A 72089-nucleotide genomic window follows, 5' to 3' on the forward strand; every position below is an offset into this window, starting at 1 on the left:
CACACGGGAAGGGGAGGGGAATAATTTTCTCATAAGAATGAGAGGAAAAGAGTACTAGTTAGTATTACTTAAACCTTACTCTCAGTGAAATCAACTCTAAGCAGGAAGAACGTATTGGTCCCTTGGGATCTTGAATTCTCTTATCCAACAGGGAAAGGGAGAGGGGGAAATTAGAGGTGGTACAGAGGAGGGGGTACAAAAATAGAGGGAAGGAAGGGGAAGGAGAAGGGAACAAAAAGGGAGGGGACAGAAAGGGAAGCATAACAAGGGAGGGGACTAGGGGCACTGATTTAAAGTAAATCACTGGTTTAAAAGGATATAGTAAAAGAAGAAAGGTGAAAAGTAGGTGAGTATAACAAAATGCTGGGGAATTCACAAATGACAATCATAACACTGAACATGAATGGGATGAACTCATTCATAAAATGTAGACAAATAGCCAAATAGATTAGAATCCAAAACCCTACCATATATTGTTTTCAATAAACACACATGGGGTGGTTAGAAACTCACAAGGTCAGAATTAAACGTTGGAGTAAGACCTATTAGGCCTCAATTGACAGAAAGAAGGCAGGAATAGCAATCATGATATCTGTCAAAACCAAAGCAAAAATAGAAATGATTAAAAGGGATAGGGTAGTTAAATACATCTTGATATAAGGGAGTATAGACAATGAGGAAATTTCACTATTCAACATGTATGCACCAAATGGTATAGGACCAAAATTTCTAATAGAGAAACTACTAGAATTGAAGGAGGAAATAGATAATAAAACTATACTAGCAGGAGATCTGAACCAACAACTATTAAATTTAGATAAATCAAATAAAAAAATAAGTAAAAAGAGATAAAAGAGGTGAATGAAATCTTAGAAAAATTAGAGTTAATAGAAATATGGATAAAAATAAATAGGGATAAAAAAGGGATACTCCTTTTCAGCAGCACATGTCACATTCACAATGATTGATCTTACACTAGGTCATAAAAACATGGCATACAAATGCATAAAAGCAGAATTAATTGATGCAAATTTTTCAGATAATAAGGTAATAAAAATAATGATAAGTAAGGGTACATGGAGAGCAAAATCAAAAATCAATTGGAAATTAAATAATATGATACTCCAAAATCAGTTAGTTAAAGAATAAATCATAGAAATAATTAATTTCATTGAAGAAAATGACAATGGTGAGACATCATTTCCAACCTTATGGGATGCAGCCAAAGCAGTACTCAGAGGAAAATTCATATTCCTGAGTGCATATGTTAACAAATTAGGGAAGACAAAGATCAATGACTTGGACATGCAAATCAAAAAAAACTTGATAGAGAACAAATTAAAAACCCACATAAGAAAACCAAATTAGAAATCCTAAAAATTAAGGGAGAAATTAATAAAATTCAAAGTGATAGAGCTATTGAATTAATAAATAAGACAAGAAACTGATACTTTGAAAAAACAAACAAAATAGACAAAGTACTGGTCAATCTAATTAAAAAACAAGAGAAGAAAAGCAAATGGAAAATATCATAGATGAAAAGGGGGACCTTACCTCAATTGAAGAGGAAATTAAGGCAAGCAATAAAAACTTCTTAGCCCAATTATATGGCAATAAATATGCCAATCTAGGTGGTATGCAGAAATACTTATTAAAATACAAATTGCCTAGACTAACAGAAGCAATAGAATTCTTAAATAATCCCATATCAGAAAAAGAAATTGAACAGGCCATCAAAGAACTCCCTAAGAAAATATCCCCATAGTCTGATGGATTGATTCACAAGTGAATTCTATCAAACATTCACAGAACAGCTAATCCCAAAACTATACAAACTATTTGATATCATAAGCAAAGTGGGAGTTCTACCAAATTCCTTTAATGACACAAAGATGGTACTGATTCCGAAGCCAGGCAGGTCAAAAACAGAGAAAGAAAACTATTGACAAATCTCCCTAATTAACATAGGTACAAAAATTATAAACAGGATACTAGCAAAACGACTTCAGCAAGTGATCAGGAGAATCATTCATTATGTCCAAGTAGGATTTTTACCACGAATGCAGAGTTGGTTCAATATTAGGAAAACCATCCACATAGTTGATCATATCAAAAAGCAAACCAACAAAAATCACATCATTATCTCAATAGACGGAGAAAAAGCCATTGATAAAAACAACAACAACACCCATTTGTATTAAAAACACTAGAAAGCCATTCCTATTGGAAACACTAGAAAGCATAGGAATAGAAGGATCTTTCCTAAAAATAATTGTACTAGAAATACTAGCAGTAGCAATTAGAGAAGAAAAGTAAATTGAAGGTATTAAAATTGGCAATGAGGAGACCAACGTATCACTCTTTGCGAATGATATGACAGTTTACTTAAGGAATCATAGAGAATCAACCAAAAAGTTACTCGAAATAATCAACAACTTTAGCTAAGTTGCAGGATACAAAATAAACCCTCATAAGTCATTAGCATTTCTATATATCTCTAACCCATTTCAGCAGCAAGAATTAGAAAGAATTAGAAAATTAGAAATATAGGTGTGTGTATATATATATATATATATAATATATATACATAGATAGATAGATAGATAGATAGATAGATAGATAGATAGATAGATATTTCTTCCAGTTATACAAGTCAGTCCATGAACTCTAAAGGATTTTCTTCAATCTCTTGTTTAATTTTTTTTTTCAAATTTTGTCCAGGTACCTGCTCTGTCAGAACATGCTCTCATTGATTTGAGTTCAGCCTCCCTAGCTGGACACAATCTGGTGTAGTTGGCTTCCTTGTTAAAATCTCATCTGGGGTCTTTCTCTGGTCATTGAATTCCTCCTCTTCCCCAAGACTCATTAACAACCTTGATAACCTTCTGATTTTCCCTTTTTATAAACAATTCTTCTAGCAAATGCTCAAAACCAGTCTAGGTTGGATCAAATTGTTGGCAGATGCTTTCTAGCCTTTTGACTATATGAGGACCTCCTCAAAGGAAAACATGTGCAAAGCAAAGGTGCTCCTTCACTTTAAATCCTTCAATATGCTGAGGGGAAAATTTTTCTTTGATGTCTTATATTAACTAGCTCTTTTTGGGGATTAAAGGTTGGTACTTTTCTTAAGGGGAATAGTGTTGTACTTTCTTTCTTTTAGGTTTCGATTTGAGCTTCCCTGGAGTTGGAGGAAGTAGAAACAGTAGGAGAGGCAGCTAAGTTAAAGTGAGAGATAGTTTCATTCAGTAAAGCTCCCTGGGAGCAGGAGTTATTTGAGATAGATTAGAACCTCCTCCTTCATTACATATACCATGATATCTAGTACCATTTTTAATTGCCTAAATTTTCCTATACTTCTACCTTTTTACCTATTATTGAAAAAGTAGGGATAGTAAAAAATAAAGAACAAAAGATTAACCAATTAATCAAACTCCTAAATGACTCACCTTGCTTGTACGGGATAAACAGTAGGAGTTTGACCACTGTGAGGAGAGCAGTTTAATAAAACATTTAGTTTAGTTTGAAAAGTACAGATATAAAATAGAAAGGATGAAAATAAAAGATTATTATCCTAATACTCTATGACTATGGCTAAATTCCTAATACTAACAACAGTTTCTAAAACCCTACTTTTAACTGTCTTCTGAGGACAGGTTCTACTTGCCTAAAGACGAGTTTCATTAGAAGGATGAGATTTCCTTTGGGCTGGAATTGGTTTTTGTGTAGGAAAAGGAACATGAGAAACTGGGATTTCAGGAGAAGGCTCTTGGGGATTAAGTTCAGCCAAGATTTGCAAACTATAAGAGAACCATTATGTTAGCCGAACTATAGGGAAAGTGTTTTCCATCTCTATTTCAGGGAAGGAAATTTCCTCATTTAGAGGTTCAGTAAAAGGTCTGTCAGGTTCAGACCTGTTTTTAGTGGGGTGGATATTTGCTAATTGATCCTGTAAGAAATATTTTAATTCATCCAATTGGGCTTGCATGTTCTCCTGTATTTTAGCCTCAATTTTTTTTTTATATTTTCCTGTGTTTTATCTTCAGATTTTTGCATAATTTTCTGTATTCCAGGTTCAGATTCTTACATATTTTTTTATATTTTAGCTTTGGAATTTTGCAAGATTTTCTGAATTTCAGCTTCAAATAATTTTTTCATGTTAGCATCTCTAAACACAGTACTGCAGAGTACAAAAATGATATTACCTAATAATATAAAAATTGGAGGTATGCTGAATTCCTCAATGTCCCTAATTCTTCAACTGCCATATAAATGTTGAAGAATGCAATATATATATATATATATATATATATATGTATATATATATATATATGTTTTTAATTATTTTCCAAGTGGGCTTCACAAAACATGTGGGGAGCAGGACAAGGCCAAAACTCTCTCCAGGTCTCCCTCACTCCTAAATAAGAGTAATCTAGGCAGTATTGTCAGTGAAGGTTGCCTAAAAGTGATTTGTTTCCTGAGGGAAAGGGTCCTGCCCCTTTTTTGTTTAAAAAAACCAGCTGTGTTCAATTCAAATTAAGGAGAAACGAGAGAAATAAAAATGTTTTATATTCACCTGTTCTCACAGCTGTGTTTCAAACTGTTTAAAGGGCTGACTTCAGTAAGTGATAAAGAAAGGAAAGAGATTTCACAGAAATTTAGGGGTCGTGGTCATAACCTTCATGGATTAGCCAGTCTGCAAATATAATTTTAGGGTTGTGAGTTAAAATCTAGATTTAATTGGTCACCAAGGGAAATCTCAAATAAAATTCCCAAGTCAGTCTGGAAATCTATGGTAATTTAATTATTATAGAGGGAAGAATTTTAAGGAGAAGGAGAGAAGAGAATATAGGATTTCTCCAGCCTGGCCTGTGCCAGGGGCTGTTTAAAACCCCTGCCTCTAGGTCTCTGAAGAAGATTAGAGGCTTCTAAGATGATAAAGTTGGAAAGTAAAGGAGGAAAACTCAGCCAGAAACTCTCCACTGAACTGGACAATAGATTGTAGCCACTCTAAGATGCTGAAAGGCCCAGCATGGTGCTACCAGCCAATTCTCCACCACCCAAGAAAGGTGCCCAAGAGAGGAAGTGAGCCAAAAATATAGACCTTTCACTCTTGTGTCTCCTCCTCTAAATGCCCATATCTTTAGAGTTTTCATATTTTTTGATTAGATTATATCTTTAGAGTTACTTAACATTTCTTTGTTAAGTTTACCTTTTTTGAGTTACTTAACTTTTTTTGTGATTAATTTAACCTTTATAGGTACTAATACCTTTTTGTATTAAGATCTTAAAATAGACTTAATTTAAAGTTCTAGTTTCACTATAAGGTAAGAGTTAAGTACCTTCATTGTTCAATCAGGAGATTATAACTTTATCTTCCCCTAAAGTATGGTCTAATTAGGGTGGAGTTATTTAATGTACACAATTCCCCCTGATTTTGTTAGACTAAGTATCTTCATTGTTGAAATCAGGAAATAGCTAAATCCAATCTTCACAACCCCCCCCCCCCCCCCGATCATTGGGAGAGTCTCCCCATTGATGATTTAACATAATCATCTTGTAGTACTAAAGCACTTCTAACTTCAGATGTATACAATATTCAATTTCTAAGGGAAATAACAATAGTTAGATAAAAGAGGGAAATAAAAGAAAAACAGACAGTAAAACCAATGTTTGCTGAGCTCATTGACAAAAACTAATTAGGGGGAAGTCCCTTTTTGCCATAAGAGAATACATTCAAATAAATGTTCAATCAAACTTCAGGTCAATCAACCACACCCAAATTTCATTCTGGATCTTCTTGATGTAGTATAGGCTTTCTGACATCTTTCTGCAACCATTCACTCTCTGGATTTAGGAGTTATCAAGCTTCTTCCTTGAAGATCTTTTCTCAAACAAAAAAATTTCAAAATCTTGGATTTTTATTAAAATACAATCCCCCCTGATTTTTTTAGACTAAGTATCTTCATTGTTAAAATCAGGAAATAGTCTAAATCCAATCTTCACACCAGACTAGGCCTATCTAACCTACACTCTATAAAATTGACTCTCTAACTACCTATCTTACATTAATATATCAATAGTCACCACTCACAATCTCCTTAAATAAATTTTTATCTTCCAACTGTCTGTAGCCCCTTAGCTCGGAGACAGAATTCCTCATCTCTTGAGATCCAAAGGCAAAAGACCTAACTGCCAACTGACTCCTATGTTAACTCCTTCTTCATCTCTTTGGTAATAGAATCTTCAGATTTGGCACACAGACTCTTGTCAATCAACTCCACCTAGAAATCCCCCTCTCTTGCTTCTTTTTTTTATATGTTAAAATTTTATCTAATTACCACCATCTATAAGGTAGCAAAGCATTATCACATGAATTTTCATGGAATTTAGGAAGATTGAAATTAGTGAACCAATAAATTAATATTTATAATTTCCATGGGTGCACAGAAGACTTTTGCTATTTCCTGTTTACATATGGAAAATGTGATTGGCTTAATCTTCCAAAGAGACAAATATCAGTGCTAGGATCATCAGTGACTTTATAGGCAAAAGAGCTCAGTAAACTCTTATATTAAAAAAAATTAAATGCTATTTTCTCAAAAATCTCACCATTTACTTTGTGACTATCCTAATTTTATCCAACTTCCAAGATTAAAAAAATAAAAATCCCCAGCAATTCACTAAAAGAACACTTAATGTAATTAAAAACAAACAAACAAAAAAAACCACCTTACTTTCTTTCTTAGTAAGACTCCAAGACAGAAGGACAAAGGCTAGGAAGGCAATTGGGGTTAAGTGACTTGCCCAGAGTCACACAGCAAGGAAGTTTCTGAAGCTAGATTTGAACTCCAGGCCTGGAGATCCATCCATGGTCCCACCTAACTGCCCCTTAATATGTGTTTATATCTTTAGACTGTTTTTTTTTTACTTTTAAGTCAGCAGCAGTTCCTCTTCGCCTTCTTTTTCTTTTGCATATTAAATAAAGATTTTCACCTATTTTCTCAAATTCACTTACTCGTTAGTAGTTTACCAAATTAAAAGAGAATGCTGGGTATTTCCTAATCTTAAAAAGTCCTTAATACCATATTCATTTTTTCAGGGTTTTAAGTTTTCTCATGGAGAAAAAAAAATAATTCAGTCATAACTCAACCTTATATTTTGCCCTCCTGTTACTTCTACAACACAATCTTGGATAGTAAAATCTGGTGCATGTTGTCTTAATTTCTATTGTATAGGGAGGGAGAGATCATCAAGAAAATCTGTAACCATTATGCATAAAGCCTTGAGAATCCATGCTTTCCCCTCAAGGTTCAATTATTATCTTTTATCCACTCCTCAATCCATTTAATTATATGATCAAAATTACTCTCTAGTTCTTCTGGTACATTGCTGGGAAGCCAGTGTACTATTTCAGGCTTGTAGGAGGCCATGGCTTCTTCATAAAAATTTGGCAAATTTCACACTGAACATTGCCCTGTAGTTTCTTTACACTGTATACCCTCTTTTCAAGTCTTGTATATAATACAGAATTTTCTGTTTGAAGTACAAAAACTGTATGAAACCAATGTTTAGGGAAGAAGTCACAGTCATGGTAATCAAAGATAACTCCACCTTCTTTCATTTTATTTTCTAACTCATCAACTACTCTGTCTTCATCCAAAATGGGACATTCGTGTTCTTCATCAAAGCCATCATATAACTGTCCTTCTTGTGCTAAATCACCCACATTAACATATTTCAGACCTGTTCTTGATGCAAGTTCTTTACCGAGTGTGGTCTTTCCTATCCCTGGTGAACCTGTAAGCAGGATTTGGGCAGCCTCATGGTCATGGTGGTGCCAGCTCTACCCTGGCCACCCGCTCGCTCTTCACTCCGGAGCAGCACGCAGAGGAGGCCAGGTAGGAGCCTTCCTTGCTTTTTAAAGAGACAGAGGGAGGATTAAGAAAATCCCTTTAACAAGGGGAAATATTCATTTAAAACTATTTTGGAATTTTTACGTTTTAAAAGTAAACTGAGATTGTTTTGTAGTACCAATCAATTGGTATTTATTAAATAAATTTTTTTTATACCCAGGTAACACTGGAGACACAAAGTCAAAAATTACATATTCCTTGTCCTCACAGAATATGGATTTCATTGGGACTGGATAATGTACAGTATGATGAATTTGTATTTTGTTTACCTGCATTTGATCTTTGTTCTGACTTTGATCTTAGAGCCACAGCGGGGGGGGATATCTCTACTCCTCTCTAAGACCAATGTTTCCATTGGTAGCAATCTTCACCTCTTTCACACCATCCCCTAGTTTGGAACATAAATCATCCTGTGACTCCCACAAGAAATTAAGGTAAATATATTCATATGCATATACATGTACATATAGATAAAGTTAGAGATAGATAGATAGATGGATAGATGGATGGATATAGTTATAGAATATCCTAGCATTCTTTGACATTACCACCTCTCTTTCAATTCTTTCATATATATCTCCAACTTTAGAGATGCTCTCCGCCATAAATAAAAAAAAAAATTCATACAGTGTATAAAGTATGTTTGTTCTCTCATATAGATCAAAGATTTAGTTTTAGAAACATATGTAGATTTTCATTTGAATTACCTTGTATACTGGGCCATTCATTTCCAGAGGATAGAAAACTATTCTAACAATTCCTTTCCTCCCATCTGAAAAGATATTCAGGGAGAAAACACATTTGCATGAATTGTCACTTGCTGAGAAAAGAAGAGAATCAGTACCTTCCTCATTGCAATCAGAGAGGGATCCCATTTCTGTTTGTGAGAAATAAATTGAACATGTGACTATAAAGCAAAATATATTTGCTAAAGTAAATTGACTTTATTTGGATGAACAAATAATTTTTCTTTAAAAACATATGCCTCTTTACATTCATGCTCAGATAAATGGTATGTTATAAATCTGAACTCTGAAGAATTTGTGGCAAATAATGCCTTATCCCATGATATTATACACATATACATTTACACATATATGTGTATATGTATCTGTGAGTGTGTGTATGGAAGCTCTTTAAACTTCTACAATAATAAATCTTCGGTAATAACAGATAATTTCTTTGTTTAGATGACTCTAAAAGTATTTTTTTGTGTTTTGAGCCACACAAATACAAATATAGAAATCTACGTGGTCTATAGGTAGTGAATTAGATAGAGTGTTTAGCTTAGAAGTCAATAATACCATAGGTCAAATACGACCTCAGACACTTACTAGCTGTGTGACCCTGGGAAAGTCACTTAATCTGTTTGTTCCAGTTTTCTTATCAGTTAGATGTACATATTAACAATATATACCTCTCAAGTTTTTTGTGAGGACCAAAAGAGGTAAAAATTGTAAAGTGCATGCCATATTAAGTCATTTATATATATATATGTGTGTGTGTGTGTGTGTTTATTATTATTATGATTATACCCTCTTTACTTATTGTGTAGATGATCAATAGAGTTTTGAACACATATCTACAAAAAAACCTATTTTCCTAACAGTGATACTGATTAAAACATCAGTTGTTCCACTCCATTAGACACTCAGGTCAGACACAAACATACTTATTCTGGGAGCCCTAAAGACAGAATCATCTTTGTTACAGAGAACAAGACACAAAAGTTTTTCAAATGCAGAAGACCAAAGAAATTAGCTCCAAGTAAAACTTTAAAACGAGATGCACTTTTATATTCCTTTATAAGCATTTACCAAATATCAAAGAGGATGGCCAAGGCAACTTCTTCTCAGTTACCCATTTGAAATAAGTGGAAACTTTGAATAAATTGGTAGAGGTAAAATTTATAAAAACTATATTTTTAGAGAATCAATTAATAGTAATGCTAAAAAAATTTAAGGAAAGAAACCAAGTCTTTTAATATTAAATTCAAGCATTTTGATATTAAAAGAGATTATAATTATAGCATGTGATAAAAGGTATCTCTAATATTCAGAAAAATACCCTCACACTGTTGGCTACTCTATTGCATTTAGAGTTATACTTCAGATGGGCTATAGTAAAAAAATCACCAATCCCTCTATTTAACAGTTAGACTCAGCTTTCTGATGTCTATGATATCCAACTTGAATATACTCCTATTCCCAATTCCTCTTCTATAGACATTGCTATACTAATCTCACTACTGATACAGTTTTGGTTCCCTCATAGTGTAATTGGCATAAAGACAAAGAAGTAATCACTACTTTTGAATACTCCCTAATCAGAAGTCAGAAGAAATAGTGACAAAGAAAGGAAGGAAATAAAGAGGTAACAAGCAAAGGAGAAAAGAAGGGATGGAAAACACTGATTATTTCTTAAGGTTTACTATGCACCAGATGGTGGACACTGTGCTGTGTACAGGCACTGCTCTTACAAACATTTTCTCTTTTAATGCTCAATAATTTTGGGAGTTAGTGCTACTGCCTAGAATTGAATAGCTTAAAATTATGTTTTCAAAACAGTAGATGAGTCCTTAATAATATATATAAGTATGTATATTATATATATATATATATATATATATATATATATATATATAGTAGTCTCTCAGTGATCTGGCAATATACTATTGTCTTTGTGCAGTTTCATCTACAGTGTACCCTCATGTGGCTTTGGAGTCCAAAGGCTGAGGCGCAAAGTTTGTGGCACATGGGGCATGGGACACCAGTTGTTATGGGAGGTGCGGTTGTGGCCTGGTGCCAGCTTTCACACGCAGCGGCAAGACGTCGACGTCACTCATATTCAAAGGTGGTGGCGACATGGTTAATGTGGGTTCACCAGCTGCTTCTGTCAGAGGCAGCGAGTTCTAGTTGCTTTAGTGTAATGCCAGCCCACTTCAATTTGGACTTTAGCTGATCCTTGAATCTTTTCTTTGGTCTGCCTTGCTTCCTGAGTCCAGCTGATAGTTCAACGTAGAATACCTGTCTTGGTATTCGCTGTGGGTCCATGCGGATGATGTGTCCAGACCATCGTAGCTGGGTTTTGAGGACCATGACTTCGATGCTGGTGGAGTTGGCTCTGTCAAGGACTTCCTGCTTGGTGATTCGGTCCTGCCATCGGATCCTCATAATTGACCGGAGGGAGCGTTGGTGGAATTGCTCCAGCTGTTTCATGTGCTTCCGGTACAGTGTCCATGTTTCACAACCGTACAGGAGCAAGCTGAGGACCACTGCATTATACACTTTGAGCGTCGTTGCAGTGCTTACACCTCTGTGTTGGAGGACTTTGCAGCACAGCCACCCAAGAGCCTGGCTGGCCTTTTGGATCCTGGCATTAATCTCGTGGTCTAGGCACCCGTCGTTGGCAATGATGCTGCCCAGGTACTTGAGAGTGTTGAGGTTGGAAAGCTGTGTGCCGTCGATAGTTATGCATGGCTGGTTAGTTGGCCTCCCTGGTGCAGGTTGGAACAGCACCTCTGTTTTGCTGAGGCTGATAGTCAGGCCAAACAGTTTTGTTGCTGTGGAGAACCTGTCCAAAATGGTTTGGAGATGATTTTCTTGGTGGGCCATGAGAGCACAGTCATCTGCAAAGAGAGCTTCCAGGATGAGTCTCTCTGTTATCTTTGTTTTTTCAGTCAGGCAGTGAAGGTCAAATAGTGAGCCATCCAGTTGGTATTTGATGTAGATGCCCAGGTCTAGATCCATCACAGCATGTCGTAATACTTAGGTGAAGTATAGGTTGAATAGTACCAGAGCAAGGACACAGCCTTGTTTCACGCCATTGGAGATGTTGAAGCAATCAGAAGTCTCTCCACCAGATAGGACTTCCCCTGTCATGTCGAAATGAAAGAGTTGGATCAATTTGACAAATTTTGCTGGCAACCGAGCTTACTGAGGATCACCCACAATGCATCCCTGTTCACTGTGTCGAATGCCTTTGTCAGGTCTATGAAGATAACGTAGAGATTCAGGTTCTGCTCAAGGCATTATTCCTGCATTTGCCTCACCGTGAAGACCATGTCAATGGTGCTGCAATCTGGTCGGAAGCCACATTGTGATTCAGGCAGGTTCTGCTCTGAAACAGATGACAGGAGTCTATTGAGTATAACATGGGTGAGGATCTTTCCAGCAGTGGAGAGTAGTGAAATGTCTCGGTAGTTGTCACAGGCTGTTCGTGAGCCTTTGTTCTTGTATAGGATGGAGGCATCTCTGAGTTCTGGGGACATGTCTTCCTCTTCCCATATGCTGGTCAGTACTATGTAGAATGCCTGGAGTGCCTTTCCATTCAAGGCCCTGTACACCTCGGTTGGGATCCCATCTTTACTGGGTGCCTTGCCTGCACTCATTTGTTTAATGGCTTTTTGGACATCCTCTATTGAAGGAGGGACATCAAGTTGTTCAATGGAGTGGTTTGGGGGGATCTGGTCAAGGGGGCTTTGGTAGACTGAAGAGGGTCAGTTGAGAAGCTGACTGAAGTGTCCTTTCCACCTGTTGCTGATGCCTTTTTTATCCTTTATGAGAGTGTCACCATCAGAGGATAGCAAGGGAGTGGTGGTGGCTTTTGATGGCCCATAGACAGTGTTGAGGGCACTGAAAAATTGTTTGTAGTTTTTCATATCAGCAAAACGCTGGATTTCTTCTGCCTTCTTTTCCCACCATCGGTCTTGCATCTTCCGGATCTCACGCTGCGCCACTTGGAGAGACTTGAACCTGTCCTTTTTAGGAGGAGAGTTTGGGTTATTTTGCCACTACATAAAGGCTTTGTTCTTCTTGCTCAATAGGTCTTCAATAGCAGTGTTGTTCTCGTTGAACCAGTCCTGGTGGTTGCATTGTTTTGGGCCTAGGACTGCCTTTGATGTTTCCTTCACTGTGTTTCTGAACTGGTTCCATTTCTCCGTTGAGCTTCCAGTGAGTGGTCCCTTGGCAGACAGCTTGTTGTCCAGGCAGGACTGGAATGTTTGCAAATAAGATGGATCTCTAAGACGACTCACGTTGTAATATATCCGAACTGTCTAGGCGTGTTTTGGATGGCGAGGCGCAATCCACATTTGAAGAGTTGCTCTAACCAATTGGTGGTCTGTACAGCATTCAGCTCCTCTCATGGCTCTAGTGATCTTTACATCCTGGATATCTTGCTGGCGTAAAATGATGTAGTCAATGAGATGCCACTGTTTTGATCTTAGGTGCATCTACATTGTTTTATATTTGTTCACCATTCTGTACACAGTGTTCATGATGGTCAGTTCGAACTCTGAGCATTTGCTGAGTAGCAGTAGGCCTTTGTTGTTCATTTTGCCCACGTCGTGTTTGCCGAGCACTCCTTTCCATCTTTCATGGTCCTGGCCAATGCAGGCATTGATATCTCCCAGTAGTATCAGCTTGTCATTTGTGGGCACTGAGTGCAGGACAGCATTTAGGTCAGAGTAGAACTCCTCGATGGTCTCCTCTGTGCTGGTCAGTGTTGGGGCATTTGCACTGATGATTGTGGCATACCAGTCTTTGCTGAGTGGCAAACGGATCTTAATGAGCCTCTTACTGATGCCCACAGGCAAGTCTGGCAGCTATTTGAGCAAACTGGTCTTGATTGCCAGGCCAACACCATGGATTCTGTCTTCATTTGAGGCTCTACCTTTCCAGAAGAAGGTGTATCCAGTGGTGGGTTCGTTGAGTGATCCCTCTTCTGGTAAGTGTGTTTCACTTAAGGCTTTGATGTCGAAGTTATATCGCGCCAGTTCTTTATAGATTACAGCTGTTCTTCTCTCAGGTCTTGGGGTATTCTCTCTGTCAAGTAATGTCCTGATGTTCCATGCTCCTAGTAGGAGTTTCTTTGTATTTTTTCATTGATTTCGACCACTTAAAGGGGATGACCCACCAGCCGCGGTGTGCTGACCAGGTGTTTGTAGGGCAGGCAATGTTTGGGACACCTTTTCTAGTCCCCTCCCTTGATTAGGGTGAGCAGTGCTGTCCTAGAGAGGGCTTCTCAGTCGCCCAGGATGCTGCCGAAAGTCCCTGCTGCCCACAGGGCAGAGCGACCACTGGTCCGTGGGCCACCTACGTGCAGGATGGTGACTACAACTGCCAGTGGTCACCTCCACCTGTTGCGTTGTCACTCCCCCATTGCCACAGGTCTTGAGGAGGGTGGACGGGGTTAGAATAGATGAGTGTGCACAAAGATACTTGTGCGTGAAAGAGATTTAAGTGGAAAAGCTGATGCACAGAGACAGTCCCACTCTCTTGGAGTTGGAAGCCTGAGTCCAGTGTATATATTTGTATATATATATAGTAGTCTCTCAGGGGTGTATGGGATGCTCAGGGAGGGGTAGTATCTCTGGTATGGAGGGCTTGTCATGTCCTCCTAGGGCAGCTCCAGCCTCTGACCCCCACCTGACACCCAGCTCTCACTTGTGGCTCCCAGTAGCTGCTAGAATGTGACAGCAACCACACCCCAGGCAACAGCGTTGACAGGCTGGCCAAACCTTGTGAGGGTAGCCATTGGGTTGTTTACCCAAGGTGAACCAGGGCTTTGCTCACCCAGCATGTGAAGACTGCTTCGGCTGAACAGATGGAAGAAACCAATAAGAAGGTTCAAAGGCTGAGAGAGCGACACAGTGAAGCACTGTGGAGTGCTTAGAGCATGTTGGAGCACAAAGGACAACATGGCCATCCAATGCAGCTGAGGAAGTCTCCAGACGTAACAATTTTTTCATCCTTAATAATATATGTATTTTAACTCACCATCTCCAATAGTCTGGTGTGTATGTGTGTGTGTGCATACTAGGGTTTATAAACTGTCATGTAGTATTTGAACTAGAATATCAATTTTGTTAATATGTGGCATTTTGTACAAGAGAGGAAAAGATTCAGACTGGATAGGGTATTGCATATCTATTGCTATAATTAGAAAATTAACATATTGAGACATCTTTATATATGAAGATACAAAATATTTTCATTTTACCTGGTTTCAAGGACTAAAAGAGATTGCTCTAGGAAGTTCTGATAAATTTCTTCCAGTTTTTGGTTGAACATATTTATTTTGCTTTAATCATCACATAATCATTATTTGTCTGTAAGAAATACAGATTTATAAACATCTGGAATTTTGGGATTTTGTGAGAAAGAGTACTGTACTTGAATTTGAAGATGTGGACTCAAATCCTTACTTTATTATTGCTTGTGTAACTTTTATAAAGGCATTTAACCTCTCCAAGCCTCAACTTCCACATTTGTAAAATAAGTAGTTTAAACAAGTTGAACTTTAAGGCCTTTTCTAACTCCAAATCTAGGAATCTATTTTACCACCTGGCTAGGTGTCACATACATATAAACAAAAACTTCATTATTTCAGATTATATTTGAGAAATATAGAAGCAATCTAAATTGGTAGAAAGTCTAACAGTATTATATGTCACTTCAAGATTTTCAAAGACTTTTTAGTATTTCATTTGATTGTCATAAGAACCACATACAATAAGTATTATTATTGCCTCAATTTTACAGATAAAGAGAATGAGTTAGAGAGATTAAGTGACTGAAACAGGGTTACACAACTAATAGAGATGTAAACCAGGATTGGCATTTAGATTATTATGATTTTAAGACCAATGGTTTATTTAGTGAACTACCACAGTGTTTTTATCTAAGATCTAAATTATGCAGACACTTTAACGTGAAATTTTATTATCGTTGAGTAATAAAATATGTTCCTGGAGATTGAATATAACAATTCTATGAGCAAAGAAAGTGCTATAGGATTGCTTTAATGCCTCGACAAAATTAATTGGCAATTATCACATTGTTTATGTGGAAAGATTTGCATCAAAAAGTATTAAAGAGTTTGCATTCTTAAGTATGTTAAGCATTTCCCTTGCCACTATGCTTTGTTGTCAAAAAGAAGAAAATCTTTTTTATTATTTAGTACATATGAATAATACATATAGACATTGCACAGGTCTATACAACTGTGTATACATGGGTTCATTTAAGGACCTAAATGCAGAAATCAAGATCTCATAAATGGATATATTTCTTCCCAGGAATATTCTAGTTGAAAATAAAATAAAATTACAACTTGTCATATTAACATTATTTCATATAAGGAATCCATATTTTATTTACATGAATTTTTTCACATCCATTCATTTGCTCCTTTAGACTTGAAAATTCTGCACTTTGTTTTATTCTGGCTTTGTTCATAATGTGACTATGAGAGCAGAACAAGCTATTATTAAGGTAAAGACTAAAGGAATAAGAACAAAAATTTGAGGGCAAAGCCCTAGGGTTTTGTTAACTTTATTTCAACTCATAGAGCCATTGTTGAATAAAAATCAGGTGTTCTCAAGTCTTCATTAAAAGATTTAGAAGTAATTTTCTATACTAAAATTGTTTTCCAGCACTTAGTATAGTTCCTGGAACATTGAAGACACTTAATAAATGCTTATTGACTATCTGACATATACAACACCATGAAAATGTTTTAAAAAATCAGATGATGCCTTTTTTCAACTTTTATTTGTCATCTTAGAAATACATGATAAACTGACCTTGTCAAATTTATAAACTTATCAACCAGAGAAAAGTTGTTATTTATAAACAAATTTGATGGTCATTTTTTTCATTGTATGTATAAGAAATAGGGGTTAAATGATAATGGCAATGATAAAAAAATCAATAATCACATTAAAATATTTAGATAGGCATAAAATTAGCTGTATAGGGAAGTTAATCAAAATTATTCTATGTATTTCTGATTCTTATATGAGAAACCTACTTGAACAAATTGGTTCAACATAAGAAAAGAATAATTAAAAATTGAAAAGTATTTGATATTACCTAAAAAAATTTGTATAGCACAAAAGGAGTTGAAGTATTCTTAAAATTCTTCTCCTTCAGTCACAGAATGTATGATTTCTACATTTGCTAACCATACATTATTTATACCAGTTTGGTCTATACATGGATAAGTCCTCTATTCTGTTTTTCTGAAATGAAAAACTTTACTATGTTACAAGTGAAAACCATAAAAAAGATTCAATATAATAGTGAAAACAAGTTTACTTTCTCCTTTATTTGAGATATTTACATTCTATTCCAGGATTTAGCACTGAATTTCAACCTCTTCAAAAAAATGATTACTTCTACAGTTGTTGACTACCACATTTACTAAACTTATTTTCTACCTATAATTTGTGAAACACAATATTCTTCAATTGTCAAAGCATAACTATGATCTAGTATCTTTTGCTGTTATCTAATGCCCAATTGATTCTTTATATCTAAATTGTCTTTTTCTGGCTTCCTGTAGGATTTTTTCTTTTGTTTGATAGCTTTGGAATTTGGCAATTACATTCCTGGGAGTTGTCTTTTGGGGGTTTAGTGTAGAAGGTGTTCTGTGAGCTCTGTCAGTGGCTGTATTGCTCCCTTGTTCTAGAATCTCTGGGCAATTTTCTTTGATTATATCTTGTATCACCATATCGAGTTTGGTGTTTATTTCTGGCTTTTCTGGGAGTCCAATTATTCTTAAATTATCTCTTCTCCCTCTATTTTCCAGATCTATCACTTTGTTGGTGAGATATTTTATGTTCTCTTCTAATTTCTTGGTGTTTTGGCTTTGCTTTATTAGTTCTTGCTTTAAAGCCTGGTTTTCTTTTACAGTTTGGTCAAACTGGTTTTGTAGATGCGTGAATTTCTTTTGCATTATTTCCCACTTTTCCTCCCAGAAGGCTTCCATCTTTTTGGTCATTTCTGATTCAAATTCTTCATGGGTTTGTGGAGAGTTTCCATTTCCTTTGGAAGATTTTGGAGGATTTTCTTGTATATCATCTTCTATCTGCTCTGTATTTTGTATTTTGGCTCCATAGAATGTGTCCAAAGTCGCCCCTTCTTATTTTTCTTGGTATTTTGTGGCTTCTGTGCTTCTGTGGAGTTTGCCATCTCTGAATGGGGAGGATTAACTTTTCTTATCTCTGTCTGGTGTTCAAAGGCTTTAGTCCTGGGCAGATTGTGGGTTCTATGAGCTTTCCCTTGGTTAAACTGAATATGCCTCACTGGAACTGGAATGGAAGGGTCGGACCACAAGGCCACACTCTCCCCTGGCTCTCTGGGTCGGGTTGCTTTCCGGAAGTTGCCTTCAGAATAGCTGGCCGTGAGGCTGTTTCGTCGGTCTGCGGGGGGGATGGGCTTTGGCTTCCCAGAGCTCAGAGGGCAGTGACTTTCACTGAGACTTGGATAGCAGGATCCAGCCGGTGAGGCTGTCTTGCCCGCCCTGAGGGTTGCTGTTGTTTCAGACAAGCCTGCTCTCTGCGGCAGGGAGCTCGAGGGCAGTGACTTTCACTGGGACTCGGATAGAAGGCCCTGAGGGTTCCTGTTCCAAGGACCCTGCTTTCTGAGCTGGGCGGGGCTGAGGCTTCCGTGAGCCTTGGACTCTGCGCTCCTACCCCTTAGGTCCGAGGGATCTCGGGTTCTGGCTTTTGAGGGGGGCCGTACCTTTTGATCCGGGTTCAGGTCCAGGAGGAGGGTTCCCAGGGTCTGTGCTGTTGATTGTTTTGAATTTCGGCGCCTTAGGAGCTTATAGTTTGAGATCGGTCGGGAAGGGTTTTCCGGAGATCTGAACTTTAGCTTTCTCTAAGCCGCCATCTTGACCGGAACTCTGCCCAATTGGTTCTAAGGAAAATATTTCCTAATTTTAGAGATGTTTGAAACTGATGAATCTGCTATTGACAAGTATTAAAGGGCATATGCAGGTTTCATTACAGGGGGATTCTTTTCAATCACCTTTGAATCAAAAGATCTATGAAAGTTGATATGGTAAAAAATAGAGAACTGGTAAATTTTTCATTGTTTGTAATTTCATGTAAATTACAGAACATATATTTTAATTGAATCATGGTAAATAATAACAAATCCTCTAAAATAATGAATGTCTTGTGTTAGAATTGTTTTCTTGAATAGATAAAAAGATCCTTGAGGTCATAGATTTTGTTTCTCTCATGAATTTTCTTTAAAAACAAACAAACAAACCTTTGCTCTCCTTAGAATCAATATTGTGTATTGGTTCCAAGAAAAAAAAGAGTAGTAAGGGCTTGCAAATGGGACTAAGTAGCTTGTCCAGGGTCACACAGCTAGGAAGTTTCTGAGGTAAAATTTGAATTGAGACCCTCCAATCTCTAGCCCTGGGTTTCAGTCCAGTGAGGAGCCTATCTTCCCCCTTGTAAAATTCTAACAGTAATTAGTCTAGGCATGAACAGATAACATGCTGTCAAAATTATTAGATAAGAAAAAAAGAGATAAAATATTATAGGAAAATATTGTCAGATGGAATTTTGGAAGTGATAAGTTTTAAATAAATTAAATTAAGTCTATGAAAAGCTGCTACCACAACTTGGCCTTTAATATATGACAGACATGCTCTGAGGAAGACATGACCTGGTAATTAGTAACTTTATAAAGATGGGTAAGTCATCTTAATCACTCCAAGAGTCTTTCCTCATCTTTATTTTTTATTTAAGTTAATTTATTTAGTCAATTTAAAACATTATTTCTTTGGTTACGAGAATTATATCATTTCCCTACCTCCCCTTTCCCCACCCTTCCAGCAGCCGACCTTCAATTTCAATGGATATTACATGTGTCCTTGATCAAAACCTATTTCCATGTTGTTGGTGTTGGCATTAGGATGTTCATTTAGAGTCTACATCCCCAACCATATCCCCTCAACCATGTATTGAAGCAGTTGTTTTTTCTTCTGTGTTTCTACTCCCACAGTTTTTCCTCTGAATGTGGATAGTGATTTTTCTCATAAATTGCTCCAAGTTGTTCGGATATCTTCATTGCCACTAATGAAGAAGTCCATGACATTTGATTGTACCTCAGTGTATTGGTCTCTGTGTACAATATTCTCCTGGTTCTACTCCTTTCACTCTGCATCAATTCTTGGTGGTCATTCCAGTTCCCATGGAATTCCTCCAAATTCCTCCATTTTATTATTCATTTGAGCACAATATTAGTCCATCACCAACATATACCACAATTTGTTCAGCCATTCTCCAATTGAAGGGCATCCCCTCATTTTTCAATTTTTTGCCACCACAAAGAGCATTTTTCTCATTTGTAAAATGGGTAAAATAGTACCTGTGATAACTACATCAAATGAGATGCAGTGAAACTTAAATAAAATATGTAAAAATCTTGAAGCACTATTTAAACAATGTCTAGTATTATTTGATCTTTTTAATTCTCTTATTTTCTTTTTCTTCCTAAACTCATGAATGTGCTCCTATGCTTAAAATCTCTCCCATTCTTTCTCTCATACTTGCATTCTCCTGTTCTAAAAAAATACATGTACATGATATTATTGAGTTCATGAATAGTGGTGATCACCCTTGATTAACTATTGATCTTATTGAGAAGACTTCTGAATTATAGATTCTGATCCATCTATTTATTTTAATCCTGTGTATCTCTCTCAAATCTGTTTCTTGTAAACAACATTTTGTTGGATTCTCCTTTGTAATTAATTCTGCCATTCATTTCTATTTTATGAGTGAGTTCATCTTATTCACATTCACAGTCATGATTACAAACTGTGCATTTTCCTGTATCTTATTTTCTTCGGTATATTCTTTCTTTCTCTTTTTACCATGTCATTCCTCAAGTCTGTTTTGTTTCTTGACACTGTTTCCTTTAGTTCAGTCTTTCTTTTATCACCCCTCATTTCTCTCTTATTTTATGGTTGGGTAAGGTAAATTTCTATACTCAATTCTCTCTGTGTTATACATGTCTCCATATACATATGTGTATCCATATTCATTTTCCCCTCTTGGAACCATTTTGAATAAGAATGAGGTCCAAATAATGCCTGATTCCCCACATTTTTCCCCTCCATTGTCAAACCTCTTCCTCTCATGCCTCTTTTATGTGAGATAATTTTCCCCATTCTTCCTCTTCTACTTCTCAGCCCATAATTTTGAAACCATTCCAATATAATCTACCCAAATCCTTTCCCTCTGTCTATTTAGAGCCTTTTAAAGTCTCCTAATAATGATAAATTTCTTAGATGTTACATGTCTCAACTTTTCACATAGTAATACAAACTGTTTAACCTTATAGAGTTCTTTATTGCTTCTTTATTGTGTTTCCCTGTTTATGCTTCTCATAACTCTCATTTCACAGTCAAATTTTCTACTCAACTCTGGTCTTCAGAGCTCCTGATCCCTGTGATTTAAAGTACTGTTCTCAGCCCTACAACTATGACCCAGAAGTGAGTATAGGAAAAGAAGTTGACAAACAGCACCCCATTCTGTTCCCAATAGTGCACAAGGGTCCCCAGTAATCTCTCTCTGACTAACTGCCATATTCCTTTATCATCTCTGCTTTGAAACCTCACCTGTTGTTGTTGCTACTTCTTATGGCCATCCTGTTGTCACTATGTGCTCTTTGGGCCAATTCATATTCCATTGCCACAGACATTTTCTTCTGACCTCCCAACTTTTAGAGTGATGGAAAAATGTCTCAATCTGACTTTTCATTGATTCTGCCACTTCAGGAATCTAATTACTAATATGAATTGTAATGACTTTAAAATATTTTATTTCTGTCCTTACTTTCATTATTCAGTAACTGCCTTTGTTGTTCATTTATTCAGTCATGTCTGATGCTTTCTGATATTTCTTAATTTAATCCAATTACATATAACAATTATTTTCAACTTTTTTCAAAGAATATTGAGTCTTGAACTCTCTCCCTCCCTTTTTTCCCAACAATTCCCAATCCATGTTGAGATTGTAAATAATCTTAAATAGTTTTTACATGTGAAATCATATAAAATTTTTCCCCATATTAATCCTTTGATGGAAAGAAACTCAAATAAAAAAATAAGAAATAAAGTAAAAAAAAGTGTTTGCTTTGGTCTGGATTTCAACTCTATCAGTTCTTTTTCTCTGAATGCAGATGACATTTTTTATCATGAGCCTTTTGTGATAGTATAAGATCATTGTATTTCTGAGAACATCTGTTATTCAGAGTTTTTCATTGTGCAATAATCTTCTGTTTTCCATGTTATTCTGTTTCTGCTTATTTCACTCTGCTTTACTTCATGAGAGACTTTCCAGTTTTTTTCTGAGCTCCTATTGTTTGTCATTTCTTACAGCACAATAGTATTTCATTATACTTGTATACTCTAACATACACATCAGTTTTATAATTAATGGGTATCCTATCACTTTACAATTCTTTGCCCCTCCCAAAAAAAGAGATGCTCTAATTATTTCTGTACATATAGTTCTTTGTCTTTTTTTTATCTCTTTAGGATACAAACCTGGTAGTAGTACTGCTGGATCAAAAAGTATATAGGGTTATACCCTTTGGATATGGGTCCAGATTTCTCTCCAGAATGGTAGAGTAAAAGAGAGTGACAAAAGTCTGATGGCAAATTCTTCTGGAAGATCAACTTTGACTTCCACTTCTGCTGGAGTTCTACTGGCAAGTCTACTGGAGTGGAGAATAATTCTGTGACTGGACTTGCTTTTCCTGGTGACCCTGTTCTTTTGAACAGACATGTGATGAGAGTAAAGGCTAACTCCCTTTCACTTCACATTTCTGGAGGCATCAGTCTCTGGAGAGGTCCATCATCTTGAGATACTTTTCCGTTGGATGGGGCCTCTGAACTCCTGTCTGGATCAGAAGAGGCCGGGGCAGCTATCTATCTCCTTTTCTTCTCTTTCTCTCTTCTCTCTTTCTCTCTTCTCCCTATATTTCTTTCTCTCTTCCTTAATAACTTCCCTCTTTATTGTAAAATAAACTACCATAAATTCCATTCTGACTTTAATAATTCATTTGGGATTTAGTAATTAAATCCCTGGTGATCAACTAAACTATTATTCAGTCCAACCATAAATTTAACAATACGAATATCTGATAATGCCCCAGCCTTTTAACAAAATCCTATATTTGAAAGTGTCTCTTAAAAATTTTGGAAGCTGATGCAAGTATTTTTAACTTATAAAACAAATAAATTATTTCTTACTGCTCTTTTAAGTCTGTCTCACATACATAGCAACCAAATAAATCACATAACTATTTCAAATATTACTTTTGTTAAAGTGATTTTCTTAATTTCTCCCTCTCTCTCCTTAAGAGGCAAGAGAACAGAGTTTCTATATAGATCAGAACTGACAGGAGTCAGTGAACCAGAGCTGAATACTGTTACCAAGGAGACCAGGAGAGTGAAAGGGAAACAATGCGGACAGTTAGGGGTTTTTGGCTCTGGATCTTGAGAGAGCAGGAGGTCTGTCTCAGAGGCAAGGGTGGTTTACAGTTGGTTCCTGAAAATTGGGTGAACTTAGAAACTGATTGAAGGATTGAGTGGGTGGTGGCTGTCTAATTATTTAGGGAGTTAGGTAGTTAATGAATCATTTATAGATAGAGTAGGTTAGAGTAGGCCTGGTGTTTCCCAGACAAGAAGAAACTGTCCCCAGGATATAGTTTGAGTTAGGTTATTAGAAATCTTACTACTATCTAAAAATTCTAATAACCTACTTTTTACTACCTTTCAAACATAACTATCTTATATTCATAGTCAAAGTTGCCTATACTATTAATTCTTTCTAATAGAAAACTATACTAATATGAGAAACAGGGAGAAGTAAAAGAGAAATACAGCAAGTCTCAAATTATAAATTATTATAAATAATAACAGTTATAAAATTATGAATAATTACAGTTACATATAATACAATCCTGACTCTACAGAAATAAGAACCTAAAGATATTAATCCAAATTCAACTTATAATTATTATGTTCAAAAATATATAATAACATTTTATATATGTGTGTGTACAAGAATATTATATAAATACACTTTCAAACCAATTAATCAATGGAATGTCTTTACATGACAATAAGACTCATAGAAACTCAGAAGGATCATTCCTTTCTGTTGCCTAGACAGATGGCGGTAGGTCATTTGGACTGAAAATGATGACTATAATGACTAGATAAACTGGTATTCTGTTGCTTAACTTAACAAACCTAAGACAAAAATATTTGAAGAGTATTCTCTTCTGAAGATACTAATGGTTTTTTTCATGATTCAGTACTTGTGTTGTATACATTCAATCTTGAGTAAAATTATGAGAGAGGAAGTTAAAAATTTTTTCTCAGCAATATTATTTGTCATTGTCACTGTCATTGTCATTGTTGTTGTTGTTGTTGTTGTTGTTGTTATTGCTATTAAACTTCAGGATCTCCAGAATTTCTGACAATATATTATAAAACATTGTAAACTAGAAACCTGATGAATTTCCCATCCTCAGATTTCTTCCTGAAAATTATGATATATATACACATGTATATATATATATAGAGAGAGAGAGAGAGAGAGAGACACTGATAGATAGACACATGCATAGAAACATCAAAATAAAATGAATTCCTCTATAATTCTCAATTTGTGAAGCATAAAATGAAGAATTCATATGACTCCTGATGTATCAGTAATAATTAATTGATACATTTATCACAAGCCATTTTCTGCAATGAAAAGCAGATAACTAAGGTTGAGTTAAAAAAACATACCAGATTGACTGCCAGTTATAGAATAGCATGTCACACTGCTAAAAGGCAAGTGTAGTTTGGTTATGAAGACTAAAATCACACTCACAGAATGCAAAACTTACCAAACATTTCTACGACATATATGGTATTTAAGCCATTTGCTTAGTAACTGAATATTTTGATAAATGGAAATAATTAGCAGTATTCTGGGGAGATTGAGTAAAATAAATATAAAAGAATGTTAGTATAGGATATTAGGAGAGATATTTTGATGATGAAGAAAATGATAATATTTCCAATGATGTTATTACCTTTTGTTCATTATTTACTTCTATTTCACTATGCAAATTAAAATACTATCTGAACTTAAAAGTGAATATATACTACCAGTAGGTCAAGTTGAATGTTCCATATCTGTTATCTGAAAGGACAAAAAGAAGGAAGGAAGGAAAGTGGTAAGTTCTGGGCATATAAATATAAACAAAAAGGAAAACATTCTTTGTTCTCAGGGAGAATATATTCTAATTGGATAGAGAATATACAAAAAGGAATTGAGTAATGAGAGGATGTAAAAAAATGAAGGCATGATTTTGAAATTCAAAGAAAGTAAAGAACAGGACCAGGAGAAGAATGAATGCAAGTAAACCTGAAATTCTTCAAAGAATAGAACTCTGAGAACATTCTAATTGGAGAAGGGACTCAGGTATTTTAGAGTCATATATCATGATGGATACACCCAGATGTAGTATGATTTCCCATTTAAAGAGGCCCTAGGTACTGAGGGAAGTTCTAGAATTATGCAGTAGTGGAGGCATGATTTAAAAAATCAGAGAACACCAAGACTAAGATTTAAGAGTAGCTATAGCAAATTCATCACCTTGTTGCCCATGAGAAAATGAGTCCTAATCTTATCTATAGTAGATTTTAGATAAGTGACTTATACTCTGTTATTAGACTCAGATCCATTTTTCCAGTTTCAGAGACCCTATCAGAAATTGACTTTCTTAATAATGAGTTCAAGAACCAAGAAATTCAGTGAAGGTAAGGCAATTAATAATTATTAAAGGGAAAAACATATTGTTATCAGTACATAGCCATGAGTCATATTTTTTAGTCCATAACCTATTGGCTAGATAACTTAAATTTTTTAAGTGTATATATAGTCCAAAAAGTTTCTATTCCCATCAGCCTCTGCATTCTGAGTTACACAAGTCATTTAACTATTCTTGGTCTAATCTAATTTATCTGTAGCTCATTAGATTCTATAGTCGTTTCCACTCCCAAAAGTCTGTGAAGCTTTTATAGTCTGTCTAGTATATGAGAGAAAATGTCAAACATTTAATATAATGAAAATTTCCCCTTTTGACAGACAATCAGAAGATTTTTAAGGGGGGAATAGGGTTAACTTTTATTTTATTTTTAAACATTATTTTATTTGGTCATTTCCAAACATTATACATTGGAAACAAAAGTCATTTTCATTTCCTCCCCCTCCCCCCACAACCTCTCCCATAGCCGGCACATGATCCCACTGGGTATCACATGTGTTCTTGACTCAAACCCATTTCCTTACTGTTGGTATTTGCTCTACAGTGTTCATTTAGATTCTCTCCTCAGTTATAACCCCTCCACCCCTGTAGTCAAGCAGTTGCTTTTCTTCGGTGTTTTTACTCTCACAGATTATCCTCTGCTTGTGGATAGTGTTTTTTAGTTCCTTGCAGATTTTTTGGGGGACATTGCATTGTCCCTAATGGAGAAGTCCACTACCTTCGATTGTCCACAGTGTATCAGTCTCTGTGTATAATGATTTCCAGGTTCTTCTCCTTTCACTCTGCATCACTTCCTGGAGGTTGTTCCAGACTCCATGGAATTCCTCCCCTTTATTATTCCTTTTAGCACAATGGTTTTCCATCACCAACATATACCACAATTTGTTCAGCCATTCCCCAATTGAAGGGCATCCCCTCATTTTCCAATTTTTGGCCACCACAAAGAGTGCAGCTATGAATATTCTTGTACAAGACTTTTTCTTTATTATCACTTTGGGGTACAAACCCAGCAGGGTTATGGCTGGATCAAAGGGCAGACAGTCTTTTATTGCTCTTGGGCATAGGTCCAAATAGCTCTCCAGAAAGGTTGGATCAATTCACAACTCCACCAGCAGTAAATTAGTGTCCCTACTTTGCCGCATCCCCTCCAGCATTCATTACTTTCCATAGCTGTCATGTTAGCCAATCGGCTAGGTGTGAGGTGATACTTCAGAGTTGCTTTAATTTTCATCTCTCTGATTATAAGAGATGTACAGCACTTTTTCATGTGCTTATTAATAGTTTTGATTTCTTTGGCTGAGAACTGCATATTCATGTCCCTTGCCCATTTATCAATTGGAGAATGGCTTGATTTTTTGTACAATTGATTTAGCTTTTTGTAAATTTGAGTAATTAAACCTTTGTCAGAGGTTTTTATGAAGATTGCTTCCCAATTTGTTGCTTTCCTTCTGATTTTAGTTACATTGGTTTTGTTTGTACAAAAGCTTTTTAATTTGATATATTCCAAATTATTTATTTTGCATTTTGTGACTCTTTCTAAGTCTTGCTTGGTTTTAAAATCTTTCCCTTCCCAAAGGTCTGACATGTATACTATTCTGTGTTCGCCTAATTTTCTTGTAGTTTCCATCTTTATGTTCAAGTCAATCACCCATTTTGAATTTATCTTGGTGTAGGATGTAAGGTGTTGATCTAAACCTAATCTTTCCCACATTGTCCTCCAATTTTCTCAGCAGTTTTTATGAAATAGTGTATTTTTATCCCAAAACCTAGCTTCTCTGGGTTTGTCGTATACTGTCGTGCTGAGGTCACTTACCCTGAGTCTATTCCACTGATCCGCCTTTCTGTCTCTTAGCCAGTACCAAATTGTTTTGATGACCACTGCTTTATAATATAGTCTGAGATCTCGGACTGCAAGGCCCCCTTCCTTTGTATTTTTTTTTTCATTTTTTCCCTGGATATCCTTGATCCTTTGTTCTTCCAAATGAACTTTGTTATGTTTTTTTCTACATCATTAAAAAAATTTTTTGGAAGTTCAATAGGTATGGCACTAAGTAGATAAATGAGTTTGGGTAGAAGGTCATTTTAATTATATTGGCTCATCCTACCCATGAGTAGTTAATGTTCTTCCAATTGTTCAAGTCTAGTTTTAGTTGTGTGGAGAGTGTTTTGTAGTTGTGTTCATATAGTTCCTGTGTTTGTCTCAGAAAATGTATTCCTAAGTATTTTATTTTGTCTAAGGTGATTTTGAATGGGATTTCTCTTTCTAGTTCTTCCTGCTGAGCTCTGTTGGAAATATAAAGAAATGCTGATGACTTATGTGGGTTTATTTTGTATCCTGCAACTTTCCTAAAGTTGTTGATTATTTTGATTAGCTTTTTGGTTGAATCTCTAGGATTCTTTACGTAGACCATCATGTCATCTGCAAAGAGGGATAACTTGCTCTGCTCCTTGCCTATTTTAATACCTTCAATTTCTTTTTCTTCTCTACTTGCTACTGCTACTGATTCTAGTACAATGTAAAATAATAGAGGTGATAATGGGCATCCTTTTTTCACTCCTGATCTTAATGGGAATGGATTTAGTTTATCCCCATTGTAGATGATATTAGTTGATGGTTTTAGATATATGCTGTTTATTATTTTTAGGAACAACCCTTCTATTCCTATGCTTTCTAGTGTTTTTAATAGGAATGGGTGTTGTATTTCATCAAAGGCTTCTTCTGTTTCTATTGAAATAATCATGTGATTTTTGTTTGTTTGCTTGTTGATGTGGTCAACTTTGTGGATGGTTTTCCTAATATTGAACCAGCCCTACATCCCTGGTATAAATCCTACTTGATCATAGTGAATGACTCTTCTGATCACTTGCTGGAGTCTTTTTGCTAGCATCCTATTTAAGAATTTTGCACCTATATTCATTAGGAATATTGGTCTATAATTTTCTTTCTCTGTTTTTGGCCTGCCTGACTTTGGGATCAGAACCATGTTCACGTCATAAAAGGAATTTGGTAAACTCCCTCTTTGCCTATTAGGTCAAATAGTTTGTATAGTATTAGGATTAGCTGTTCTTTGAATGTTTGATAGAATTCACTGGTGAATCCATCAGGCCCTGGGGATTTTTTCTTAGGAAGTTCTTTGATGGCCTGTTGGATTTCTTTTTCTGGTATGGGATTATTTAAGAAATCTATTTCTTCTTCTGTTAGTCTAGGCAATTTATATTTTTGTAAATATTCATCCATATCACCTAGGTTGGTATATTTATTTCCTTATAGTTGGACCAAGTAATTTTTAATGATTGCCTTAATTTCCTCTTCATTGGAGGTGAGGTCCCCCTTTTCATTCTTGATGCTGTTAATTTGCCTTTCTTCGTTCCTTTTTTTAATTAGATTGTCTAAGACTTTTTCTATTTTGTCAGTTTTTTCAGAGTACCAGCTTCTAGTATTGTTTATTAGTACAATAGTTCTATCACTTTCAATTTTATTAATTTCTCCCTTAATTTTTAGGATCACTAGTTTGGTTTTCTTCTGGGGCGTTTTAATTTATTCATTTTCAAGTTTTTTGATTTGCATGTCCAATTCATTGATCTCTGCCCTCCCTAATTTTTTAATATATGCACTCAAGGATATGAATTTTCCTCTAAGTACTGCCTTGGCTCCATCCCATAAAGTTTGAAAGGCTGTCTCACCATTGTCATTTTCCTCAATGAAATTATTAATTGTTTCTATGATTTCTTCTCTATCTAACCGATTTTGGAGTATCATATTATTTAATTTCCAATTAATTTTTGATTTGGCTCTCCATGTACCCTTACTAATCAATATTTTTATTGCTTCATGATCTGAAAAGATTGCATTTATTATTTCTGCTTTTTTGCATTTGAGTGCCATGTTTCTGTGACCTAGTGTATGATCTATTTTTGTGAATGTGCTATGTGGTGCTGAGAAGAAGGTGTATTCCTTTTTGTCCCTATTTATTTTTCTCCATATGTCTATTAACTGTAATTTTTCTAAGATCTCATTCACTTCTTTTACCTCTTTCTTATTTATTTTTTGATTTGATTTATCTAAATTTGATAGTGGTTGGTTCAAGTCTCCCACTAATATGGTTTTACTGTCTATTACCTCCTTCAATTCTCCTAGTTTCTCCATTAGAAATTTGGATGCTATACCATTTGGTGCATACATGTTGATTAGTGATATTTCCTCATTGTCTATACTCCCTTTTACCAGAATATATTTACCTTCCTAATCCCTTTTGATCAGGTCTATTTTTGCTTTGGCTTTGTCAGATATCATGATTGCAACTCCTGCCTTTTTTCTATCAGTTGAGGCCCAAAAGGTCTTACTCCATCCTTTAATTCTAACCTTGTGAGTATCAACCCGCCTCATATGTGTTTCTTGAAGACAACAAATGGTAGGGATTGGGGTTCTAATCCAATCTGATATTTGTCTAAGTTTTATGGGTGAGTTCATCCCATTCACGTTCAAAATTATGATTGTCACTTGTGGATTCCCTGGCATTTTGATATCTTCCCCTAGTTCTGACCTTTCTTCCCTAGCTATATCCTTTTCAACCAGTGATTTACTTTAGGTCAGTCCCCCTAGTCCCCTCCCTTGGTATGCTTCCCTTTCTAGCCCTTCCCTTTTTATGTTCCCCTCCCCCCTTTCCTTCCCTTCATTTTTATACTCCCTCCCCTCTCCCGTCTTTAATTTCCCTTTCTTTCTTACCCTGTTGGATAAGATAGAATTCAGGATCCCACTGGATCTAGATGTTCTTTCCTCTTAGAGTTGATTTCCCTGAGAGTAAGGTTTAAGTAATACCACTTCACGCAGTCTTCCTCTCCTTTTCATATGAGAGATCTTCCCCTCCCCTTCCCATGTGTATCTTTGTATGGGAAATGTTATTCTATTTAGTCCCCCCCCCATTTCTTGAAGTAAGTCTTAGTATTGTTAACACTTCCCTCCCTCCCTTTTCCTTCCTTTGCCCCCCCTTTCACCAAATCTTCTTGATGCCCCAATCTTTCCCTATGCATTATTCTTCTAAATACTTTTATGGTGCATTCAATTTTTGAGAGTTACACAATACATATTCCCTACATATTAATATATTATATGTGAAATATATAATATATGTAATATATATGTATAATTTGATGTAAATGTAGTCCTTATAGAAGAGAGTTTGACTTAAAGAAAAAGATAAGATTCATCTCCTTTTCCCTTTCTTTCATGTTTAACTTTTCATGTTTCTCTTGCTTTCTGTGATTGGATGTCAAATTTTCCACTAAATTCTGATCTTTTCTTAGCAAATGCTTGGAAATTTTCCATTTTGTTGAATGCCCATACTTTCCCCTGGAAGTATATAATCAGTTTTGCTGGGTAGTGGATTCTTGGTTGGAGACCCAGCTCTCTTGCCTTTCTAAATATTATGATCCATGCTTTGAGGTCTCTTAGTGTGTTAGCCACTAAGTCATGTGTGATCCTTATGGGAGACCACCTATATCTGAAGCTCCTCTTCTTGTTTTCTTGTAGGATTTCCTCCTTTCCTTGGAAGCTCTTGAATTTGGCGATTACATTCCTTGGCTTTGTCTTTTGGGGATTTAGTATAGAGAGTGTTTTATGAACCCTTTCTATTTCTATTTTCCCCCCTTGCTCCAGAACACGTGGGCAATTTTCTATAATCTCTTGTAGTATAGCATCGAGGATTTTGTTTATCTCTGGTTTTTCGGGCAGATATTTCTCATGTTGTCTCTTCTTCCTCCATTTTCCAGGTCTGTGACCTTTTCAGTGAGATTTTTTCTGTTTACTTCTAATTCATTAATTTTTTGGCTTTGCTTTATTAATTCTTGCTGTTTTGCAGGTTCACTGTCTTCCAGTTGCTTAATTCTGGTCATTACGGACTGGTTTTGCTTTTCAACTTTGTCTGCCCTTCTATTAGATGCCTCCAGGTCTTTCTCCAATTGTGAAGTCTTGTCTATCAGACTGCTGATCTCTTTCTCCCATTTTTCTTTCCAGAAGGTTTTCATCTTTTGGGTAAGCTCCAATTTGAGTTCTTCCAGAGCTTGTGGATAATTTCCATTTTGGGAGGCATGTTTTGATTTTGTTTGGGTTTCATCCTCTTTCTCTTCTTTTCCTTCAGTACTCCCACCATAAAAGTTTTCAATAGTCACATTTTTCCCTTTTTTCCTGGAGGCTTGATTTTGGGCCATGTGAGCCATCCCTTTGGTGGTTTTATTCCCCTTTCCTTTTTGGTCTGTGGTCTAGGTGATATGGGCTGGTTTTCAGTGAATTTAGGTTGCCTCAGACTAGTTCTTCCCAGCCTCAGAGGTTTCTTAGAGCACAGGTCCCTATGCTCAGCACGGCCTCCCTTTTGATCAGCGCAGCTGCCCCTTTGCTCAGCGCAGCCTCTCAGAGAGGCCTTCCCTTTGCTTAGCACAGCCTCTCAGAGTGGCTGCACCTTTGCTCAGCGCAGTATTTTCCCATGAAACTGCCCTGAGAGGTCTTTTCCTTGCAGTCTTTGGATCTCAAGGTCCCTGGTGTGCTCCCCCCTCCCAGCCAGAGACGCTCCTCACTCACTTGTTGTCCCAGTGAGCACTCTGATAACTTACTCTGGTTTGGTGGGGGGGAGGGGTGGCTCAGTTCACGTTTTTGTACAAGCTTTTCCTCCTCCTTATAGTGTGGAAATGTTCAAGCCCCATGTACCTTTGTTTCTGTGGGGTACTGGAGAGTCCCTCTGTTCTTCTAAAGGTGTTTTTTTATGCTCTTTTGAGGTAGTCTATTTCGTTTGGAGCTGGGGAGAGGAAATGATTTGAGTCTAGATTGCAGCCATATTAACCTGGAAGTCTGGTTAACTTTTAAAGAGTTGAACTTGATTATTTAAGAGTGTGGTTGCCAGGAATTTAATTAATTCCAAAGATATTTTATTTACAATTTCATTACAAAATGTAGAACAAGTGTAGCAAGAAATAAGAGAGAGGATAAGGTAAGATATCTAGCCTGAGCCCTAAGTAATTTATTTCTGGCCTCTATGGGCAGGGAGAATTAGTTTCAGCCAGCCTCATAAAATTTGAGAACCCAGCAAGTGTCTCTCAAGTGTAGGTCTCTCCAGAGGATATTTTTTTTTTCAGAAAAATCCAGGAGTTAAGAGTCAGCCTTTCAGTCACCATGTGTTATTTCAAAGGAACAGGGTCTCAGTTCCAGTCAGCAGATAAAAGAAAGAATTCCTTTAGTCTCCACTTCCAAATAATGAAGAACTGAATCTCACAGGAAATAAAAGTTTCTTTTCAAGATACTTCTTTTACATCACTTCCCATGTCTCCCCAAATTTTATATCTAACAATTACAATTGATGCTCAGCTCTGGGAGTGCCCAGAAGGCAGTCAGTTAATTCTAATTCATTACCCACTATCTCACACCTGGGTCAACGATTTCCTCCACTCAAGTTTAAATGGGGTGTTTACACATTTGTTGATTAAATCTAAAATGGGCAGTCCCTCATATTCAACTTTAAGAACCGTGTTCCAAAAATATACAGGGGTTAAAATGTAATTTTCACAATCAGGGGGAAATTAGTATTTTTATTGTTATAATCAGAGAAGAATTAATTTTAATCTTCACATGATGTGTATATACATAAACACATAGACATATAGTATATACTTATATATAATATGTATTTGGAAAGCTTCTTGCAATAAGACAGAAATGAACTACTATTAAAAGAAGTATTGCTTCAATAATGATCATTGAATAAGTAAATCAGCTCATGTTTCTAGTAATGCCATTGAGGTCACTTATCTCGCCTTCTATCTTAGGTTCAATTAAAAGTATAGAGGATTTAAAAAATATAGAACTACTGTTACACTGACCCATTTTACTTTAAAGATTTAATTGTATATTTAGAGAGAAAGATTATTTTTGTATCCTCTCTGCCTAGTATTACAAGTTCTTGAATTTAAAGAAGGAAGATCGAACATATTTAGATTAAAGAAGTCTAGCTCTGGAAATGCTAGTTATCTCAGTAGATTTTGTTCCCATCTGTATTGTCAATATTTCTGGATAAAGGTATGTTGATTAGGCTATTTATAAAATGCTTTGAATCTTGAAGATAGAACACAGAATATACTGAAAGAAGTTAAAGAGATAATTCCATGCCTCGAGATCAATGTCCAAATAGCTTCTAATATTTTTTTTCTATGTTCACAAAATGACACAGTGGGTAGAGTGCTCTAACTTTATTCAAGAACTGAGTTCAAATTCCTTCTTAGACTAACTAGCTATTAAATATAGAATATTTTTAAATTATATCAACTTTTTCTGTTGTCTTTCAGGAACACAATATCAGATTTAGTTAGAGCTCATAGCCCTATACATTACCAGTAAAGTTATACTGTCAAAGATAAATCCATCATTAACCATGTAACTCAGAGTTGTTACACCTCAGCACAATACTTTTATGTGAGTTAGCCTTCCAGAAAGATTTGGGTTCATATGTTGTGCTTCTAACACATACTATCAGTATGGCAGCAGGCAAGTTATTTAACATGTTAGGGAACAAGATAATTCAAAAGATGAAATATTGCTTTCTGTATGTGTATAGATACATACACAACTATATACAGAACAAATATGCATATATATGTATATATGTCACTGTCTCAGGAGCTTTTATTCTGAACAATATAATACATTTCCACCAAATATAGCACAGTTAACTAAGAATAGTAGAAATGTACATATAGCGTATAATATTATCTCAAGGCATTTCAAGCTGGTAAAACTTTTCTTAAATGCATAAAATGTTTCCCTTCTATTTGGTAAATATTTTTTTTTCTCAAAGCAAATTCTCAAACATTCAGATTTACATGGCATAATTGACAACATTGCAAGTAATCATGAATCCATTAGTAAAGGTAATTTCAGATGAGAAAGACATTCTCATTATCTAACCAGTAATTAATAACTCATTTCATATGTGCTAGGCTGAAGCATCAATATCCAACAGGAAATAACTGACTTTTTGTAGTTAATATCAAAATGGTATTGGACAGAAAAATATTAATATTTATATAAATAAACAATAAAATTGGGCTTTGGGATAGTAGGAAGTTAGTTTTATATTATTGTCCTTATTCTAAGTTCTTTTATATTTAAAAAAGTTCATATTTTCTCCTAATACAGTTACTACATTATTCCTCAAAGAATAGTTTCTTTTTAAGAATTAATCTTCAATGAAAAAAGTTTTCCAAATATGATTGTTCTGGAGTGAGAAGAATGCACTCCTAGTCCACTGGGAACCTCTTCAAATTAAGTAGGCAAAGAATATCATCAGAAGTCCTTGAGACAGTAATCCAGGAGCTGTTGTATCCTGATAACTGTGCTTTTTAAGTACACAGGGAAGAAGATATGCAAATGATTATGAGCTTTTTGGCAGAGGCTGCATTGCATTATAGGCAAAGATAAGCCTGAAGACTGAGGTTATATATGAACCTGAATTAAATAAACTCTACTTATAGCCAAATCACTGACAACAGCAATATAGCACTGCACATCATTAGAACTCTACAACTTAGGCAGCAGACTTTCTAGTGATGTTCTAACAAGGAAGTCTAGTTTAGTGGGAAGGATACTTGATATGGGCTCAGAAAAATCTGATCTAATTTTGGATTGGCTTCTTGTTACCTGTGGGACCTAGGATGGGTGCTCTAACCACTTTGAGTCTTAGTTTCTTCATCTCCAAATGAAAACAGTAGTCTTTAAACCTTATAAATTATTGAATTGTTGTAATGATTAAAGGAGTAAATGTGAAAAAAAACATGATAAAATATAACATGTCTATAACAAAGTAATCAATTTTTTAACAATTAGGAAAATAAAAGAAATTTTGGTGGCTACTAAATGTACATCAGGGCATCATCAGGTCTTTGTTGCTTCTGCTGCTACTGCTACAACAACAATAACTACTACTACTACTATTACTACTGTTACTAGTATTACTAACTACCTCTACTATTATTACTATAACCATTACTATACTACTCGGAACTAACATTAATGTGCCTTGAAGTTTGCAAAGTATTCTACATATAGTAGATAGAGAACTATCTGTAAAGCAATAAAGATCTAGGTTAAAGTCTTGTCTCAGGAATACTAGCTAAATGATCCTATGTAAGTCACATAAACTCTTAGTTCTTTAAACAACTTTCTAAATGCACAAATAATATGGATGTTTCCAAAATGAATTGATAAAAACATTTTCACAAGGGAGTAAAATGTAAGGAGACCAGAAAGGTAGGAGAGATCTGGTTTATGAAGGGCTTTGAAAGTCAAACATAGCATTTCATTTTGTATTTCATTCTGTAGGCAACAGGGAGTTTCTGGAGTTTCTGATGTTTGGAGGTGACATGGTCAGAAATGCATTTTTGAAAAATTTCTTGGTGGCTGAATGGAGGATAGATTGGAGTAGTAAGAGAGATGAAGCAGATAGAACAAAAAAAAAGCTATTGCAATAGTCAGGGAGATGATGATTTGCACTTTAGTGGAGGCAATGTGAATGAGAAAAGAGGATATATTAAAATGTGTTGCAAATGTGAAATTAACATATATCAAAAACAAATTAGATGGGGAGAAATGATGAGATGGTGATGACTTAAAAATATCTTCTAAGTTAAAAGCCTGAAAAATTGGGAGGATAGTTTTGCCCTCTGCAGTAATATGGAAGGTAGGAATAGTGGAAGCTTTAGGAAGAAGAACATTAGTTCTGTTTTGAGCTTGTAGAATTTAAGATGTCTCCTGGGCATCTGGTTTGAGATGTCTGAAAGGGAAATAGAGATGTGAGATTAGAGGTCAGTAAAGAAGTAGGGGAAACAAGTAGAATTAATAATCATCGCTTTTGAGATGGTAATTATTTCCATGGGAGCTGATTAGGTCTCCAAGTAAAATAGTATAAATGGGGAGAAGAGCAGAAGGCCCAGGTTAGAACTCTGAGAGACACCTACATTAGAGGGCATGGTTTGGATGAAGACCCAACAAAAGTGAAGAGAAGTCAGAGAGCCAGGAGAAGAATCAAGAGACATTAGTACCCTATAAACCTGGAGAGAAAAGAGTACCAAGGAGTATAGGATGATCAGCAGTGTCAAAGGCTGAAAAATAGTTCAAGGGGAATGACAATTGAGAAAAGGTCATTTGATTTAGCAGCTAAGAGTCATTGGCAAATTTGGAGAGAACATTATTGTTGGAATGAAAAGGTTAGAAACTGGATTGTAAGGTGAAAAAAGAAAATTAAAAAGAAAAAGTGGAAACAACTAATGAAGAAATAATACTTTAATATCTATTATACCAGACACTGAATATCAAAATGTTTGCACTCCTCATTCTCAGTTACCTACATAATCAAAACCAATAGGTTGGGATACCATATCAATTTTATTCCTATGCTGTTTTCCTCTCCTTTAAATTTCCACTGCCATTTTCCCCTCATGACACCTAAGGAACTTATTCCTTACCATAAATAAATTAACAGAAAGCACACAGAGAAAGATTATAATATAAAATGAAATTTGTTACATAATTAAAAGTTCATTTTGTTTTGAAATTGTTGCTCCTATCTTTAAAACTGTCTTTTGAAAATTGCTCCAGATTCTTTCCTAAAACATTTCAAAAATAAAAGTAAATAGTATCTCAATTCCACTTTCCATTCCATTCAATACAACCTTCACATATTTTCTAGATTAATTTTCCTAATTCATGTATATGATGAAATCTTTCTGCTATCTAAAAATCCATAGAGGCTTTACATTGCCTACTAAATGAAAGCTACTCACTTAGCTGGCCAGCCAAGCCCTTTACAAAATTGTAAATGCATTTAACGTTTTCTTTCATATAATTTCCATTCATGTACTCTAAACTCCTATCAGACTAAGGTCCTCCAAAGTCTATGAAAAGAAGTAATACTCCCTCCAAATGCTCTTTTCTTTATCCTTTTAGTTGTATGTAATAACAAGAGCATTTTATATAACATTTTAAGCATTAGAAAGTATTTCACATGCCTTTCTTTCTTATGGCATGTCCAGTAAGACTGAAGGAGGATTTGACTTTTTCATATGTTGTAAAGTTAGAAAGGGTTTATAGATGAGATTTGAACTCAGATACCTTCTAATTCTAAGATCAGCAATCTTTTTATTGTATGATCCTATGATTGCTTCATTGGAAATCTCAAACCATTTTGTCCATAACATTCTTATGTTACTTACATGTGATTTATATAATAATTACTTATGTAACAATCTAATTTTTTGCAATTGATTGTAAGCTCCTTGATGGCAGGAATTTTTATGTCATTTACCATATTTATACCTGTAAACTATAGCCAATAAATAAATGCTTCAATTTCAGTGTCACAATATTTACCCCTGGGAAAGAATTCAAAAATCATCAATTACAATTTATTCATTTTATTTTTTAAATTATATTTTATTTGATCCATTTCCAAGCATTACTCATTAAAGACATAGATCATTTTCTTTTCCTCCCCCCACCCCCCAACCCCCATACCCGATGTGTAAATCCACTGGGCATTACATGTTTTCTTGATTTGAAGCCATTGCTATGTTGATAATATTTGCATTAGAGTGTTCACTTAGAGTCTCTCCTCTGTCATGTCCCCTCAACGCTGTATTCAGGCAGTTGCTTTTCCTTGTTGTTTCCACTCCCATAGTTTATCCTTTGCTGATGAATAGTGTTTTTTTTCTCCTAGATCCCTGCAAATTGTTCAGGGACATTACACCTCCACTAATGGAGAAGTCCATTACGTTGGATTATACCACAGTGTATTAGTCTCTGTGTACAATGTTCTCCTGGTTCTGCTCCTCTCGCTCTGCATCACTTCCTGGAGGCTGTTCCAGTCTTCATGGAATTCTTCCACTTTATTATTCCTTTTAGCACAATAGTATTCCATCACCAACATATACCACAATTTGTTCAGCCATTCCCCAAATGATGGGCATACCCTCGTTTTCAAGTTTTTGGCCACCACAAAGAGCGCAGCTATGAATATTTTTGTACAAGTCTTTTTGTCCATTATCTCTTTGGGGTACAGACCCAGCAGTGCTATGGCTGGATCAAAGGGTAGACATTCTTTTGTCACCCTTTGGGCATAGTTCCAAATTGCCCTCCAGAATGGTTGGATCAGTTCACAACTCCACCAGCAATGAATTAATGCCCCTACTTTGCCACATCCCCTCCAGCATTCATTACTTTCCTTTGCTGTTATGTTAGCCAATCTTCTAGGTGTGAGGTGATACCTCAGAGTTGTTTTTATTTGCATCTCTCTGATTATAAGAGATTTAGAACACTTCTTCATGTGCTTGTTAATAGTTTTGATTTCTTTATCTGAGAACTGCCTATCCATTTCCCTTGCCCATTTATCAATTGGAGAATGGCTTGATTTTTTGTACAATTGATTTAGCTCTTTATAAATATGAGTAATTAAACCTTTGACAGAGGTTTCTATGAAGATTTTTTCCCCAATTTGTTGTTTCCCTTCTGATTTTAGCTACATTGGTTTTCTTTGTACAAAAGCTTTTTAGTTTGATGTAGTCAAAATTATTTATTTTACATTTTGTGATTCTTTCTATGTCTTGCTTGGTTTTAAAGCCTTTCCCCTCCCAAAGGTCTGGCAGGTATACTATTCTGTGTTTACCCAATTTACTTATGGTTTCCTTCTTTATATTTAAGTCACTCACCCATTTTCAATTTATCTTGGTGTAGGGTGTGAGGTGTTGATCTATTCCTAGTCTCTCCCACACTATCTTCCAATTTTCCCAGCAGTTTATATCGAATAGTGGATTTTTGTCCCAAAAGCTGGGATCTCTGGGTTTATCGTATACTGTCTTGCTGAGGTCGCTTTCCCCCAGTCTATTCCACTGATCTTCCTTTCTGTTTCTTAGCCAGTACCAAATTGTTTTGATGACTGCTGTTTGTAATATAGTTTAAGGTCAGGGACTGCAAGGCCCCCATCATATGTGTTTTTTTTTTCATTATTTCCCTGGATATCCTTGATCTTTTGTTCTTCCAAATGAACTTTGTTAAGTTTTTTTCTAAATCAGTGAAGAAGTATTTTGGTAGTTCAATGGGTATGGCACTAAATAGATAAATAAGTTTAGGTAGGATGGTCATTTTTATTATATTGGCTCATCCTATCCATGAGCAGTTAATGTTTTTCTAATTGCTCAAGTCTAGTTTTAGTTGTGTGGAGAGTGTTTTGTAGTTGTGTTCATACAGTTCCTGTGTTTGTCTCAGGAGGTAGATTCCTAGGTATTTTTTTTTTGTCTAAGGTGATTTTGAATGGGATTTCTCTTTCTAGTTCTTGCTGCTGAGCTGTGTTGGAGATATATAGAAAAGCTGATGATTTATGTGGGTTTATTTTGTATCCTTCAACTTTGCTAAAGTTGTTGATTATTTCAAATAGCTTTTTGGTTGAATCTCTAGGATTCTTTACGTAGACCATCATGTCATCTGCAAAGAGTGATAACTTGGTCTCTTCCTTGTCTATTTTGATGCCTTAAATTTCTTTTTCTTCTCTAATTGCTACTGCTAGTGTTTCTAGTACAATGTCAAATAGTAGAGGTGATAATGGGCATCCTTGTTTCACTCCTGATCTTATTGGGAATGCATCTAGTTTATCCCCATTGCAGATGATATTAGCTGATGGTTTTAGATATATACTGTTTATTATTTTTAGGAATGACCCTTCTATTCCTATGCTTTCTAGTGTTTTTAATAGGAATGGGTATTGTATTTTATCAAAGGCTTTTTCTGCATCTATTGAGATAATCATGTGGTTTTTCCTGGTTTGCTTGTTGATATGGTCAATTATGTGGATGGTTTTCGTAATGTTGAACCAGCCCTGCATCCCTGGTATAAATCCTACTTGATCATGGAGAATGATCCTTTTGATCACTTGCTGGAGTCTTTTTGCTAGTATCCTATTTAAGATTTTTGCATCTATATTCATTAGGGAGGTTGGTTTATAGTTTTCTTTCTCTGTTTTTGACCTGCCTGGTTTTGGAATGAGTACCATGTTTGTGTCATAAAAGGAGTTTGGTAGAACTCCCTCTTTGCTTATTATGTCAAATAGTTTGTATAGTATCGGGATTAACTGTTCTCTGAATGTTTGATAGAATTCACTGATGAATCCATCAGGCCCTGGGGATTTTTTCTTAGGAAGTTCTTTGATGGCTTGTTGGATTTCATTTTCTGATATGTGATTATTTAAGAATTCTATTTCCTCTTCTGTTAGTCTAGGCAGTTTGTATTTTTGTATATATTCATCCATATCTCCTAAATTGGTGTATTTATTGCCATATAATTGGGCAAAGTAATTTTTAATGATTGCCTTATATTCCTCTTCATTGGAGGTGCTGTCCCCTTTTCATCTTTAATGCTGTTAATTTGCTTTTCTTCCTTCCTTTTTTTAATTAGATTGACCAGTACTTTGTCTATTTTGTTTGTTTTTTTCAAAGTACCAGCTTCTTGTCTTATTTATTAAATCAATAGTTATATCACTTTCTATTTTATTAATTTCTCCCTTAAATTTTAGGATTTCTAGTTTGGTTTTCTGCTGGGGGGTTTTAATTTGATCGCTTTCGAGTTTTTTCATTTGCACTTCCAATTGATTGATCTCTGCTCTCCCTAGTTTGTTAATATAAGCATTCAGTGATATGAATTTACCTCTGATTACCACTTTGGCTTCATCCCAAAAGGTTTGAAAGGATGTGTCACCATTGTCATTTTCCTCGATGAAATTATTAATTGTTTCTATGATTTCTTCTTTAAATAAAATGGTTTTGGAGTATCATATTGTTTAATTTCCAATTGGTTTAAATTTGGTTATCCATGTACCATTACTAATCACTATTTTTATTGCCTTGTGATCTGAGAAGGCTGCATTCATTATTTCTACTTTTCTGCATTTGTGTGCTATGTTTCTGTGACCTAATGTATGGTCAATTTTTGTGAATGTGCCATGTGGTGCTGAGAAGACGGTGTATTTCTTTTTATCCCTATTTATTTTTCTCCATATGTCTATTAATTCTAATTTTTCTAAGATTTCATTCACTTCTTTTACCTCTTTCTTATTTATTTTTTGATTTGATTTATCTAAATTTGATAATGGTTGGTTTAAGTCTCCCACTAATATGGTTTTACTGTTTATTTCTTCCTTCAATTCTCCTAGTTTCTCCATTAGAAATTTGGGTGCTATATTATTTGGTGCATACATGTTGATTAATGATATTTCTTGATTGTCTAAAGTCCCTTTTAACAAAATATAATTACCTTCCCTATCCCTTTTGATCAGGTCTATTTTTGCTTTGGCTTTATCAGATATCATGATTACCACTCCTGCCTTCTTTCTATCAGTTGAGGCCCAGAAGGTCTTACTCCATCCTTTAATTCTGACCTTGTGGGTGTCAACCCGCCTCATGTGTGTTTCTTGAAGACAACATATGGTAGGGTTTTGGATTCTAATCCATTCTGCTATTCGTCTACGTTTTATGGGTGAGTTCATCCCAATCACATTCAAAATTATGATTGTCATTTGTGGAGTCTCTGGCATTTTGATAGCCTTCCCTAATTCTAACCTTTTCTTCTTAGGCTCTACCTTTTAGTCCAGTGATTTACTTTGAATCAGTACCCCTTGTCCCCTCCCTTAATGTTTCCCTTTTTAGTCCCTCCCTTTTTGTTCCCTCCCCCTACCCCCTCTCTTTCCCTCCCTTTTTGTTCTCCCCCTCCCCTCCTTGGTTTTCCCTTCTCCCTACCATTGTTGGGTAAGATAGAATTCAGGATCCCAATGGATCTGCCTGTTTTTCCCTCTCAGAGTTGATTTCCCTGAGATTTAGGTTTAAGTAAAAGACCCTCTCTTCCTCTCCTTCTTATAGGAGTTTTCTTCCCCTCCCTTTCCCATGTGAATCTTTGTGTGAGAAAGATTATTCTATTTGGTCTTTCTTTACCCCCTATTTATACATTACATTTTCCCCACATGTTAGTATACATAGATTGATATAAATGTAGTCCTTATAGAAGAGAGTTTGAGTACAAGAAGAAGATAACATTTTTTCCCCTTTCCTAAATATTTACCTTTTCAGGTATTCCTTGCTCTTTGTTTTTCGGTATCAAACTTTCCACAGAGCTCTGGTCTTTTCTTTGCAAAAAGTTGGAAGTCTTCTATTTTGTTGAATGCCCATACTTTCCCTTGGAAGTATATAGTCAGTTTTGCTGGGTAGCTGATTCTTGGTTGAAGACCCAGCTCTCTTGCCTTTCTGAAGATCATATTCCATGCCTTACGATCATTCAGAGTAGAACTTGCAAGCTCTTGTGTGACCCTGATTGGAATTCCTTTATATCTAAATTGTCTTTTTCTGGCTTCCTGTAGGATTTTTTCTTTTGTTTGAGAGCTTTGGAATTTGGCAATTACATTCCTGGGAGTTGTCTTTTGGGGGTTTAGTGTAGAAGGTGTTCTGTGAGCTCTGTCAGTGGCTGTATTACCCCCTTGTTCTAGAATCTCTGGGCAATTTTCTTTGATTATGTCTTGTATCACGATGTCGAGTTTGGTGTTTATGTCTGGCTCTTCTGGAAGCCCAATTATTCTTAAATTATCTCTTCTCCCTCTATTTTGCAGATCTGTCACCTTGTCGGTGAGATATTTTATGTTCTCTTCTAATTTCTTGGTATTTTGGCTTTGCTTTATTAATTCTTGCTCTTTTACACGATCATTTTCTTCCAGCTGCCTGATTCTGGCCTTTAAAGCCTGGTTTTCCTTTTCACTTTGGTCCAACTGGTTTTGTAGATGTGTGACTTTCTTTTGCATTACTTCCCACTTTTCCTCCCAGAAGGCTTCCATCTTTTTGGTCATTTCAGATTCAAATTCTTCATGGGTTTGTGGAGAGTTTCCATTTCCTTTGGAAGGTTTTGGAGCATTTTCTTGTGTATTGTCTTCTATCTCCTCTGTATTTTGTATTTTTGTTCCATAGAATGTGTCCAAAGTCGCCCCTTTCTTCTTATTTTTCTTGGGATTTTGGTGCTTCTGTGCTTCTGTGGAGTTTGCCATTGCTGAATGGGGAGGATTAGCTTTTCTTATCTCTGTCTGGTTTTCAGAGGCTTTCATCCTGGGCAGATTGTCAGTTCTATGAGTTTTCCCTGGATTCAACTGAGTATGCCTTCAGGCAATGACTTTCACTTAAACTGGAATGGAAGCGTCGGCCCAGGGGGCCACACTCTCCCCTGGCTCTATCTGCTTCCCTGCTGCTAAGGTGCCCCCTCGACTGGACTGGGTTGGGTTGCTTTCCAGAAGTTGCCTTCAGAATACCTGGCTGTGAGGCTGTTTTGTTGGCCCTGAGGGTTGCTGTTGTTTCAGAGGACCCTGCTCTCTGCAGGGGAAGTGGCCGTGGCTTCCTGGAGCTCCGAGGGCAGTGACTTTCACTGAGACTCCAATAGAAGGATCCAGCCCATGAGGCTGTCTTGCCCTCCCTGAGGGTTGCTGTTGTTTCAGAAGACCCTGCTCTCTGCGGGGGAAGTGGTCGTGGCTTCCTGGAGCTCCGAGGGCAGTGACTTTCACTGAGACTCCGATAGAAGGATCCAGCCCATGAGGCTGTCTTGCCCTCCCTGAGGGTTGCTGTTGTTTCAGAGGACCCTGCTCTCTGCGGGGGAAGTGGTCGTGGCTTCCTGGAGCTCCGAGGGCAGTGACTTTCACTGAGACTCCGATAGAAGGATCCAGCCCATGAGGCTGTCTTGCCCTCCCTGAGGGTTGCTGTTGTTTCAGAGGACCCTGCTCTCTGCGGGGGAAGTGGCCGTGGCTTCCTGGAGCTCCGAGGTCAGTGACTTTCACTGAGACTTGGATAGCAGGATCCAGCTGGTGAGGCTGTCTTGCCCACCCTGAGGGTTGCTGTTGTTTCAGACGACCCTGCTCTCTGAAAGGGGAGGGGCCGTGGCTTCCAGGAGCCTTGGACTCTGCGCTCCTACCCCTTAGGTCCGAGTGATCTCAGGTTCTGGCTTTTGAGGGGGGCCGTACCTTTTGATCCAGGTCCAGGTCCAGGAGGAGGATTCCCAGGGTTTGTGCTGTTGATCGTTTTGAATTTCAGCGCCTTAGGAGCTTATAGTTTGAGATCGGTTGGGAAGGGTTTTCCAGAGATCTGAACTTTAGCTTTCTCTAAGCCGCCATCTTGACTGGAAGTTCCCAATTTATTCATTTTATAGAAAAAAGAAACTAAGACATGGAAAACTTATGAGAATTGCTCAAGGTCATATCAACAGAGATTTAGTATTTAAACTAAAGCCTTCTGTATCCAAATACAATGCTTTCTTCAATCACATTTTATGTCTTTTAGCTCCAATTTTCTATGGTGATAGGGATATACCAACTCAAGGTTACTTCTAGGATTCATGATTATGTGATTTTAAGTATTCTCATTTTATATTTATTCATGGAGCTTAAGGAAAGAATTTCTCCCTGTTTCCATGGTCTATTTTAAAATGAACATATAAATTCCCTATTGAACATTACATTTCCACTTATCTTCAGTCATGTAAAAAATAGACTCAAATACAGGACTACAATCCCCACGAGCCTTTGCTCCACTTCCCCAGAATGCCTTGTAATCTCACCTGGGCTGAAATCAAGAAGGTATTTAAGCTGATTAAAAGGCTTTTGAGAGGGCTCTCTTGGCTCTTTTTGGACTTCTGTTTTGGAGCAAGCACGTCTTTTGCATGATGTGAGGTTATTTTATCTAGGCCTCTGGCCTTGGCACATGTTTCTTACTTGTATATTCTGTAATCTTTAACCTTTAATAAACCTCTAAAAATATAATACTTCTTGCAGAGAGAAACTAATTTCTACCTGCCTCACCTGTCTCAGTCTCCCCAGTCTCCCTTAAATTTTAATCTTTACAGTTGGCGACCTAATGAGGAAAAAAAAAACTTTCAATCTTCTGATTTCTTTTCTGATCTTTAGTTCAATTTTTAATATCTATTGCCTAGAAAAAAAAAATTTGAGCCATATCTCTCTGGCCAACGTTTTCTTCCCTTGCAAAGCTGCTACAGGCTCCTGACCTGTTGCATTTGCTGCCCACCCCAATTGGCTCGGCACTGTCGCTTCCTGCCTGCAGCCTGCAGCCCTGATCATCCTCACCTGGTACCTGGTCCAGGCCTTGCCCACCCCTGCATCCACTCCAGCTCCTGCTCCTGGCCTCTCACTGGCCCTCTGACTGCCTATTTCTGCGCCCCAGACCCACGAGCACGATTCCAGTTCGCTCATCACCCAGATCCTTGGAGCAGATCTCTCAGGACTCATTGAGACCAGCTGGTAACAGTATTGGCCACATGGGTGGAGGGGAGAGAGGAGATGGAAAGGAGAACAGGCAATTTTCCCTTAGGCTAAGCCTCCACGTGGCTGGGGGTATTGACCACAGGGGGTATCAGAGCAGGGGAGAGAGAAAAGGGAGAGGAGAAGAAACAGATTTTTCAAACAGAAACTTAATAGCAATGGGCTGTTTAAAAGGATTTTTGACTGTTCTGGTAATTTCATTGATTTCACTTGAATGCCAGAAGAAACATTCAGCCCAAAGATTCAACTTTGAATTTGCAAATGGGTGGCTCAGGGAACTGAGAGCATGGTCCTGGGTTAAAATCTGGCCTCAGATTCTCCCCAGCTGTGGGGCTCCGAGCAGATAGATAGCCCTTACTACTCTACCTTAGGACAATAGACATTTAAATGGATAATTAAAAACAAACAAACAAACAAAAACCCACCCAAGGAACTTTGAAGAGACTAAAGGCTGTATTTTGAGGCATTTCAAACTCCAATGGTTTATAAAAAATCTCTGTATTCTATTGCATTTTTTGTTATGGTTTAACTTTGTGATTTTAAGTTCATATATTACTGGATTCAATATTATTCTGCTTGAACTGAAGGTTGATTGAATTTATTTTGAATGTACTGAGTTTTAAAATTCTGTTGTTTTCCCCCTATAGCTGTGTTGAACAAATATTATTGTGAATAAGCCCATATATGAAAAAACAGCTTTTTTCTATTTTGCTGAGGATAGATGGACTTCAGAACTGGTTATAATTGTATTAACAACCTTTGGAAATTTTAATGTGCTAAATACCTCAAATGATTTGATTTTAAGGGTTTTTTAAATATGATTTTTGGAATTTTTTTTAACAATCTGGTTATTTTTGCCTGCCCTAAGGCCCATTAGCTGAAGTGAAATACATTTTATAACTCCCAACCTTCCCGCATTTCTAAATATGTGAATGGAAGTTGGGCAGTTAATCTCAGGGCATTTGTATCCCTAAAAGCCTCCAAAAGGAGTACCCCTTAATTTATACTCTTCAGCTCACTACTTTACTTGCACCAGAATGATATATAGATTTCTTGATTATGTTCTTAACCCAAGATGCATTTTACTTTGTTTTAAAAAATATGTTTAAATACCAAGGTTGAAAGATTGTATATTTGTAAAAATTGTGAAAAATGTCCATCAATTCATAGGTTTTAAAAATGCCATACAGCAACTTATGTGAAATGTGAAAGTGTGTTTGTTTGCTATTGTAATTAATTGGGCTATTGAGAATTTTGGGGATTTTGGTAACTACATATTTGTACTACTGTATTTTTAAAAATGAAAAAAATTGTTAACCTTGTTCAATTCATTTGCCTTCTACTCACAGTGATCATGGCCAGATACAAAGAGGAAATGGATCTCATTTTTGTTGAGAAAGCCTTGTAATCTTTATTTTCTTAGCTGACACAGTGTCAATGATTATAAGCTATATTTTGGAATTTTTAAAAGAATTTTATTATATTTTTCTTGCATGTGCAATATACTTTTTCAGTTTTTTTTTATTTTTTCTCTCCTTTTTATATTTGAAGCACATGTCACCAGCATTAAGATTTTCTTTAACTTTTTGACTTTTCAGTGCTACAAGTTTGAAATACATTTGCTAAAGCATGCCCTAAAAATCTTGTGACTATAAAAATGATGCCACTAATTATTTAAATAAATTATGGGACTTGGCTTAATGATTCTGTCTGATTCCAGGACAAGATATACACACAAGAGCCATTTCACAGGGCCAAAGAAAAGCAAATCCAGGATGGATTGATGCACTTCTAGGCCAATACAAAGGTCTTGAACCTAGTGTGAAGACTCGAGGTTACTATGTTTGACATGTGTTGACATAGGCTTTCCTTGTGTCCACACTCACTCTGAAGATACAGATGAGTATCCCCAAACCTTGGCTCATATAATCTGGTCCCCTTTTCTGCCTTCCATAATGTGGTACCTTTCTGTAGTCCTGGCTACTTACTGGGTAAATGCATCATTGCTTAGATCATTTTGATTGGGCCCAGATTGAAGGACCTATTATAGATGTATTTTTCTTTTACTTGGAATTTTTACACATAAGATTTTGATAGTCTATATTTTCATCCAGAAATTTTTCTTTTCTTTTGGATTTTCTGATGTCTTTTTAATATCTCTTGCCAATTGATTCATATACCTCATACCTCAGCCATGCATCCCTAACTGATTCTGAAACTTTCAATCACCCACAACATGGGGGAATGTAAAAAAATATCATTATTTAAATTGCAAAGTTTAAATTCCTTTTGAGAAGAATTTTAGGTAAAGAAGATGCTACCTCTCTAAATCCAGACCTGAACTGTTGGAGAAGCCACCATGAAGAAGCCTCCAGATCACAAGTTGCACAAAATTGAACTTTGGGTGTGGTTGATTGAACATTTATTTGTATGTATACTTTTATGCCAAAGGGGACTGCCCCCTAAAGGCTTTTTGTCAATGTGTTCAGCAATTATTGGTTTTATTCTTTTTTCTCTTATCCTCACACTATTGTAATCTTTTAAGTTTATTATGTTTTTATGATCCTTTTGGGGAAAATTTAATTTTTCCAAAAATGATCACACAGAGGGATGTAAAAAATAGATTCGAATACAGGACTACAATCCCCACGAGCCTTTGCTCCACTTCCCCAGAATGCCTTGTAATCTCACATGTGCTGAAATTGAGAAGGTATTTAAGCTGATTAAAAGGCTTTTGAGAGGGCTCTCTTGGCTCTTTTTGGACTTCCGTTTTGGAGCAGGCATGTCTCTTGCATTATGTGAGGTTATTTTGTGGAGGCCTCTGGCCTTGGCACATGTTTTTTACTTGTATATTCTGTAATCTTTAACCTTTAATAAACCTCTAAAAATATAATACTTCTTGCAGAGAGAAACTAATTTCTACCTGCCTCACCTGTCTCAGTCTCCCCAGTCTCTCCTAAATTTTAATCTTTACACTCAAAGGTAGTTTGGATGATATTTCTCTTAAGAGAGCTTAAGAATAGTACATCGAGGATATAAAACCTATGTAAACATGCTGTGCAATCTCAGACTCATATAGAGTGAGGGAATAAATCAAGCATTTAAAATATTCAGTATTATAGGCAGTGTTCATTCATCTGCACAGTCTTAGAGTTGTAATTATGAAATGAGTGACCAGCTACCATACACACTAATCTTTAATCAACCTTTATTTGAAGCATGAAAATCTCACTCCAGGAAGGTGATTAGTTAATTTAATGGCAAAAGGAAAGTCAAATGGGAATATGTTAAGAAGAATGATTTGGGATAGTCCTATTCATTATTGCTTCTACAATTTATCCATTTATGTGAATTTACATGATGATTTTTTGAAAGAAATGATTTACTAAATACATTAAACATTGAGTATCTAAGAGTTCAGTGATCTTTTGGGAATCTCTAATCCCTAGAATCTTTTGTCTTTATAAAGACATCATTAAGTTTGTTTTCCAATTTCATTAAATACATATTAGAGCATTCTTTCTAATTTTACTTAAAAAACATTGGATACTTAAATTAATATAGTTGTATGTACTATTTAGGCTCTTCACAAAAGCATATTGATTGTCTGACAAAGGTAATTTATTTAATTCAGTTTTAAAAAAGTTATTTTTATTATTTCGTTTTAATAAATTTTCACATAAGTTTACGAAAGTCATATGATGCATATTGTCTCCCTCTCTTCTTCATTTTTTCCCAACCCCTTCCCAGAACTGACATTCAATTCAATCTGGGTTATACATGTATTTTCATGCAAAAGCTATTTCCATATTATTCATTTCTGTAAAGAAATAATCTCATAGAAGTAAAACTCTAAAAATATACCAAAAAATTAAATTTTTGCCAAACCATTTTCTAATTTTCCCAGCAATTATTATCAAATAGTGAGTCCTTCTTCCCAAAATTTGGATTAGGGGGTTTATCAAACACTGGATTGTTGAAGTAATTTATCCCTAGTCTAATCCACTGATCCATCCTTTTCTTTCTTAGTCAGTATCAGATTGTTTTGATGATGATGGCTTTATAGTACATTTTAAAATCTGGTACTTCTACACCACCACTTTTCACATTTCTTTCATTAGTTCCCTTGACATTCTTGACCTATTTTTCTTTGAGAAGAATTTTTCATTATTTTTAAAGTTCTATAAAATACGGATTTTTTTGGTAATTTGAATGACAGTGAATAAATTAATTAATTTGTGAAAGATTGTCATTTTTATTGTATCAGCTTGGCCTACTCAAGAGCAATTCATGTTTTTTTTTCAGTTGTTGAGATATCTTTTTATTCATGGGAAAATGTTTTGTAATTGTGTTCATATTATTCCTGTATTTTTCTTTGCAAATTGATTTCTAACTATTTTACATTGTCCAGAGTGATTTTTAAATGGAGTTTTTCTGACTCTTGCTGCTGAGTTTTCTAGGGAATAAATAGAAATGCTGTATTTATGTGGGTTTATTTTGTATCCTGCAACTGCTAGTGTTTTTAAATATTTCATAAATTTTAATTCTTTTCCTGGAATTCTATAAATATACTATCTTATCCTCAATGAGTGATAGTTTATTTATCTTATTGCTTACTTTAATTCCTTCATTTTCTTCCCCCCCCCTTTATTTGCTACAGCTAGCATTTCTATTACAACATTAAATAATAGAAGTGATAATGGGCATCCTTGCCTCATTCCTGATCCTTTTGGAAATTCACATGACTCATGTATAAGCAAGTCACAGAAGACATAGGGTAGGTTTCAGCCAGAACCCAGAGATGAGTTGTCAGAAGACGATGAATTAAAGGTGATTTCAAAGAGACCCTGTGAATATTAAACTAAGGGTTGTGGGTATAATATCATCCTTATGAGAACTGATGGGATATAAGCTTTGGGGTGAACATCCCAAAAAAAACCCCTATTTACCAGCCCTCCTTGTTGCTACTAACCTGTCTCTGGTATGTACTACTTACCAGTAATGTGTGTTGGATTTGGCATAACACTCTTCAATACTATTCTCATCCACTTAGGAATAGAGAATGGGGAGGGGATCAACCTACTTTTCAGTTGAAGTTGAGTTGGCAAAGGGAACATTTCCTATAAATTGTAAGTAGTATCATTAGGTTTTTTGTTTGTTTTAAAAGGCAGGGTGGTGGGGGGAAGATGGGTAACATAAACTTGATGCATGAGTAAATGGATTACATCTTTAGAATAGGCATGTGCCTTCCTCTGGTTGACAGGACATTTTGTTGAATGTAAACACCTTCTTAAATGAAAACTCCCTTAAAATAGCTAATGAAGTTTTAGTTATGCATTAAGTAAATTACAGTAAAATCTTGAGTTTGTTTTTGTGTTTTAAAAAGTAATAGTTTGCAGATGTTACTTTATGATGGTTTTAAATAAATACTACTTGTTATTTTAGGAAAGATCCTTTTACTCCTATGTTTTCTAGTGTTTTCAATAGGAATTTTAATCATATTTATTTTTGCTTTAGCTTTGTCTGAGATCATGATTGCTACTCCTCCTTTTTTCCATCTTATTTGAATCCCAAGAGAGTCTCTTCCATCCCTTTATCTTTACTCTATATGTGACTTCCTGCCTCAGATGTGTTTCTTGTAAACAACATTTCATAGGATTCTGGTTTAAATCCACTCTGCTATCCTCTTGCATTTTGTGAGTGAGTTCATACCATTTACATTTACAGTTATGATCACTCTCTGTAAATTCCCCTCCATTTTGATTTCCTTTTTTAATCCTGCCCTATTCCCTTTAACTCTTTACCTCCACACCAGTGTTTTGATTTTAGTCACTCCCCACAATCCCCCTTACTTATATTATACCCCTTTCCCTTCCATCCTTCTTATTCACCTTCTATTTCTATATAAGAACTTTCAATTAACTCCAAACTTCTCCCTCCCTTGTATTATTTCTGTCCACCAAACCTCCCTTTCTTATTTCCTTCCTTCTTATCTATAGGCTAAGAAAGGATTCTATACCCCAATGAATCTGGCTATTCTTCCCTCTATGAGCCAATTCCAATGAGAATAAGATTTAAGTATTATCCTTCGCCATACTCATCTTCCCATTCAATTTAATAGTATTTTCCCCTCCTCACCTTCTTTATGTGATATATTTTACAAAATTTTATTTTTCTTTTTCCACCTCCTTTAGTACAATCCTCTTTTTCACCTATAGGTTTTTTTTTTTAACAGAAGAACCTAAAAAGCTTACTACTATATCATCTATCTATCTATCTATCTATCTATCTATCTATCTATCTATCTATATATCTATCTATCTATCTATATTTCTTTTAATTGATAATGATAACAATTTATAAGAGTTAGAGCCATCATCTTTCCATTTAAGAATATAAACAATTTGATCTCATTGAAGCTCTTACATTTTTTTCTCTCTCTTATTGACCTCTATATGTTTTTCTTGGATTATCTATTTGAAAATCAAATTTTCTGTTTAAATCTGGTATTTTCTTCAAGAACAATTAGAAATATTCTGTTTTATTAAATGTCTATGCTTTTCCTTTAAAATATAGTCAATTAAAATATATATAGTCAATTTTAATGGGTAGGTGATTCTTGGTTGTAAACACTGTTCCCTTGCCTTCCAGAATATCATGTTCCATGACTTCCAGTTCTTCAATGGGTAACCTACCAGTTCCTGTGTAATCCAAACTGGGGATCCATGATATTTGGATTTTTTTATTTCAGCCTGCTTGCAGTATTTTCTCCTTGGCCTGGGAGCTCTTGAACTTGGTTACAAAATTCCTGGAATTTGACATTTGGGAATTTATTAAAATAGGCGATCTGTGGATTCTTTCAATTTCTATTTTATCTTTTTGTTCTAGAACATCAGGGCAGTTTTATTGAATAATTTCTTATAATATGATGCCTAGGAATTTTACTTGGTCATGACTTTTAGGTAGTTCACTAATTCTTAAATTGTTTCTCCTGGATTTGTTTTCTAGTTCACTTGTTTTTGTTTTTGTTTTTTTCTTAAATGGGATATTTGATGTGTTCTTCTTTTTTTCATTATTTTGATTTCTTTTTATTATTTCTTGATTTTTCATAAAGTCATTAGCTTCTATTTGCCCAATTCCAATTTTTAAAAATGAATTTCTTCCATGTACTTCTGATCCACCTTTTATATTTTATCCATTCTACTTTAAGTGGTACTCTTTTCTTCATTGAATTTTTGTGTCTTTTTGCAGTTGACCGATTTTACTTTGAAGCTACTATTTTTAACATTGCTTTAATTTCTTTTTATCATTTTTCTTTGACATGTTTTCTTTGATTTTTGAATTCTTCCAGAGCTTAAGGCCAATTTGCATTTTTTTAAGTTTTGCATGTGGTTGCTTATGTTTCTCCATCTCCTATTGATTTTCTGTTTTACTCTTTGTCCTCATAGAAATTGTCAAGTGTTAAGTGTTTCTTTTGCTGTTTGCTCATTTTCTGAGGTTTTTTTTTTTTTTTGGTCTATGGACAGAGAATTCTAAAAGTTACTCCTTCTCTCTACTCTGCTTCTGTATTGGAGGGATCTGCACTGGAAGCAGCTATTTTTCCATGAGGGTAGGTCTTCACCATAGCAGTAGGCTTGAAAGAACTAACTGCTATGGACTTCAAGACCTGACTAAGGGCTACCATCAGGGTCTAGGTCTTCAAGATATTTGTCTGAGGTTCAGTCTGGTGCAATAGGGGAGGGTGGATGATCAGCTGGCACTTGTTTGTGTGTAGTTTTTCTTCAGTCACCCTTATCCCATTAAAAAATCAACTCTTTCTGCTTAGCTTTCATGTTATATTCAGCAGGAGTGACCCCCGCAACTCCATTTTTTCTTGGTTTAAGGTTAAATGTTTTTTTTTTCATTTAATATACATGTTAGATAATTTGGACAACTCACACATCCCAGAATTCCTTATGTCCTTTCCCACCATTATAAGTTTACTCCTACTGTTAACTTTTACTTGAAATATTATTCCTCATTTAACACTGGAGTTATTAAGCTTACTCTTTCTTCTGTACCCAATTTACTGCAGGTTCTTCCAGTAAGTAATTTTCATGACATTAAGCAGGAAAAAATTCCTTCCTTCCTCCTAACTTCCATAGGAATTTTATCATAATATTTTGTTGCAACTTAACATTCTATCTTATGGAGAAATGCATTTATAAAAATATTATCTCTTTTATTACTCTCTACACCTTTCCTAGGAAAGAAATATTTCTTCTATGTCTTTCTATTTCTTTCAGTAAAACTATGCTTCCTGTTTTTGTTTAGAGTATGCAAAAGATAGTTATTTGTTGGTTGAATAAGGGAATTAATTCACATATGATAAAGAGTCTTATTTAGATATTTTCTTAGGATTTAAAAAAAATCCCTGAAAAATAGATTATCAAATCTTATCAATGCCAATTTACAAATGATTGATCAAAAATTTCAAAAAGAGACATGGCATTTTCCAGTCATACAGAGAGATGAAGGGAACAATCCATGACTTCTAAAGTCAAGTACAAGCTCCCTTTCCACTATAAAACACATAGTTAATTAAACATAGGGCATTAAATCAGCTATCTTCAGAGTAAATCAGATGTGTCCTATCATAAGAGTTAGGATTTGAATAACCTATCAGAGTACAATTGTTCTGATTCTACTACTAAGATTACCACAGATCGCACATGCTGCCATTTAATACCAAAGATTTTCATTTACTTTAATGAATTAGAGCTATGATTTAATGTAAAACATGACTGTAAATTTATGTTGAATGTGAAATGAGATGCAACATTTAATTAAAAGCTATTGCTTTGTTTTAAATGCTTTATCTTTTTAAAAGGATTTTATAAAATTCCCCATGAGTTCTATTCTTCACAAATATATTTCATTGATAATGCAAAACTATATTTAATTGTTATCTCCTATGTCATTTATTTTTTTTATTTACCTCTCTCTGTACCTTTACTAATTGCTATTTTTTTGAATTATAGGTAGCATTTATTATTTCTGTTCTTTGCCCTTTTTTGCATTGTTTTTAAGCCCTAGTACATGGTCAATGTTTGTGAATGTACCATGTATTTCTGAAAAGAATGTGTATTCATTTTTATGCCTATTTATTTTTTCTATATATCTATTAACTCCATTTTTTTCTAAGTTTTCATTCACTTATCTTATCTCTTTCTTATTCATTGATTGGTTTCATTTATCTAGATCTGATAGAATTAGGTTCCATTCTTCCACTAGTAAAGTTTTACTATCTATTTCCTCCTTAAATTGCAATAGTCTCTCCTTGAAAAATGTGGATGGTATGCCATTGGTGCATACATGATGAGTGCTGATATTTCCTCTTTGCCTATACTGCCTTTTATCAAGATGTAATTACCTTCCCATTCTCTTTTAATAAAATCTATTTTTAATTTGACTTTTTTCAGATGTCACGTCTGTGACTCCTACCTTCAGAACATAAAAAGCTCAGAAGTAAATAGAGAAGAGCAGAAATGTTAAGTTCATTTTCTTCATATCATTATGCGATAAAAATACATCCCATAAAAGGCCATTGAAAAACAACTGAAAATAATTGGAAATTAATTTAAATATAAATAAATTCTCAAAAAAATAAGTAGTTCCAAAAAATCATAGTAATAGTCATTAATTTCAGTGAAGAGAATAGCAACAATTAAACAATATACTAGAATTATGGGATACAGATAAAGGAGTACTTGGGGGGATTTCTATCTCTAAACGTTTAGAAATTAAGAAAATAAGAAATTAAATCATAAAATAAAGAATCATAGAACAATGAATTGGGCATAAAACTAAAAGAAAGTTAGAATAAGTAAAAAAAAAATTAAAAACCCTTTATTTAACACCAAGTTAGTGATCTTGAAATTTATAGGTGAGATCAATAAAACTAAAAGTAAAAAAAATCATTGAATTAATGAATAAAGCAAAAAGTTGGTTTTAAATTAAAAAAATAGGAAAAAAAAAACACATTGGTTAATATGATTCAAAAACGGAAAGAGAAAAGTCATATTACCAGTATCAGGAAAAAAAAAGGATGAATTCCACATCATTTAGAAGCAAATTAAAAGCAATTATCAGGACTAGTTTACTCATTTATAAGTTAATAGTTGATCATTTAACAGCAAAGCAAAATAGATGAATATTTACAAAATAACAACTCTCCAGATTCATAGAGGAAATAGAATATTTAAACAATTTCATCATAGAAAAAGAAATTGAACTAGTCTTCAATGAACTCCCTAAGAAAAAATTCCTCAGGTCAGATGGATTCACAAGTGAATTCTATGAAATATATTTAAAGAACAATTAATTCCAAAATTATATAAACTATTGAGAAAATTAGATAAGAGAGAAACTCTACCAAACTTCTTTTATTACACAAATACATTGCTAATACTTAACCAGGAAGAGCAAGGGGAAAAAAAAGAAAAGATATAGAGGAATAAATAATGAAGTAACATTTTTCAATAAAATACTAGCAAGGATATTAGAGCAATGTATCAAAAGGATTTGACACTAGGACCAGATGACATCCAAGGCTGATTCAATATTAGGAAAAATGTCAGCATAATTGACCATATTAATAACAAAACCAAACAAAATAATATTTATCTCACTATATGCAGAAAGAGCTTTTGATAAAATATAATGCCCTACTATTAAAATTACTAGGAATAAATGACACTTTCCTTAAAATAAATAATAGGTATCTAAACCATCAGCAGGTATGGTCTGTAATGGTGATAACCTAGAAGCCTTTCAGAAGCTGAAATAAAGGTGCCCATTATCAAAACTATTATTTAATTTTGTATATGAAATGCTAGTTATAGAAATGAGAAGAAAAAGAAAGGGAAGGAATTGGAATAGGCAAAGAAGAAATTAAATCATAAATATTCAAAGGTAATATAATGGTATACTCCGAGGTTCCTAAGAGAATCAACTTAAAAAGTAGTTGAAAAAATTAAGAACTTTAGCAAAGTAACAGGATATAAGATAAACCTGCATATATCATCATTATTTCTATATGTAACCATAAAATTCCAGCAGAGATAGAAAAAAATAATGTTTACTTAAATGAACAATAGACAATATAAAATACTTAGTAGTGCACCAGCCAAGACAAACCCAGGAACTATAAAAAATAATTAATTAAACATTGTTCACACAAATAATATCAGATCTAAAGAATTGGAAAATATTAATTTTTCATGAGTAAGTCAATATAATGAGGACAATTGATACAAATGAAACTGCCTAAAATTATATTATAGAACTTAAAAACCGTTCTGAAAAATCATCTGTAAAAATAATAAATCAAGAACATCAAGGGAATCAAAGAAAAAATGTGAAGGAATCAGATGTATGAGTAGCAGGTCTCAAATTATAAAACAAATCTATATCCTTCAGAAAATATGGTTCTGGCTAAGAAATGAGATGGTAAATGAGCATAATAGAGTACATACAAAAATATATAGTAATAAATGAAAAAAATAATTTATTATTTGATGAATCTCACTGTATTTGACAGAATGTTTTAGTAAAATTGAAAAATGTAAAGGCAAAGATTGGGTATAGAACAATATATCATACCAGATTTGAATATAAGGTCAAAATTGGTGCATGATTTCACAAAAAGGGTTATACCATAAATAAATAACAGAAGCATGTAATAGTTTACTTTTCTGATGAATGGATAAGAGAAGAAATTACAATGAAAAATAAGATAGAATATTACAGCACATAAAATGGTGATTTTAATATTAAATTAAAATCCTTAGTAGAAGAAAACAAATCCAACCAAAATTAGAAAAAAAAAAGTTGAGAGGTGGGGAAATTTGCAGCAAGTATTTCTGATAAAAGTCTCTGATCAAATATATGAATAAATAATTCAAATTTATAAAAAAGTATAGTCACTCTCCAATTAATAAATTGTCAAAAGAAATGAATTTCAGAATCACTGAATGAGTCATTGCATATACTCTAATGGAATTCTCTTGTGATATAAGAAATAACAAGCAGGAAATTTTCTAAAAAAATTGGAAAAACATGAATTGATGCAAAATAAAGTGAGCAGAATCAAAATATTGTACATAGTAGCAGCAGTATCTTTTGATGAACACCTATGTATGTCCTTGTTATTTTCATCAATACAATACCAGAGATTTATGAAGAAAAATGCCATTAGGATTTAGAGAAAGAACTAATGGAATTAAAAGGCATACCAAAACATGCTATATTTCATTTTAGTATTTTTGATTAATTTCAAGAAAATATTTTGTAAAATCTATGTCAGACTGCTTCCCGTCTCAGGAAAAGGGAAGTGTTCACAGTGAGGGATGGAAAAAGGAATAGGGGAAAGGGGAAAGAGATTTTTGAACTCAATTAAAAAAATCTAATGTTAAAATTGATTTTGCATATAATTGAGGAAAAATATGTTTTAAAAATAAAGAAAGAAATATATGTTCAGGATTGTTTCAGAAAAACATTTGAAAACTTATATGAAATTGTTCTCAAACCTATAAAATTACATAAAATAAAAAAGTGACAGATGACAAAAATTGAAGTTGGTATGGGAAAATGGGGACTGATACACTGTTGGTAGAACTGCAAACTGATCTAACAATTTTGTAGAGCAATTTGAAATTATGTCCAAAGTGTTATAACACTTTGTGTACTTTTTGATCTAGAAATACTACCATTCATTTTCTTAAGGTGATCAGGGAAAAAGGAAAATAATTCATACGTGTTAAATATTTATAGAAGCTCTTTTTGTGGTAGTAAATTATTGGAAATTGAAAGGATATCCATCAATTGGGAAATTGCCTAACAAGTTATGGCATATGATTTTGTTGGAATATTACTGAGCCATATAATGGATAGACTATTTTTAATGTGGAAAGATCTTCATGAAGCTATGAAAAATGAAATGAGCATAGCCAAAAGAATATTATATCTTGCAACAGAAATACTATTTGAAGAATGACTTGTGTATCCCCACTTTCAAGGAAAGAATAGATGAATAGACATAAGTAACAAATAGTTTTATATACATGTATCTTTTTGTCAAATGATTCCTTCTCTAATGAGGGAAAGACAAGGAGGAAAGGAGTCACCTGAGTATTTTAATGCAACAAATAATAAAACAAATTAATAATTTCCAATTTGAAAAAGAAAAGAAAAAAATCAAGCAATATTACCTGAAATAGAACCTTCTATATAGTCATAGCAATTAAAAATAATTAATTGTTAAATATTTTACTATCTGGTCAAGAATATGATCCATAACAATTACAAAGGACTGTTGATAAAAATTGTTAATCAACCAGAAAGAAGAGATGAACTCTGAATGCAGATCAAAGTATATTTTTTAGTTTCTTTATTTTTATTGTTCTATTTTGTTTATGTTGTTTTTTGCAAAGGATTAATATGGAAGTGTTTTATATTATTTCATATGTATAATCAACATGCTTCAATTCTCAAGGAGGAGGGAGGGATTTGAAGGAATGAGATTTTTTGGAACATCAAATTTTTAAAAATCTAAAATAATTGGAAACTAATGAAATCAATGGGGAAATCCCCTCATTTTTGACCCTGTTATAACTAGACCATAAACCACTCATTCATTCAATAAGATCAGTGGCTAACTAACACCTCCAAAATAAAATATAAAACTTCCTATTTGTCATTAGAAATCCTTTATAACATACCTATATTTGTTGTCTTCATACACTTGTCTCATCTCACCAACATTATACTCTACATTACAGTTATGCTGGCCTCCTAGCACTTCCTTTGACAAGGTTGCCTATTGCCTTTTCTCATTTTAATTGTCTATGCCATGATCCAGGAATTATTTCCCTCCTCATGTCTGCCTCCAACTTTCTTCAGATTATGACTCAAATCTTATCTTCTTTCAAGATTCCTAGTTCTCCTCACTAATAATGATTTCCCTATGATATTAGCTACAAATATATAAATATATATCTGTATATATATATATATATAGAGAGAGAGAGAGAGAGAGAGAGAATTTTTATGTATATGTAATATATATGAATATTTAGTGAATAGTTTACTTGCTTTTTCCTCTGTTACAGAGTGTCTTCAGAGAATAGATTTTTGGGGCTTTTTTGTAGCCCCAGTACTTGGCAAAGTTTCTGGGACATTATATGTACTTAATAAATATTTACTGATGAGTCAAAACAAAAGCAAAAACAAAAACAAATAAGACAGAATTTTGTGGCCAACTATTATCTCTCTAAATTTAGCTAGTCTAGTTCTCTGACAAAAGATATAAATAAAGAGGAAAATGATAGTAAAGGAAAATGAGCAAAATTGGAAAAATTGGTGTTCAAAAATAATAAGAGCATAATCTCATTCTCTGAGATTGGAGAATTAGGAGTCAGTGGAGAAAAAATTATTTAATATGCAGAAAAGATAGCATGATTGATTAAATAAGAACCTGAAAGAGTCTCAAAGGGATAAGGCAAGAACACAAAGAGAAGCCAACATGGTCAGGGATATTATTTTATCTACTATGTATTTATTTATGTTTTTCCATTAGAATGTGTGTCCTTCTTGAGAGTATAGGCTGTTTTTGCCTTTCTGTTCTCAGCTTTTATCAATGATAGAAATACTCAATAACCACTAATTCTGGCCTTTTTGTTGCTCATCTAACACCACATTTTATCTCAATACCATGTGACTTATCACTATTGGTCCCCTATGTCTGAAATATTCCTGTTTGTCAACTCTACCTCCTAGCGTCTGTCCAGTCTCCCCTCAAATTATAACTTTGACAAGAAGCTTTTTCCACTTTCTCACTCTCATTCTCCACCCCCATTCCCAATGTATTCCCCTTGAGATTACCTCCAATTTACCCTGTGTGTGTGCACAGAAAAAATAATCTAAAATATACATAAAATAGATAATATATATACAGATATAATTGTTTAAATATGGTCTCTTCCAACAGAATGTGAGCTCTTTCAGGATAAGGAAATTTTTTTTCCTTTCTTTGTATCCCTAATACTTAGCACATAATAAGCCGTTGCTAAATGCACTGACTGACTGTATTATTGGCAATAGTGTAAAAAAGACTTAGATATATATGAAAATTAGAATAAATGATCTTTTGAGTCTTTTAAATCATGACATTTTAGGACTCAAGTAGCTTATGGAATCCTACTTTTAGACCCAGAAGTTTATTTAAAGTCCATCTAGTCTTCTTTTTAAATAAAAGAAAATGGAAGATCAGAGAGTTTAAGTGACTAGCCCAAGATTACACAGGTAGTAAATGACAGTTCTACAGAGAGAGGATTTAAACAAAGGTTCTCAGCCCACAATCCAGTATTTCTTGATGGTTTTAGAATATTAGTGAATGAATCACTGAAATAGTTGGCAAAAAATAGAGTCAGAAGGCAAATGAAGCTAGACAAGTTGTGATAAATTTCAAGAATTTGAATTTAAAGGAAATGGAGTTTACACTATGAATGACAAGCATGTTCAATAGAATTCAAAGAGTGTGAAAAGTACAAAGGGAGGAAGTCATTTTCACTGGGCCTAATTAATTTATGAATTCAGAATCTTGGTACTAAAAAGTACTCTAAGGAATTGCCTTATGTTTAAGAACTGAAAAGTTTCTCCAATGTGGATTACATATATTTGGACAGCTTCATCACTTTTATAAGGTGAAATCTCAAGGTTTGGTCTTTTTAAACACCTCCAGAAGAGAAAATTTATATATGACTTTGTTTACCTTCTCCCTCTTTACCATTATGGTGTCTGATATAGCAATTTTTCTATTTGGGTTTATTTTGGTCCTTTTGCAAAAAGTGAATAAAAATGTTAAATCGTTTTCATCTTAGGCATGTAATGAATTTTTTGTCCCCATTTTTAATAACCTTGTCACATTGAAAGCAATGCCTGACTAGTTACAGCGTTCCATTATCCACAGTGCTTCATTCATTCTCTAATAGTAAGGTAGCCACTTTGGATGGTACATTAACTCTTTCAAGCCACTTGAGTACCATCTAGTGCATTACTGATGCAGTATATGGACCAATCTTCACTGCAATATATCAAATTCTTCCCTAGTGGTCCAAAGGAATTAGTGTTCACCTCAAGTGCCTGATTTACCAATAGAGAATAATTTAGAGAATGAATAAAAGTTGCCTAACTTTTTCTAATTATTTAAGATGCCTTTCAAGTAACCTCTATTACTTATCTGTCACTTTTGTTCATTTTGATGTAGCTAACACAAGATTTTGTAATCACAAACTCAAAATAGTAGTCATTTAGCTAGATTGCATAGTGTTAATTTGATATGTAAGTACCACTATAGTAAAAACAAGAAGATAAAGTCTGCAGGTAGTGAATATTCAACTTAATAAAGGTCATATGACCTCTTCACTTAGAACATCTGCTCTAACAGTTAATGTAAAATAATGAGTCAATGCTCTAAGGACAATGGGATGTTAGTCTAGTGAGAGAAAAATATCTTAAGTTGATTGCTTCCATCCCATGTAGTCTCAGTTGAAAAAAAAAATTAAAAACACCATTAAGCCTTAGTTCCCTTCCAATCTGTGAATTTTGGTTATATTCCAAAATTGGATTATGTTTAAACTAGTAAAATTGGTATTTCTCTTTAAAATTTAAATAAAAATGTAAATTATGAATCTTCACAGAAAACAATAGATACTGATCACATATTTTTAAAGATTAGAATAAATTGTGGTCAACTGAATTGATACCAGTTTGCAAACTTATGACTGGCTTGAACATATAGATTTTAATGCCTTTTATAACCTAACTTAAGAAAGTGGCAAAATATTTTAGTGTCCTAAATATCAGTTTTTTTGTGTTTACAGATCCAATCATATGTGTTGTGGGATTTTTTATAAGTAATTTCATTTGCACACGTGTTTTATTTACATGTTTGAAAACACTGCTACTTAAGCTGACTTAGGCAGAACCAAAAATAAACCCTCAGAGTGAAGAAAACATTCAAGTTATTTCGACTAGCTGCATCTCCATTGGAAACTTTCTCAGAAAGGGATATAAATGGAAATTCTATAAGCTTTCCAGCATGGGCTTCTCTTTACTCCATAGAGACAGATCCATGAAAAAGAAGAAAAAAAAAACAAAAATTCACTAATATAAACAAAATTTGTGAATATATACGTACTGATCTCAATAAGATCTGAGTGCTAAAAAAAGTCAATAGTTTCTCCCATTTTTTGAGTATTTCTGCATGAATAATGACTGATGTTGAACTGGTGATCAAAGCATCATGAGTATAAGAAAGAAAGAAAGAAAGAAAGAAAGAAAGAAAGAAAGAAAGAAAGAAAGAAAGAAAGAAAGAAAGAAAGAAAGAAAGAAAGAAAGAAAAACAAACAAACAAGCAAACAAACAAACAAACAAAGGAAGCAAGGAAGGAAGCAAGGAAGCAAGGAAGGAAGGAAGCAAGGAAGCAAGGAAGGAAGGAAGCAAGGAAGGAAGCAAGGAAGGAAGGAAGGAAGGAAGGAAGGAAGGAAGGAAGGAAGGAAGGAAGGAGGGAAGACAGAGAAAGACAGAAAAAAAGGGAAGGGAAAGGAGGGAGGAAGAAAGAAAGGAAGGAAGGATATTATTTGGTTTTTGAACATCATAAACAATTGAATTGCAGGAGTAGTAAATTAATTCAGAGAGCAAAGAGCCAGAGAGTGGCAAATGAACAAATAGTAAGAGACTTCATTCTAAATGTGAACAAGGAGACAGAGATGATGGCAGAAATCTGACAGAAGCAACAATGATGATGTAAAAAAGGATTATTAAGGGCAAAACCTGGTAACATTCTGCATGTAGGTAGAGGTTTCTGTCATGGAATTTCATCTTGACATGAAAAGGGTAGAAAGAAGAGTAAGTAATGTGCCCAAGTAAAATCACTGGATAGCAATGAGGGGAAGGTGACTTCTGTGATCTCATTAAGAGAATAGGCCATAGAGGGTTGGTTGAGGAAGAGACAAAAGATCATAAAGAGAAGGGAAGTAAAGAGGCCTTTACTATGAAGATCTGAGGGAATTCCATTAATGAATGATCATGAGTGAAAAGAGATGAGAAGCTTATACTAGATGAAGTCAGAGGGATTTTGTACCTTAGAGGTCTACTTGCCCTAAAAGAGAAGAGTTGAAACTCCTAGGGGCAACTGACAGCTGGATGACTGGTAAATCATCATATAGAGAGATTTCCAGCCAAATGTAAAAAATAAATGTAATCAAGAAAATGTAGTTAGGCAAAGTATATACTAGAGGATAGTACATACTCTCTGACACCTGAAATTAATGTCATTGTTTAAAAGGTGAGATACAATGAAAAAGGAAATTCTACTGGGGTAAGCACTACAAGACAGTGTCAGAAAACATTTGGAAATGAATTCCAGAATGAAAATTTTAGAGGCTCTCAGTGTAGAAAGTATACAACAAATGAGAGTTTAGAATAAACAGGAAGAAAAGATGGATAACAAAGTAAGGGAAATATTTTTTTTGGTAAATAGGCATGAAAAATGAAATTATATAATGAACATGGATAGTTAAAGGGAAGGAGAATAAAATGAAATTTATTGGATTGAAAGAAAAGAGATATGAAATGTTTAACTAGGTAAAATTAGGAGAGAGGTATAAATAATTTGAATCCTAAATACAAAGGATAACAAATTAAAGAAGATATGGGGTAGAGGAAGAGATGAAGGCAAGTTGAAATAAGGGCTACTTTAGAAGAGATTAAAATAAAATAATTGAAGAAACAGAATAGTATGTTTAGAGAAGGGAAAAATAATACAGAAAATTTATACAGAAAAATGTAGGTAAATATGAACCCAACTCTTGAAAATTTAAATATTAATGTACAAAACAATCCAATCAATAAAAAATCATAACAGTTTGAATATGAAAATGATATATAATTTTGCTTAAAGTAAGTACATTTAAAAAGCAAAGAAATATATGAAATTAACTTAATAAGCGTGGGAAAACAAATCAATACACATCAAGTGAATCTAAAACAGTTAAGCATTGCAATTAAGCTTTAAGAGAAAGCAAAAAAAAAGTGACAGAGAAGGAAACTTTATTTTGTTGAAAAAAACATTAGTTAAAAAAACAGTAATAAAAATATTTTCCACAAAATACTTAGCTGGCAAGTTCATAAAGAAAACTTTAAGATTCAAGAAGACATAGAAATAACACAATAAAAGCAGGACACTTCAATTACCTTCTCCCATTTTTGGATAAATCTAACATAAATATTAAACAAAAAAGGAATAAATGGAACTGAAGAAATTTCTGGAGAAACTAGAATATATCTATTTATTTATGTGTACCACATGAAACTTTTACAAAAATTGGTCATATACCGAGAAGAGATATATTGCAAACAAATGTACAAAAGGCACATTTTCACACATTCCTTATAAACCATGACAAATAACAGAAATTGGTTTTAGAAAAAATTACAAGTCAAAAGAAGAATTGACAGTGAAATCTTACATAATGAATTGGTCAAAGAACAAATGAAGAAAAAATTAATATGTATGGAAAAGAATTATAATGATGAAAAGGAAAAAAAATCCCCAAATTTCTGGAATACAGCTAAAGTAGTGTACAGAGGGAAAATTAAATCAATAAAATAATTCATAACCAAAATATAAAAAAGTAAAGATTAATTAATTTAATATTGATTAAAATTAGTAAATTTATAAATAAATCTAAAATAATCATAAAAGAGAAGAAATTAAGAATTAGAAGGGAAATGAGTTGAAAATAAAAGAAACTATAAGAAGAATGAATAAACAATCTATATACTAGTCTCTCAGTGATCGAGAATGACTATTGTCTCTGTGCAGTTTCATCTATTGATATACCCTCATGTGGCTTTGGAGTCCAAAGTCTGAGGCACAAATTTTGTGGCACATGGGGCATGGGACGCCAGTTGTTACAGGAGGCGCAGTTGTGGCCTGGTGTCAGTGTTCACGCGCAGCGGCAAGACGTCGATGTCGCTCATCTTCAAAGGTGGTGGTGACATGGTTAATGTGGGTTCACCAGCTGCTTCTGTCAGAGGCAGCGAGTTCTAGTTGCTTTAGTGTAATGCCAGCCCACTTCAAGTTGGACTTTAGCTGATCCTTGAATCTTTTCTTTGGTCGGTCTTGTTTCCTGAGTCCAGCTGACAGTTCACCATAGAATACCTGTCTTGGTATTCACTGTGGGTCCATGCGGATGACGTGTCCAGACCATCATAGCTGGGTTTTGAGGACCATGACTTCGATGCTGGTGGAGTTAGCTCTGTCGAGGACTTCCTGCTTGGTGATTCGGTCCTGCCATTGGATCCTAATGATTGACCGGAGGGAGCATTGGTGGAATTGCTCCAGCTCTTTCATGTGCTTCCAGTACATTGTCCACTTTGAGCTTCATCACAGTGCTTACACCGCTGTGTTGTAGGACTTTGCAGCGCAGCTGCCCAAGTGCCTGGCTGGCCTTTTGGATCCTGGCATTGATCTCGTGGTCTAGGGACCCGTCGTTGGCAATGGTGCTGCCCAGGTACTTGAAGGTGTTGACGTTAGAAAGCTGCGTGCCATTGATTGTAATGCACAGCTGGTTAGTTGGCCTCCCTGGTGCAGATTGGAACAGCACCTCTGTTTTGCTGAGGCTGATAGTCAGGCCAAACAGTTTTGTTGCAGTGGAGAACCTGTCCACAATGATTTGGAGATGATTTTCTTGGTGGGCCATGAGAGCACAGTCATCTGCAAAGAGAGCTTCCAGGATGAGTCTCTCTGTTGTCTTTGTTTTTTGCAGTCAGGCGGCGAAGGTCAAATAGTGAGCCATCCAGTCAGTATTTGATGTAGATGCCCAGGTCTAGATCCATCACAGCATGTCATAATACTTGGGTGAAAAATAGGTTGAATAGACCGGAGTGAGGACACAGCCTTGTTTCACGCATTGGAGATGTTGAAGTGATTGGAAGTCTCTCCACCAGATAGGACTTCCCCTGTCATGTCAACATGAAAGAGCTGGATCAGTTTGACAAATTTTGATGGGCAACTGAGCTTGCTGAGGATTACCCACAGTGTCCCTGTTCACTGTGTTGAATGCCTTTGTCAGGTCTATGAAGACAATGTAGAGACTCAGGTTCTGCTCAAGGCATTTTTCCTGCATTTGCCTCACTGTGAAGACCATGTCAATGGTGCTGTGATCTGGTCAGAAGCCACATCGTGATTCAGGCAGGTTCTGCTCCGAAACAGATGACAGGAGTCTGTTGAGTATAACATGGGCGAGGATCTTTCCGGCAGTGGAGAGTAGTGAAATGCCTCTGTAGTTGTCACAGGCTGTTCGTGAGCCTTTGTTCTTGTATAGGGCTACGATGGAGGCATCTCTGAGTTCTGGGGGCATGTCTTCCTCTTCCCATATGCTGGTCAGTACTATGTGGAATGCCTGGAGTGCCTTTCCATTTAAGGCCTTGTACACCTCGGTTGGGATCCCATCTTTACTGGGTGCCTTGCCTGCACTCATTTGTTTAATAGCTTTTTGGACTTCCTCTATTGAAGGAGGGACATCAAGTTGTTCAATAGAGTGGTTTTGGGGGATCTGGTCAAGGGAGCTTTGATCGACTGAAGAGGGTCGGTTGAGAAGCTGACTGAAGTGTCCTTTCCACCTGTTGTTGATGCCTTTTTTGTCTTTTATGAGAGTGTCACCATCAGAGGATAGCAAGGGAGTGGTGGTGGCTTTTGATGGCCCATAGACAGTCTTGAGGGAACTGAAAAATTGTTTGTAGTTTTTCATATCAGCAAAACGCTGGATTTCTTCTGCCTTCTTTTCCCACCATCGGTCTTGCATCTTCCGGATCTCACGCTGCGACACTTGGAGAGACTTGAATCTGTCCTTTTTAGGAGCAGAATTTCGGTTATTTTGCCACTCCATAAAGGCTTTGTTCTTCTTGCTCAATAGGTCTTCAATAGCAGTGTTGTTCTCGTCGAACCAGTCCTGGTGGTTGCTTTGTTTTGGGCCTAGGACTGCCTTTGATGTTTCCTTCACTGCGTCTCTGAACTGGATCCATTTCTCGGTTGAGCTTCCAGTGAGTGGTCCCTTGGCAGACAGCTTGTTCTCCAGGTAGGACTGGAATGTTTTCAAATAAGATAGATCTCTAAGATGACTCATGTTGTAAAATGCATGAACTGTCTGGGCGCGTTTTGGATGGCGAGGCTCAATGCACATTTGAAGAGTCATTCTAACCAATTGGTGGTCTGTACAGCATTCAACTCCTCTCATGGCTCTGGTGATCTTTACATCCTGGATGTCTTGCCAGTGTACAATGATGTAGTCAATGAGATGCCACTGTTTTGATTTAAAAATAGGATTTTCAGACAATGAATAAAGTTGATAAACTGATAGCAACTGATTTTTAAAAGAACATAAGATCAAATCAATAGCAAATGCACAAGATGAAAATACAGCAAACCCAGAAGAAATACAAAGCATAATCAGAATATTTCCTGCACAATTTAATGCTGACAAAACAGAAAAAAAATTAAATGAGGAAATCCCTTTAAAATGAAAATACTCACATCAAAAAACAATAGAGAGCTATTAAGTAACCTGGCCTCAGGAAAAGGGAACAGATCTAGTTCTAAGGGAACTACTCAGGAAATAAAGTCTTGGATGTGATGGATTAATTTCAAGAATAATTGTATCAAACTTTTAAAGAGATAGTATTTATTTCACAAATTATTCTTAAAAAAATATAATGAAAATGTCCCCCTTTTATGGGACAAATAAAATGTAAATCAGCAGTGAAGATCTACATGAATTTATTTATACTGAAGTAAGCAGAGACAAGAAAACAACATTCCTCTAGGAAACACATTTTTGAATGGAAAGAACAGTGATATAATACAAGCTTAAAATATATGAAACAAAAATATGAATATTAAATAGTACATAAATGAAGAGATATTAGAAGTCTAATCAAGCCTAATGCTTCTTGAAGGTAGGTAGTACCAGATGTCACACATTATAATTTTTTACTTCTTTTTTAAATTAAATTTATTAATTCAATTAATTTAGAATATTTTTTCATGGTTATATGATTCATGTTCTTTCTCTCCCATCATATGATTCCCCTCCCATAGACAACATACAATTACACTGGGTTTTACATGTGTCATTGATCGAGACCTATTTCCATATTATTATTTTCCATATCCATATCATATTTTCACTAGAGTGATTGTTTAGAATCTACATCCAGGGACTGAGAGGAAATGACTGAGGAGAGACTTTAAAATAACACTCTAGTGAAAATACCAACAACATGGAAATGGGTTCGAATCAAGAACACATGTGAAACCCAGTGGAATCACACGTCGGCTATGGGGGTGGGGGAAGGAAAAGAAAATGATCTTTGTCTCTAATGAATAATGCTTAGAAATGATCAAATAAAAATTATTTTAAAATAATCTACATCCACAATCATATCCCCATCAAAACATGTGATCAAGCAATCATTTTTCTTCTGTATTTCAACTCCCACAGTTCTCTATCTAGATTGGGATAGGATTCTGTATCATAAGTACTAAGATATTGTCCTGGATCATTGCATTGGTGCTAGTAGAGGAGTCCATTACATTCGATTGTGCCACAGAATATACATCTCTGCATACAATTTTCTCCTGGTTCTGCTCCTTTTGCTATGCATCAATTCCTAGAGGTAGTTCCAGTTCATGAGGAATTCTTCCAGTTCATTATTCCTTTGAGCACAATAGTATTACATCAACAACAGATACCAAAATTTGTTTCATCATTCCCCAATTGAAGGGCATCCCTTCATTTTTCCAATTTTTGCAACCACAAAGAGGGTGTCTATAAATATTTTAATACATCTTTTTTCCCTATTATCTCTTTGGGGTATAAACCCAGCAGTGCTATGTCAAAGTCTATTAATGCTCTTTGGGCATGCTTTCAAATTGGCTTCCAGAATGGTTGAATCCTTTCACAACACCAGCAGCAATACATTAGGGTCCCAATTTTGCCACATCCCCTCCAACATTTATTTTTATTACTTTCCTTTGCTGTCATGTTAGCCCACCTACTAGGTGTGAGGTGGTTTCTCAGACTTGTTTGAATTTGAATTTCTCTCATTATAAGATAATAAGAACACTTTTTTCATATGCTTGTTGATAGTTTTGATTTCTTTATCTGAAAATTGCCTATTCATGTCCCTTGCCTATTTATCAATTAGGGAATGGCTAGATTTTTGTACATTATATTTAGCTCCTTATATACTTGAGTAATTAGACTTTTGTAACAGTTTTTTGTTATAAAGACTTTCTCCCAATTTGTTGCTTCTCTTCTAATTTTGGTTACATTGGTTTTGTTTGTACAAAATTTTTAATTTAAAGTAAAAATTATTTATTTTACATTTTATGATTTATTTCTGACTGTTGCTTGGTCTTGAAATCTTTCTTTTTCCAAAGGTCTGATAGGTATACTTTTCTATGTTCAACTGATTTACTTATAGTTTCCTTCTTTATATTCAATTCATTCCCACATTCTGATTTTATCTTGGTGGTGTGTATGAGATATTGATCTAAACCTAATCTCTCCAAGATTGTTTTCCAGTTCTCCTAGCAGTTTATGTCAAATAGTGGATTTTTATCCCAAAAGCTGGAATCTTTGGGTTTATCATACACTGTCTTGTTGAGTATCTATTCTACTGATACTCCTTTCTGTCTCCTAACCAGTACCATATTGTTTTGATGACCACTGCATCATATTATAGTTTAAGATCTGGTACTGCTAGACCCCTTGTTTTGTATTGTGTTCATGTAATTCTTCTGTTTATCTTGGCAGAGAGATTCCTACATATTTTATATTGTCTAGGGTGATTTTAAGTTGAATTTCTCTTTCTCACTTTTCTTGTTGGAATATGTTGGAAATATATAGAAATGCTGATGATTTATGTGGGTTTATTTTGTATCCTACAACTTTGATAAAGTTGTTGATTATTTCCATTTCCTTTTTGGTTGATTCTCTAGGATTCTTTAAGTAAACCATCATATCATCTGCAAAGAGTGATAGTTTGGTCTCCTCATTGCCTATTTAATACCTTCAATTTATTTTTCTTCTCTAATTGCTACTGCTAGTGTTTTTAGTACCAAATTAAATAATAGAGGTGATAATGGGCATCCTTGTTTCACTCTTGACCTTATTGGGAAGGCTTCTAATTTATCCCTCTTGTAGATGGTGCTTTCTAATGATTTTAAATATGTGTCGTTTATTATTTTTGTGAAAGGTCCTTCTATTCCTATACTTTCTAGTGTTTGCAATAGGAATGAGTGTTGTGTATTGTCAAAGGCTTTTTCTGTATCTATTGAGATAATCATATCATTTTGTTGGTTTGCTTTTTAATATGGTGAACTATGTTTATGATTTTGGTTACATGCATTCTTGGCATAAATCCAATGTGATCATGATGAATACCCATCATGATCACTTATTAGAATATTTTTGCTACTATTATTTAAGATTTTACCCTCAATCTTCATTGAGATTGAACTGTAGTTTTCTTTCTGTGTTTTTGTTCTGCCTGGCTTTGGCAACAATATCACATTTGTGTCATAAAAGGAATTTGGTAGTACTCCTTCTTTGATTAGTATGTGAAATAGTTTATGTAGTGATAGAATTAGCTGTTCTTTGAATGTTTGACAGAATTCACATGTGAATCCATATGGCTTGGGGAATTTTTTCTTAGGGAGTTCTTTGATGACTTGTTCAATTTATTTTTGTGATATGAGATTTTAAAGTATTCTATTTCTTCTTCTGTTAAATGATGCAATTTATAATTTTGTAAATATCCATCCATATCACCTAAATTTACTCTACTTATTGCCATATAATTGTGCAAAATAGTTTTTAATGATTGAATTAATTTTCTCTTCATTAGAGGTGAGGTCTACCTTTTAATGTTTAATACTATTAATTTGGTTTTCTTCTTTCCTTTTTTATTAGATTAAACAGGACTTTTTACATTTTATTTTTTTCAAAGTACCAAGTTCTAGTCTTATTTATTAAATCCATATTTTT

The 72089-nt window shown here is 34.9% G+C and overlaps 1 pseudogene; it reads right to left on the reverse strand.

Annotated features, from left to right (window-relative positions):
* Positions 1 to 7310: 7310 nt before the first annotated feature.
* LOC100617975 (adenylate kinase isoenzyme 6-like) lies at positions 7311 to 45900 on the reverse strand (annotated as a pseudogene).
* Positions 45901 to 72089: the final 26189 nt, after the last annotated feature.

This window comes from Monodelphis domestica, chromosome 3 (assembly GCF_027887165.1).
Source record: "Monodelphis domestica isolate mMonDom1 chromosome 3, mMonDom1.pri, whole genome shotgun sequence".
Taxonomy (NCBI): domain Eukaryota; kingdom Metazoa; phylum Chordata; class Mammalia; order Didelphimorphia; family Didelphidae; genus Monodelphis; species Monodelphis domestica.